The sequence below is a fragment of the Helianthus annuus genome, chromosome 14 (genome assembly GCF_002127325.2).
Source record: "Helianthus annuus cultivar XRQ/B chromosome 14, HanXRQr2.0-SUNRISE, whole genome shotgun sequence".
NCBI classification, from domain to species: domain Eukaryota; kingdom Viridiplantae; phylum Streptophyta; class Magnoliopsida; order Asterales; family Asteraceae; genus Helianthus; species Helianthus annuus.
This window is the reverse complement of record NC_035446.2, coordinates 50,246,187-50,318,275: the sequence shown is the minus strand read 5'-3', so window position 1 is coordinate 50,318,275 and position 72,089 is coordinate 50,246,187. Positions and strand designations below refer to the sequence as shown.

The 72,089-nt window shown below is 42.4% G+C and overlaps 3 protein-coding genes and 1 long non-coding RNA gene across 4 annotated transcripts; 2 read left to right on the top strand and 2 right to left on the bottom strand.

Moving 5' to 3' along the window:
* Positions 1 to 23,729: 23,729 nt before the first annotated feature.
* On the bottom strand, positions 23,730 to 24,256 carry LOC110917502. The gene is made up of 3 exons (XR_002580606.2): positions 24,133 to 24,256; positions 23,815 to 24,059; positions 23,730 to 23,744 (listed from the first exon to the last, which is right to left on the bottom strand). It is a non-coding gene; the product is annotated as an uncharacterized LOC110917502 (long non-coding RNA).
* Positions 24,257 to 29,666: 5,410 nt separating this feature from the next.
* On the bottom strand, positions 29,667 to 30,564 carry LOC110918851. The gene is made up of 4 exons (XM_022163132.2): positions 30,505 to 30,564; positions 30,323 to 30,415; positions 30,095 to 30,217; positions 29,667 to 30,018 (listed from the first exon to the last, which is right to left on the bottom strand). Exons 1-4 carry the CDS (start codon positions 30,562 to 30,564, stop codon positions 29,692 to 29,694), a joined length of 603 nt encoding a protein of 200 aa, XP_022018824.1. The 3' UTR covers positions 29,667 to 29,691.
* An 8,942-nt stretch (positions 30,565 to 39,506) lies between these two features.
* LOC110918850 lies at positions 39,507 to 44,796 on the top strand. Its single transcript, XM_022163131.1, has 3 exons — positions 39,507 to 41,127; positions 41,462 to 41,886; positions 41,971 to 44,796. Exons 1-3 carry the CDS (start codon positions 39,507 to 39,509, stop codon positions 44,794 to 44,796), a joined length of 4,872 nt encoding a protein of 1,623 aa, XP_022018823.1.
* Positions 44,797 to 66,199: 21,403 nt separating this feature from the next.
* LOC110918849 lies at positions 66,200 to 67,201 on the top strand. Its single transcript, XM_022163130.1, has one exon. It carries the CDS (start codon positions 66,200 to 66,202, stop codon positions 67,199 to 67,201), a length of 1,002 nt encoding a protein of 333 aa, XP_022018822.1.
* The last annotated feature ends 4,888 nt before the right edge of the window (positions 67,202 to 72,089 follow it).

Below are 72,089 nucleotides of genomic sequence, written 5' to 3'. Positions count from 1 at the left end.
ATGTTGAAAAGTCTGAAAAATTTTGGGAGTACCCTAGCAAGTTTTCGCCAAATTCAGGATTTTTTGGTGCAGCTTTGTCGGCTGATAACAGGGCTGCTCATGGTGAAGATCGTTCTTCGGGGAATGCAAGCCCTGCTTCCTTCGCTCACATTGTAAAGAATGCTAAAGAAAAGGTTAGAGTGAATTTCCGGGCGATGGAATCTGCCGAGAAAGTGGATGGGGCTGATGTTGTTATTCCTTTGTCTTCGGTTCAACAAGTTACTGATAGGTATGCTAACACCTTATTTGGATATTTTCTGGGTAAACGCTTGGCATTTCCTGTGGTCGATTACTTTGCAAAAAACAATTGGGCGAAATATGGTCTTTCCCGTCTCATGATGAATGCAAACGGGTTCTTTTTCTTTAAGTTTACCTCTAAGGAAGGGATGAATCAAATGCTAGAGGATGGGCCTTGGTTAATCAGGAGTGTTCCCATAATTTTGAAGGAGTGGTCGCCCTCTATCAAAATGGAAAAAGAGGATATCAATGTGGTTCCAGTTTGGGTGAAGATGCATGATGTGCCGTTAGCGGCATTTACTGAGGATGGGCTTAGCCTGGTTGCTTCTATGATTGGGACACCTAAGATGTTGGATACGTATACTGCCTCGATGTGTGCTGAATCTTGGGGAAGGAGTAGCTATGCTAGAGCGCTTATTGAAGTGCAAGCGGGGGCTGATTTAAAAAAGAGTGTTACGGTTGCTATCCCATCTATGGATGGTAGTGGGTATTCTAAGGTGGAGATCAGGATTGAATATGATTGGGAGCCTCTTAGGTGCTCTTTGTGACACTCGGGGTTTTTCCGAACGAACACCTTGTAATATTTTGTGTATATAAATATTATTAAATGAAAACGTGACCTTTGTGCATGATAGGTGATGAATGTATGTATTATATATATATATGAACGAGAGCCGAAACCACGACCCGAGACCATGACTCGCAACCGGGCGGTTGCGAGTGGGCCACTCGGTCTCGAGTGGGCCGTTGAGCCGAAACCGGCTTGGGCCGAAACCCCAAGCCCAACCCGAAACATCCCCTTGTATATATCCCACCTTTCCCCACTTCTTCCATTTTTACACACACAAACACTCCTCAAACTCTCTCAACTAGAAACCCTCAACAACACACCCCAATCTCTTCCTATTTTCGGTTCAAGCAAAGATCCCGGACAAGAAACTCGGTCAAGACTATCACTCGGACATTCCATCTTCTCGGTTCTCTTTTCTTTGTTTTCGGCCCCTCCTTTCATAACCGGTTAGTGCTATCTTTTGTGTTATCTTTTGTGTATAAGATTTATGTGGGTTAAATGAACTAGAAATGTTTGGTTAGTAGTTTTTGGTATGACTTTTAGGTTGATTTGTAAAAGTTTGACACTATGTGGTTACATGTTTAGAAATGGTAGTGTAGGAATGTTCATGCCAACCAAAACTATGTTCAAGATTATAAAGTGAATGCTTCATTGTTCTTGCAAAAATGATGTTGTTAAATATGAGATTTCGGATATATAATGCATGATTTCTTATTTTGCATCATGATCTTGTTGTAAATATGTAAATTTTGGTTCATAAATGTGTGATTTGTTATGGTGAAAACCCTAGAAAAATATGAAGATAGGATGAACTTGTTTGAATATGACTTGAAGATGTAAAAATGGCAAAGTTTGATCTATCTTTACTAGTATTCAGCTTTGGCAAAGTGTTAGTGAAACCTTATTGGTAGTTTCCTAAAGTGGGCCTGAATTCTTGGTACTATTTGGACTGTCATACCTGCATCATCACGTATATATGAAAGTGACAGATTACGACTCGCAACGACAGCCTTCCGACTCGAAACCGCACCGTTGCGACTCGCAACCAAAGCATGACAAGTCGAAACCACGTGATTGCGACTCGAGACCACGCCGATTGCGACTCGCAACCAAAACGTGATGACTCGAGACCACGGTTACGACTCGCAACCAAAGCATGGCAAGCCGAAACCACCTGGTTGCGACTCGAGACCAGCTGGTTGCGAGTGGGCTGTCCATTTTGGTTATTGGGCCATTCTGTGTTTAACTTGGGCTACTGTTGACTGGATTATGTGTTGCTGTTGACTGTTTAATTACTTAGGCCGGCCCAGTAACCCACTGTTTACTTATATGCTTGATACGTGTTAGTTACGTGCCTATATGTGTTTTACGTGAATGCTTGTACACCGAACCTGACCTATACCGGTAACCATGTTAGGACGTGGTGACCAACGTGATTGACAAGTAACCTAAACCTACCGAGCAACCCAAGGTGAGTTCACAACTTAAAAGCATGCGTCCCGGTGGTTTGGGACACGAGACTAACAACCCTATCCCCTGGTAAAAGGGGATACCATTTACATACCTTCCCTAGTTATTGGGAACAAAACTTACTTTTCCTTCCCGGGTATTGGGAAACCTTTTGGTTAATTACTGTTTATACGGATTGCAACTAACAGCACTAAACGAAACTCTATCACTCAAGTCCCTACTACAAATACCGATTAGTCGCCGGGTTAGGCGAACGGGTTATTAGTTGATAGCGCTATTTAGGTGTTTACCAGCCTCACACCGTGCCCTGGTTTGGGACGGGCGTGAACTAATGTACTCAGAAATTCGTCAATGATGATAGAACATTGACATCGGGGCATCCTGCGGATACGCAACGGTTACCTAGTGTTCGGTATTGGAAAATCAGTTTAGTCGCTAACTTTTGGGGTAGCTCCCCAGGGCATGTATAAACGGATAAATTAACCGGTGAAACAAGTTTTTGGAAATTAAAACTGGACAACTAGTGAACTCACTCAGCATTATTGTTGACCCCTTACTGCATGCTTTGCAGGTAACCAGTGACGAAGGAGCTTGCAGCTTGGGAACGTGTAGTGTCTAATCACCCTGGTGTTGGGTGTTACCTTATTTTGAATCATGAACTTTGTTTTAAACTACTTTACCTATGCTTCCGCTACTTATTACTGTTTTGGAACTTAAAACTTAAAACTCTGAACTTAATATTTGCTAAGCTTATGAATAGTAAGTATTACTTTTGTTATCAACTTAAGTATTCGGTATAATTGGTGGCTGGATCCTGGTCGGTCACGCCCTCGAAGCGGGTGTTATCCGCAGGTAGATTTTGGGGGTGTGACAGATTGGTATCAGAGCCATTGGTTATAGTGAACTTGGTTTTAAAAAGGGGAAAATCTTTTTGGAGAAAACCAGACTATAACCCGTGACTCGTAACGACACTACACTCCAAGTGCAAGGCTCGACACATTTGACCTCATAGCTCGGACCAGTGTTTACTTGTTTGCTTTATGTTTCCTGTTATGCTATACGTACTAGTGTGCCTAAACTAGATAGATACACCTCTCCCTTCTATCTCATTCTCGCTACACTACGACATCACACTCATACTGTGTTTTCTGGTTATGAAGACAATGAGTGGACGCGGAAGAGGAAACATTAACATGACGCAGGCTCAGTTCACTAACCTGCTCAACACAGTGGCTGCGGCTTTTGCAGCTCACCCTTTAGGTAAGCTCGTTGTTTTAGGATGTTTAGGTCCTACCGCCACATCGACTTTTCGCCTCTAAACCTATACGCTTCGCTTCTCACGAACAGGTCAGCATGCACCTGCGCAACCACCAGTGTGTACTTTCAAAACTTTCATGGATTGCAAGCCTCTCCCTTTCAACGGCACTGAGGGTGCCATAGGTCTTCTACATTGGATTGAGAAAATTGAAGCTGTTTTTGCTGTTTGCGAGTGTCCCCCTGCGAACTGGGTGAAGTTTGCTACTGCTACGCTTGAAGGAAGCGCGCTTTCTTGGTGGAAGGCGCAGATTCAGATATTTGGGTTGGAAACTGCAAATGCTACTGCGTGGGAGGATTTCAAGGATATGATTAAGGATGAATACTGTCACCGGGATGACATTCACAAGCTTGAGAACGAGTACTATGAGCTCAAGATGGTTGGGTCAGAGATTGAAACCTACACCAAGTTGTCCAATGACTATGCTGCTCTCTGCCCGAACATGTCACGACCAATGTACCGAAGGATCGAACTGTACATCAAGGGTTTGGCTCCTGAAATTCGAAGCCATGTCACTTCAGCCAACCACACTACCATTCAGCCGATTGTTCGACTTGCTCACAAACTTACTGATCAGGCTGTAGAAGAGGGCAGGTTGCCCAAAAGGATCAGTGCTACTGTCGGAACTTCTAGTGACAGCAAGCGTAAGTGGGAAGGAAGTCAAAGCAAGGATGCTAACCCCACTCAGGCCCCAGCACAGCAAAGGAAAACCGAAAACAACAAGGGCGCTCAACAACAGGGTGGCTATCGTGGAAACCACCCCAAGTGCAACAAGTGCAATCGACATCACAGCGGGCAGTGTGTGAAGGGCCAGTGTCAGCGATGTAACAAAATGGGGCATGAGGCCAAGGATTGTAGAAGTCAGTTCCCAGCCAGACAGAATCAGCAACAACCCCAACAGCAACAGCAGCAGGGAAACAACCGGGCATGTTTTAAGTGTGGAGCTGAGGGACACTTTAAGAAGGATTGCCCTGAACTGAATCAGAACCGCAACAATAATCAGGGAGCTGGGAACAACAATCAGAACAACAATGCTGGGAATGGTGCTAGAGGAAGGGCATTCGTGATTGGAGCTGGTGAAGCAAGGAATGACCCCAATGTCGTGACGGGTAAGTTCCTACTCAATGATCGTTACGTTTCTGTGTTATTTGATTCCGGTGCCGATGCTAGTTATGTATCCCTACGTATTAGTAAGAAGCTTAAGCGTCCGCTTTCATTACTAAGTTCTCCTCATATCGTCGAGTTAGCTAATGGTAGAAACATCGAGGCCTCACACGTTGTCAAGGGCTGCAAACTAGAGTTGTCTGGTCAGACATTTAGTATCGACCTTTTCCCTGTTACTCTCGGAAGCTTCGACGTCGTTATTGGTATGGATTGGTTATCCAAGCATCGTGCTGAGATCCTCTGTCAAGAGAAAGCAGTTCGTATTCCTCGCCGTTCTGACAAACCCCTCATTGTACAAGGTGGCAAAAGCGGAGAAGTCTCCGGCGTTATCTCGTTCATGAAAGCCCAGAAGTGCTTACGAAAAGGGCACACCGCTATCTTAGCACTTGTTACCAGCACGCAGGAAAAGGAAAAGAGGATTGAAGATTTTCCAGTAGTGCGTGACTACCCCGAGGTATTTCCTGAGGAACTACCTGGACTCCCTCCCCATCGTCAGGTCGAATTCCAGATCGAGCTAGCTCCCGGAGCAGCGCCTATAGCTCGTGCACCTTATCGACTAGCCCCCGCAGAATTGAAGGAACTCTCAACGCAACTACAAGAACTTTTGGATAAAGGGTTTATTCGCCCTAGTTCGTCACCCTGGGGAGCACCGGTACTCTTTGTTAAGAAGAAGGATGGCACGTTCCGAATGTGCATTGATTATCGTGAACTGAACAAGGTTACCATCAAGAATCGTTACCCTCTCCCGCGAATCGACGATTTGTTTGATCAGTTGCAAGGATCGAGCTACTATTCCAAGATTGACCTGCGATCCGGCTACCATCAGTTAAGGGTCCGTGATGAAGATATTTCCAAGACTGCATTCAGAACTCGTTATGGTCATTATGAATTTCTCGTCATGCCTTTTGGAATGACCAACGCACCTGCAGTGTTCATGGATCTCATGAACCGGGTATGCAAACCCTACCTCGACAAATTTGTGATCGTGTTTATTGACGACATCTTGATCTACTCGAAAAGTCAGGAAGAGCATGAACAGCATCTACGCCTTATCCTCGAACTCCTCCGCAATGAGCAACTGTATGCCAAGTTCTCGAAATGCGACTTCTGGCTTCGAGAAGTCCATTTCCTTGGGCACGTGGTTAACAAGGATGGAATCCACGTCGACCCAGCTAAGATCGACTCTATAAAGAATTGGCCTACCCCTAAGACTCCCACTGAAGTTCGCCAATTCTTGGGATTGGCAGGTTACTACCGCAGATTCATTCAAGGATTCTCAAAGATTGCACAACCCCTCACTACACTCACTCAGAAAGGCGTCACCTACAAGTGGAATGAAGCACAGGAATCTGCTTTTCAGAGGCTTAAGGATAACCTCTGCAGTGCTCCTATTCTCTCGTTACCTGAAGGCACTGACGACTTTGTGGTCTACTGCGATGCGTCTATTCATGGACTCGGTTGTGTGTTGATGCAACGCGAGAAAGTTATTGCCTATGCATCCCGACAACTCAAGACACACGAAAGGAACTACACAACACACGACTTGGAACTGGGAGCAGTGATATTTGCGCTTAAGATATGGAGACATTACCTGTACGGTACCAAGTGCACCATTTACACCGATCACAGGAGTCTCGAGCATATCTTTAAGCAGAAGGAATTAAACATGCGTCAACGCCGATGGGTCGAACTTCTGAATGATTATGAATGCGCCATCAAGTACCATCCGGGCAAGGCCAATGTTGTGGCAGACGCCCTCAGCCGAAAAGACACTGTACCAAAGCGCGTGCGAGCGTTACAACTTACCATCCAGTCTAGTCTCCCTACCCAGATCCGAAATGCTCAGGTTGAAGCTCTGAAACCGGAAAATATCAGGGCTGAGTCCCTGCGAGGATCGAGGCAGCAACTAGAACAGAAAGAAGACGGCGCCTATTATGTGGCAGGGCGCATTTGGGTCCCACTTTACGGAGATCTACGAGAGCTTGTGATGGACGAAGCCCATAAGTCCCGTTATTCAGTACATCCTGGTGCAGATAAGATGTACCACGACTTGAAAACCACTTACTGGTGGCCTGGCATGAAAGCCCACATAGCAGCTTACGTTGGCAAATGTTTGACCTGCGCAAGAGTCAAGATCGAGTATCAGAAACCAGCAGGCCTACTACAGCAACCCGAAATCCCGAAATGGAAATGGGAACAGATTTCCATGGATTTTGTTACAGGGCTACCTAGATCTCAACGCGGGAATGATACTATTTGGGTGATAGTAGATCGATTGACTAAGTCTGCACACTTTTTGGCCATTAAGGAAACAGACAAGTTTTCTACCTTAGCAGAAATCTACTTAAAGGAAGTAGTCTCCAGGCACGGAGTGCCAACTTCTATTATTTCTGATCGAGACGCTCGTTTTACTTCCGAGTTGTGGCAAGCTATGCACAAATGCTTTGGCTCACGTTTGGACATGAGCACCGCTTATCACCCGCAAACGGATGGGCAGTCTGAACGCACCATCCAAACCCTGGAAGACATGCTTAGAGCATGTGTGATCGACTTTGGCAAAAACTGGGAGAAGCATCTACCGCTGGTGGAATTCTCCTACAACAACAGCTATCACACTAGTATTCAGGCGGCACCTTTTGAGGCATTGTACGGTCGTAAATGCCGATCACCTCTCTGCTGGGCGGAAATAGGTGATAGTCAACTTACAGGCCCAGAACTGGTAGTAGATACAACGGAAAAGATTTCCCAGATCAGGCAACGCATGGCGGCAGCTCGTGACCGTCAGAAAAGCTACGCAGACAAGCGTAAGAGACCATTAGAATTCCAGGTCGGGGACCGGGTTCTACTTAAAGTCTCACCCTGGAAGGGTGTGGTTCGTTTTGGTAAACGAGGCAAGCTGAATCCACGGTATGTTGGACCGTTCGAAATTACCGAGAAAATCGGTAAGGTTGCTTATAGATTAAACCTGCCTGCAGAGCTGAGTGCAGTGCACAACGTTTTTCACGTATCTAACCTGAAGAAGTGTTTGTCGGATGAAACACTTGTGATTCCTTTTAAGGAACTGACGATTGATGAACAGCTACACTTTACTGAGGAACCGATTGAGATCACGGATCGAGAGATCAAAACCCTCAAACGTAGCCAGATACCCCTTGTGCGAGTTCGTTGGAACTCACGGCGCGGCCCAGAGTTTACCTGGGAGCGGGAGGACCAGATGAAGTCCAAGTATCCCCAGTTATTCCCAAACGAAAACCCCAGCACTGAAGCTACAACCGAATTTCGGGACGAAATTCCAAACTAACGGGGGGATGATGTGACACCCCGTTAAAACACACTAGCTTGGCAGTGGCTGCTTCAACTTTCGGGACGAAAGTTCTTAAAACTTGGGGATAATGTGACACTCGGGGTTTTTCCGAACGAACACCTTGTAATATTTTGTGTATATAAATATTATTAAATGAAAACGTGACCTTTGTGCATGATAGGTGATGAATGTATGTATTATATATATATATGAACGAGAGCCGAAACCACGACCCGAGACCATGACTCGCAACCGGGCGGTTGCGAGTGGGCCACTCGGTCTCGAGTGGGCCGTTGAGCCGAAACCGGCTTGGGCCGAAACCCCAAGCCCAACCCGAAACATCCCCTTGTATATATCCCACCTTTCCCCACTTCTTCCATTTTTACACACACAAACACTCCTCAAACTCTCTCAACTAGAAACCCTCAACAACACACCCCAATCTCTTCCTATTTTCGGTTCAAGCAAAGATCCCGGACAAGAAACTCGGTCAAGACTATCACTCGGACATTCCATCTTCTCGGTTCTCTTTTCTTTGTTTTCGGCCCCTCCTTTCATAACCGGTTAGTGCTATCTTTTGTGTTATCTTTTGTGTATAAGATTTATGTGGGTTAAATGAACTAGAAATGTTTGGTTAGTAGTTTTTGGTATGACTTTTAGGTTGATTTGTAAAAGTTTGACACTATGTGGTTACATGTTTAGAAATGGTAGTGTAGGAATGTTCATGCCAACCAAAACTATGTTCAAGATTATAAAGTGAATGCTTCATTGTTCTTGCAAAAATGATGTTGTTAAATATGAGATTTCGGATATATAATGCATGATTTCTTATTTTGCATCATGATCTTGTTGTAAATATGTAAATTTTGGTTCATAAATGTGTGATTTGTTATGGTGAAAACCCTAGAAAAATATGAAGATAGGATGAACTTGTTTGAATATGACTTGAAGATGTAAAAATGGCAAAGTTTGATCTATCTTTACTAGTATTCAGCTTTGGCAAAGTGTTAGTGAAACCTTATTGGTAGTTTCCTAAAATGGGCCTGAATTCTTGGTACTATTTGGACTGTCATACCTGCATCATCACGTATATATGAAAGTGACAGATTACGACTCGCAACGACAGCCTTCCGACTCGAAACCGCACCGTTGCGACTCGCAACCAAAGCATGACAAGTCGAAACCACGTGATTGCGACTCGAGACCACGCCGATTGCGACTCGCAACCAAAACGTGATGACTCGAGACCACGGTTACGACTCGCAACCAAAGCATGGCAAGCCGAAACCACCTGGTTGCGACTCGAGACCAGCTGGTTGCGAGTGGGCTGTCCATTTTGGTTATTGGGCCATTCTGTGTTTAACTTGGGCTACTGTTGACTGGATTATGTGTTGCTGTTGACTGTTTAATTACTTAGGCCGGCCCAGTAACCCACTGTTTACTTATATGCTTGATACGTGTTAGTTACGTGCCTATATGTGTTTTACGTGAATGCTTGTACACCGAACCTGACCTATACCGGTAACCATGTTAGGACGTGGTGACCAACGTGATTGACAAGTAACCTAAACCTACCGAGCAACCCAAGGTGAGTTCACAACTTAAAAGCATGCGTCCCGGTGGTTTGGGACACGAGACTAACAACCCTATCCCCTGGTAAAAGGGGATACCATTTACATACCTTCCCTAGTTATTGGGAACAAAACTTACTTTTCCTTCCCGGGTATTGGGAAACCTTTTGGTTAATTACTGTTTATACGGATTGCAACTAACAGCACTAAACGAAACTCTATCACTCAAGTCCCTACTACAAATACCGATTAGTCGCCGGGTTAGGCGAACGGGTTATTAGTTGATAGCGCTATTTAGGTGTTTACCAGCCTCACACCGTGCCCTGGTTTGGGACGGGCGTGAACTAATGTACTCAGAAATTCGTCAATGATGATAGAACATTGACATCGGGGCATCCTGCGGATACGCAACGGTTACCTAGTGTTCGGTATTGGAAAATCAGTTTAGTCGCTAACTTTTGGGGTAGCTCCCCAGGGCATGTATAAACGGATAAATTAACCGGTGAAACAAGTTTTTGGAAATTAAAACTGGACAACTAGTGAACTCACTCAGCATTATTGTTGACCCCTTACTGCATGCTTTGCAGGTAACCAGTGACGAAGGAGCTTGCAGCTTGGGAACGTGTAGTGTCTAATCACCCTGGTGTTGGGTGTTACCTTATTTTGAATCATGAACTTTGTTTTAAACTACTTTACCTATGCTTCCGCTACTTATTACTGTTTTGGAACTTAAAACTTAAAACTCTGAACTTAATATTTGCTAAGCTTATGAATAGTAAGTATTACTTTTGTTATCAACTTAAGTATTCGGTATAATTGGTGGCTGGATCCTGGTCGGTCACGCCCTCGAAGCGGGTGTTATCCGCAGGTAGATTTTGGGGGTGTGACACTCTTCTTGTTGTGTGTTTGGTCATGATGACAGCTCGTGCCCGAAGAACCCTCAGGTATCCCTAGGTAACCCTCAGGAAACCCCAAGTGGGGATTCTGGAAGAAATAATAATGAATTTCAGGTTGTTGAGGGCAAGAAGAAGAAAATGAACAACCAGGGCATCCATATGAAAAATCAAAAGCCTAAGTTAGTGTACAGGCCAGTTGTCAACCCTAAGCCAAAATCGTCCTCAAAGAGTCCGTTGCAGAACAAGGTATCAACGTCTAACTCGTTTGACATTCTAAAGGACGATGCTGGTGATCAGGGAGGTATCACGGTGGGTCGAGTTGAGAAGAAACCGTCAAATGACAGGCAGGAATCGGATGAGGAAGTGGTTGAAGAAGTCTACAATGAAACTAGTGCGTTTATGACATCGGGTATTCATCCTTTTACTTCGAAAGCAGGGGCAAGCACCTCTTCTACCAAGTTTTCTAATGGATAGGTTGTCTGCATTTCGTCTGAAGGGGCTGCTGTTCTGTGGCCATTTTATTTTTGACGATGGTGGTTGAGGCTTTGTTTTGTTTTTGTTGCATTGTTTGTCTTCTAGATGTCGTGAGTTGATGTTTAGTAGACTAGGTTTTGGGGTTTTTTAGGTTGTTGGTTTTTGTTTTGTTTTACATATATGGGGCATGTCCTGTATATGAACTAGTGTGGAACACATCCTCACTACTTGTACTTAATTGCGGTTGCATTTTAATAGATTCACCGGGGTAACCCTTTACCCAAAAAAAAAAATTTATGAAAATAGAAAGTATTTGAATCACTAGCACAGGGCCACTCTACTTTGGATTTTTTCTTTAAAAAGCACTCTTCGTCATACGCTGCCACCTGAAAATCACGAAGACATTTTGCAGCCGTGTCACGGATGTCCACATCAAACGGATCAGCGTCCACAAGTTTCTGGATATCATCTAGCTCCCTACGCAGCCTGTAACACCCCCAAAATACCACCTGCGGAAACCCCCGCGAGGCGTATTACACATCAGAGTCTGAGCCACCAATCACATTGAACCAATAGAAAATACTTAATAAAACATGTTATCAAACCAATAATGTCGAGTAGCGGAAGCATATAATAAATTGTTTTGTAATCGTTTCATAATAATTCAAAACCAAAGTGTCAATACTAGCAATCTCATAGCTTCGATCCATGACAACTCCAGCACTCCCAGATAGCAAGTCCACGCTCCACAGTTAACGACCTACAAGCATGCAACAAGTGTGTCAGACTACGCTGGTGAGTTCAAGGTATTGCGTACGTGTGAAGTTACCGGGTATTAGTTAAGTCAACTCGTTGTATGTTTCTGATATCGTTGTTAATTCGTTTGTTGTACCGTATGCAGCGTCAATGATGGGAATGCCTAACTCCAATGCCCCACAGGCATTGGTAAAGTCAAGGTATCAAACAACCTTGACCAACTGTAGGAGGTCTTATATCCGCGTTACAAGTTGTCCCAGTAATTAGTTCACGCCCGTCCTTACGGCCCGGTGTGAGGGTGCCAAACCTAATAGCGCTATCAACTAATTACCCCATTGCCTTACAGGCAATCCGGTAAATGATTGTTTCTATGTTTCAGTTGTTTACCCCAAGTTTTCCTTCCAAATGTTTATCAGATGTCCCAAACCACCGGGACGCATGCTTGAGAAAATGCAATGAACTCACCTGGGGTTGCTCGGTATGATTCACACAGTTCAATTAAGTTAATAAGCAATCAACCACGTCCTACCAAAGTTATCATACCAATCAGATTCGCATTCAAGTATTGCACGTAAGTTCCACACGTATAATAACAGGCTGTGCAAGTATTCAACATGGTATTCCACGTAACCAATCACGTAAACAAGCATCACGTAAACAGACAGTGTCCAAGTGTTCAGCCCAATCTGTTGGGCTCGTATTTGTGCAGGCCCAACAACAGCATGTACGATTACATGGTCTCGAGTCGCAACAAGGAAAGGTCCCGAGTCGCAACCAGCGATCTCGAGTCGCAACCAAAGGCGGTTACGAGTCGCAACGGGACTCGCAACTGGGGTCTCGGCTTGTCATGGTCCGGTTACGAGTCGCAACAGGACTCGCAACCGTGGTTTCGGTTCATGCTGTTCGTGTCGGTGTGTGTGTTGGTTTCGACTCGCAACCGTGTGTGGTTTCGAGTCGCAATGGGAGATCCCGACTCGCAACCTCCTGTCGTAACCGGATGTGTAACTGATTTCCTGATTTACAGCTCATAATTTCCGTAACTGATTATGCACAAATTTGGAAATTCAATCATGATCAATTAACAGTTTTGTTTATCATCAAAACGGATCAAACAGCAGTTTCTAAACAGAATCATGTATGTTCATATTATCATCATCAAGAACAGTGGATCGGATCATGTGACAATCGATTTCATAAACTATCAAGCAACCTAAATCATGTTCCCAAATCATAACATCACAACCGGTTAACAAACATCATATCCGATTAGATACAAACATGGCCGATTCATGAACATTAACAGTTAACATCATAATCAAACATATTATCATGCAACAATACTCACAAGAACTTTCATATAACAACCAATTCCTCAACAATATTCAAACCATCAATAAACATAACAATCACTAACCGAATTAAAGAAGAGACAAGAATGATCCTCGGTTGTAGGGTGTGGGTGTGTCGCCGGGTTCCAAGTAGCCGAGAGGGAGAGAGAGTTCTTTAGGGTTTGTGTGTGTTTGTGAGATAATTGTAACAAATGAGAGAACTTCCTCCACTAGTGAGTGTTTACACGGTTTAAGAGAGTGGGCCGTCCCCTCATCGGGCCGCCCTAACGGTCTCGAGTCCATCAATCATGGACCGAATGAGTTGTGTAGGCAAATGGGTCGTGTATTCGGGTTATGTAACATATAACATATATCACGATTTCACATAAAACACATATATCATGTTATTCACTAATGTTCACACAATCACGTAATGTTACACAAAACAGGTTCGAAATACGAGTTGTCACAGTATCCCCAACTAAAAGGAAATTTCGTCCCGAAATTTGGTACGCACTCACTAACGTAAGCTATACAGGTTAAAGCTAGGTAGGTTACATCGTTTGCTGGTTTTCCTGGGGTGTCACATCCTCCCCAACTTGAATGGGAATTTCGTCCCGAAATTCGCTAGTTGCCTCAACTCTAGGTTCACTAGGTTCTGCCTGATCTGTGGGAAACAAATGTGGATACTTAAGTTTCATCTGGTCCTCGCGTTCCCACGTGAACTCTGGACCCCGTCTCGAGTTCCAACGAACTCTGACAATCGGTATGCGGCTGTGCTTACGAACTTTGACTTCCCGATCCATGATTTCAATTGGTTCTTCGACAAACTGCAATTTGTCGTCTATCTTTAGTTCTTGGAATGGTACTACTAGTGTTTCGTCAACCAAACACTTCTTTAGCTGTGATACATGAAATACATCATGGACATTACCCAACTCAGCAGGTAATTCCAACCTGTAGGCCACCTTTCCAATCCGTTCTAAAATTTTGAAGGGTCCTACATAACGAGGGTTTAGTTTGCCGCGTTTCCCAAAACGCACCACACCCTTCCAGGGTGAGACCTTTAGCATAACTCGGTCATTAACTTCGAATTCCAACGGCTTACTACGCTTGTCAGCGTAACTTTTCTGACGATCGCGAGCTGCGGCCATACGGTTTCTGATCTGCACGATGCTTTCTGATGCTTCAAGGACAAACTCAGGTCCTGTGATCTGACTATCTCCCACCTCATGCCAACAGAGAGGTGAACGACATTTCCGTCCGTACAGTGCTTCGAACGGAGCTGCCTTAATACTTGAATGGTAGCTGTTGTTGTAGGAGAATTCTATCAACGGTAGGTGTTTCTCCCATCCTTTTCCAAAGTCGAGTACGCATGCTCGAAGCATGTCTTCAAGTGTTTGGATGGTGCGCTCGCTTTGACCATCCGTCTGCGGGTGATAAGCGGTACTCATGTCGAGTTGGGAACCAAACGATTTATGCATAGACTGCCATAACTCTGAAGTGAAACGCGGATCACGGTCTGAAATGATAGAAGTTGGCACTCCATGCCTAGCAACCACTTCCTTGAGATACACTGCTGCCAGCTGAGAAAACTTGTCCGTTTCCTTGATTGCTAGGAAGTGTGCTGATTTCGTGAGGCGATCAACAATCACCCAAATAGTGTCATTCCCAGCCTGAGTTCTTGGTAGTCCTGTCACGAAATCCATAGCGATCTGTTCCCACTTCCATGTGGGTATCTCTGGTTGCTGCAGTAGACCTGAGGGCTTTTGATGTTCTGCTTTGACTTTAGCACAAGTCAAACATTTGCTGACGTAGGTTGCTATATGAGCCTTCATGCTGGGCCACCAGTAAGTAGTTTTCAGGTCGTGGTACATCTTATCTGATCCAGGATGTACGGAGTAACGTGACTTATGTGCCTCTTCCATTACAAGTTCCCGTAAGTTGCCAAAGAGCGGGACCCAAATGCGTCCAGTTACGTAGTAAGCGCCGTCTCCCTTTTGTTCTAGTCGTTGTCTCGAGCCACGTAAAGCTTCAGCTCGAACATTCTCTGGTTTCAACGCTTCTAACTGAGCGTCTCGTATCTGGGAAGGGAGATTGGACTGAATCGTGAGTTGCAATGCTCGCACACGCCTAGGTGCGTTATCCTTCCTGCTGAGGGCGTCGGCTACAACGTTCGCCTTGCCCGGGTGATACTTGATGGCACATTCATAATCGTTCAATAACTCCACCCATCGTCGTTGTCGCATATTCAACTCTTTCTGGTCGAAGATGTGCTGGAGACTCCTATGGTCGGTGTAGATGGTGCATTTGGTACCGTACAGATAGTGTCTCCAAATCTTCAACGCAAACACCACCGCTCCTAGCTCCAAGTCGTGTGTCGTGTAGTTCTTCTCGTGCACCTTCAGTTGTCGAGAAGCATAAGCGATCACCTTCTCGCGTTGCATCAACACGCAACCGAGACCCTGAATTGACGCGTCACAATAAACCACAAAATCTTCGGTGCCCTCTGGCAAAGACAAGATCGGTGCACTGCAAAGTTTCTGTTTTAACATCTGGAAGGCCTCTTCCTGCTTCGTTCCCCACGAGTACGCCGTGTGCTTCTGTGTCAGTGAGGTGAGAGGTTGCGCGATTTTCGAGAAGTCTTTAATAAACCTTCGATAGTATCCGGCGAGACCAAGAAATTGACGTACCTCAGACGGAGTCTTTGGTGCCGCCCAATTCTTAACTGCATCCACCTTCGCAGGGTCCACATGTATCCCTTTCTCGTTAACAACGTGCCCAAGGAAATGCACTTCCCGAATCCAAAAGTCGCACTTAGAAAACTTTGCATACAGTTGTTCCCTCCTCAAGAGTTCCAAGATGAGACGTAGGTGACGCTCGTGATCTTCCTTGTTCTTGGAGTAGACCAAGATGTCGTCGATAAACACTATAACAAACTCGTCGAGATATGGCTTGCACACGCGGTTCATAAGATCCATGAAAACTGCTGGTGCATTGGTCAATCCAAACGGCATGACCAAAAACTCATAGTGCCCGTAGCGCGTTCGAAAGGCTGTCTTGGGAACATCCTCTTCCCTAACCCTTACCTGGTGATAACCCGACCTTAAGTCGATCTTTGAATAGAAACTCGACCCTTGCAACTGGTCAAACAAGTCGTCGATACGTGGTAACGGATAGCGGTTCTTAATGGTCACCTTGTTGAGCTCTCGATAGTCGATACACATACGGAATGACCCGTCTTTCTTCTTTACGAACAAAACTGGGGCTCCCCAAGGCGAAGAACTGGGTCGAATAAAGCCCCTGTCCAACAACTCCTGCAGTTGATTAGACAGTTCCTGTAACTCTCCTGGTGCTAACCGGTAAGGAGCTCGAGCAATTGGAGCTGCTCCCGGTGCAAGGTCAATTTGAAATTCTACTTGACGGTGAGGAGGTAACCCTGGTAGCTCCTCTGGAAATACATCAGCGAATTCTCGCACTACTGGGAGATCCTCAATCTTACTCTCTTCAGACTGAGCGTTGGTAACTAGCGCTAACAGTGCAGGATACCCCTTTTGTAGATACTGTTGTGCACGCATGGCCGTGATAATCCCAACCATCGTCCCACTACGATGTCCTTGAACTAACAGTGACTCTCCATCAGGGAGAGGAATACGCAAAATCTTCTCCTTACATAGAATTTCTGCCTGGTGCTTAGACAACCAATCCATGCCTACCACTATGTCAAAACTACCGAGCGTAACGGGAAGGAGGTCAATATCAAACACCTGACCCACGAGATCTAGTTTGCACCCAAAAAGGACGTTCGAGGCTTCTATCGTCTTACCATCTGCTAGTTCTACTACTTGTTTAACCTCTAAGGGTGTTGGGGTTATCCCTAATCGTTGACTAAACTCTAGGGACACGTAACTCCAATCGGCACCCGAATCAAATAATACAGAAGCAATACGATCGTTAACAGGAAACGTACCAGTTACAACGTTGCCGTCATTCCTGGCATCCCCTGCTCCAAGCTGAAACACTCTGCCCCGAGCACCATTACCCCCGTTGTTGCCGTTATTGTTGTTGTTTCCAGCATTGTTGTTATTCGGGCGGTTGTTGTTGTCGTTGGCGTTCTGGTTTAACTGAGGACAATCCCGTTTAAAGTGGCCCTCATCCCCGCATTGAAAGCACCCCTTCCTGAAACCCTGGTTCTGCTGGGGTGGTTGTCCCTGTTGTCTCTGATTCTGCTGGTTCTGTTGCTGCTGGTGCCTGGGCTGTGAAGCCCTGCAATCCTTGGCCTCATGGCCCACTTTACCACACCTGCGACACGTGCGACTACATGGCCCGAAATGATGGTAGCCACACTTATTACACTGTGGTTTCTTTCCTGCATACGAGCCCTGACTTTGACCACTTCCCTGGCCTTGATTGACAGACGACGACTGGCTGATGTTGCGGTTGCTGTTGTCTGGCCTTTTCTGATTTTGGCCAGCACTGGATGCCTTGTCATAATCACTCCACTTCCGCTTGTTATCATTAGCAGACGCAGTGGCAGTGGGTGTAGCAGCAGCAGTGGCTGAAATGCGCGGAGGTAACGATCCGCTCTCCACCTCTTGATCCACAATCTTGTGAGTCAGACGAACGATCTGTGTCAAATCATTGAGATGGGCTGCAGTGACCAAGCTCTTCACACGCGGAGGTAACCCTCTAATGAATAACTCAATTCTCCTAGGCATAGGCCGGGACAAGTTTGGGCACATGTCGGCCAGTTCGTATTGTCGCTTCACATACGCTTCAACTTCCGACCCAACCATCTTCAAGTTGTAATACTCGTTTTCCAGTTTCTCGATTTCATCCCGAGGACAGTACTCCTCCCTGATCAGTTCTTTAAAATCTTCCCAAGTTGTGGCATTCGCTGCCTCAATGCCCAACAACTGCACTTGGGCGTTCCACCATGTTAGGGCACCATCAGCCAAGGTACCCGCAGCATATTTCACCCTGTCCCCGGCGGGACAGTTACAGATAGCAAACACGGATTCTGCTTTTTCGAACCATCTTAGGAGTCCCACAGCCCCTTCAGTCCCGGTGAAGGTCTGTGGCTTGCAGTCCATAAACATTTTGAAGGTACACACAGGCTGGTTAGGTTGGGGTTGCGCTTGTTGACCTAAATAACGGGAGGAAACACATTATAGGAATGAAAAGACGTGTATGTGGTATAAGAATAAGGAGTACTTGGTACATTCCGTACCAGCTTGATAGGCTGCTAGAGCCTCAGCCACGCGGGTATTGATTAGGTCAGTCAACTCAGCCTGAGTCATGTTGATGTTGCCACGTCCGTGTCCTCGTCCACTCATGTTTCTATAGTTGGGAATAAACCGGTTTAGAAATCGAAACGAGATGGAAGTCAGGTGTCATACAGATATCTATATACTACCAAGTTTGCACATAGTAAGGCAGAACCCTTCTCACGCTCGATAAGCCTCACTGGGACTTGCATGCACCTCGCGTTATTATTAAGTGTGCACCCATAATAATAAGGCGATTTGCATGTTCATCTCAGAGCCTCTTAGCTTGCGCTCGAAGTTTCCCCCGTTCAAATAACACAACAGCTGATATCATAGTTCTATGGTTCACATGAGTCGAAGAGTAGTGTCACACTATCAAGTCACTATGGTGTTTAATGTATCAGTTCATATACGTTGTGGGTGTGTGACTGCTAAGCAAGTAATGTATAAAGTGAGAGAGAAGCGAACCTTGCAATCTGGTGCTGAGTGTCATGATCGATTGTCGAAGTTGTTCGGTTATAGTCTGGTTTTACAAAACGTTTTAAAACCTAGTTCACTATAACCAGTGGCTCTGATACCAAACTGTAACACCCCCAAAATACCACCTGCGGAAACCCCCGCGAGGCGTATTACACATCAGAGTCTGAGCCACCAATCACATTGAACCAATAGAAAATACTTAATAAAACATGTTATCAAACCAATAATGTCGAGTAGCGGAAGCATATAATAAATTGTTTTGTAATCGTTTCATAATAATTCAAAACCAAAGTGTCAATACTAGCAATCTCATAGCTTCGATCCATGACAACTCCAGCACTCCCAGATAGCAAGTCCACGCTCCACAGTTAACGACCTACAAGCATGCAACAAGTGTGTCAGACTACGCTGGTGAGTTCAAGGTATTGCGTACGTGTGAAGTTACCGGGTATTAGTTAAGTCAACTCGTTGTATGTTTCTGATATCGTTGTTAATTCGTTTGTTGTACCGTATGCAGCGTCAATGATGGGAATGCCTAACTCCAATGCCCCACAGGCATTGGTAAAGTCAAGGTATCAAACAACCTTGACCAACTGTAGGAGGTCTTATATCCGCGTTACAAGTTGTCCCAGTAATTAGTTCACGCCCGTCCTTACGGCCCGGTGTGAGGGTGCCAAACCTAATAGCGCTATCAACTAATTACCCCATTGCCTTACAGGCAATCCGGTAAATGATTGTTTCTATGTTTCAGTTGTTTACCCCAAGTTTTCCTTCCAAATGTTTATCAGATGTCCCAAACCACCGGGACGCATGCTTGAGAAAATGCAATGAACTCACCTGGGGTTGCTCGGTATGATTCACACAGTTCAATTAAGTTAATAAGCAATCAACCACGTCCTACCAAAGTTATCATACCAATCAGATTCGCATTCAAGTATTGCACGTAAGTTCCACACGTATAATAACAGGCTGTGCAAGTATTCAACATGGTATTCCACGTAACCAATCACGTAAACAAGCATCACGTAAACAGACAGTGTCCAAGTGTTCAGCCCAATCTGTTGGGCTCGTATTTGTGCAGGCCCAACAACAGCATGTACGATTACATGGTCTCGAGTCGCAACAAGGAAAGGTCCCGAGTCGCAACCAGCGATCTCGAGTCGCAACCAAAGGCGGTTACGAGTCGCAACGGGACTCGCAACTGGGGTCTCGGCTTGTCATGGTCCGGTTACGAGTCGCAACAGGACTCGCAACCGTGGTTTCGGTTCATGCTGTTCGTGTCGGTGTGTGTGTTGGTTTCGACTCGCAACCGTGTGTGGTTTCGAGTCGCAATGGGAGATCCCGACTCGCAACCTCCTGTCGTAACCGGATGTGTAACTGATTTCCTGATTTACAGCTCATAATTTCCGTAACTGATTATGCACAAATTTGGAAATTCAATCATGATCAATTAACAGTTTTGTTTATCATCAAAACGGATCAAACAGCAGTTTCTAAACAGAATCATGTATGTTCATATTATCATCATCAAGAACAGTGGATCGGATCATGTGACAATCGATTTCATAAACTATCAAGCAACCTAAATCATGTTCCCAAATCATAACATCACAACCGGTTAACAAACATCATATCCGATTAGATACAAACATGGCCGATTCATGAACATTAACAGTTAACATCATAATCAAACATATTATCATGCAACAATACTCACAAGAACTTTCATATAACAACCAATTCCTCAACAATATTCAAACCATCAATAAACATAACAATCACTAACCGAATTAAAGAAGAGACAAGAATGATCCTCGGTTGTAGGGTGTGGGTGTGTCGCCGGGTTCCAAGTAGCCGAGAGGGAGAGAGAGTTCTTTAGGGTTTGTGTGTGTTTGTGAGATAATTGTAACAAATGAGAGAACTTCCTCCACTAGTGAGTGTTTACACGGTTTAAGAGAGTGGGCCGTCCCCTCATCGGGCCGCCCTAACGGTCTCGAGTCCATCAATCATGGACCGAATGAGTTGTGTAGGCAAATGGGTCGTGTATTCGGGTTATGTAACATATAACATATATCACGATTTCACATAAAACACATATATCATGTTATTCACTAATGTTCACACAATCACGTAATGTTACACAAAACAGGTTCGAAATACGAGTTGTCACAGTATCCCCAACTAAAAGGAAATTTCGTCCCGAAATTTGGTACGCACTCACTAACGTAAGCTATACAGGTTAAAGCTAGGTAGGTTACATCGTTTGCTGGTTTTCCTGGGGTGTCACACAGCCGACAGACCTTATCATGAAGGTTCCCTTGCTGATGCAGGAGTTTACGAAGACATGATTTCAGGTTTCTCATCTTCTTAACAACAGAAAACATGGCAAATCCTTGAATTCCTTTGGCCCATTCAGTAGCGACATACTGCCTAAACTCCGCTTTTGTGGTCAGAAAATTCGAAAACTTAAACGGCTTCTGCTTAGAACGAGTAATAGAAGATAATTTCATAACACAAGGAGTGTGATCAGATACGCGAGCTGGCTGAAACAACGCATATGCATCCGGAAACAAATCCATAAACATAACATTACCCAACACTACCCAAGGTTTATCATGAGCTAAGCTTTTATGTTTGCATAGATCCTCCCATAAACTTCTTCGATCTTGATATTTATTCTCAACATAGACAAAAGAACAAAGAAATACGTTAGAATCAGCTTTTAATTGAATCTGCGTGTGTATCACCCGATCCGATTGGGATAACACCATAAGTTGCACCTCATCCGCATCCCACCCCAAGATGATTCTGGTTCCTCGCTGACATAAACTCCCATTCGACGTCCAACTCCAACTCCGGAAGACACCCTTACACACTTTGACTAAATTGCTTACATTCACATGCGTCTCTAAAATGGCACAAACCTTCAACTGATTCTCAACAATAAGAACCTGGACCTCGTTTTGTTTCAGGGGACTATTCAAACCCCAAACGTTCCATGACGCCACACTACCCATTTAAACCCCTAGAACCAGGAGTGCTTGCCCCCTCAGGACGACTATCAGTCAAGTTGTTACCCATGAATTGCGACATCTCTGTTAGGTTAGACTCTAGAACCTCATCAATATGAATGTTGATCTTCTCAGGAACATCGTCATCCGTAGCTAATGCCTGGAACGAGTTTGCCAATTTCACCATATGAGGCTCATTAAGATCATCCTTCTTCGTTCCAGAAGTACTAGCTCCAGTTTTATTCATCTTTGGTTTATACATAAACCTAGGCTTTTGCTTCTTTTGAGTAAACGATTGCTTTGCCACTCTCCTCCTATCCGTTATAAATCCTTCCTCATCAACAATCACCTGTTTTGACTTACCCTTATCCACCTTACTACACGTAGCATCTTCATGTCCAAACAGACAACATGTTGCACAACGTAATGGCTTCCATTCATATTAAACCTTTACACGTTCAGTAATGTATCCCTCCTCATCCATCTTTGGTATAGCAAGAACGACATGGTCTTTAAGCTCATTCTCAGCATTTACCTCGATCATAGCTCGAGCATAACTACTTCTACCCCAATTCTCAGCGCACATATCAGCCGTGTAAGAATCCAGTCTTTTCGGAACCCCTATCTTGGATGCCAACAGACTCAAACCATCATCCGTGTAGACTGCAATCGGAACATTGTGCAATTTTACCCAAACTGGAACTGTTTTGATACCATCTTTTTTTAGACTAACCTTCGGCGACCACACATTTAAAAATAACAGGACTTTTCTTATCAACCATGGCCCCCCTTCCAAAATTTCATCATGCCATCTTTCGAATCAAACTTGAAGAAAAAGAATCCACTGGAGTTCATCATGAGCCTAGCGAATCCATACTTTGCCCAGACATTTTTTTGCATAGTATTCAACTACTGGGAACGGTAATCTATTTCCAAGAAAGTAACCATACAACACATTTTCGAACTTATCTTGAACCTGTTGAACGACTTTTTTGGTATAACTACATCCGCACCCTCCCTTGTCTCAAATGGTTCCATAAGTCTGAAATTCACCTCCCTTTTATTACGAGCCCTGGGTTGAAGTGTATCAGCATACGAAACCGGGCCATCCTTCTTACTAGCATCCCAAAAACCCTTATCCTCAACAGTACTTTGCTGAACCACATCAGGATCACCATTGGCCGTATCAACTGGTATAGTGATCTTTGTTAACTCATCAATAATATTAACAACATTCGTCCCCTGCTGCTGACTTGATAAAACTCCATGTCGAGGGCAAAACGTTTTGCCGTCAATATTTATTAACCTACTACCAAAACCCTTACTAGGGTTTTGTGATTTCCCCAAGTTATCAGGCACTTTGAACAGATTAGGATCCATACCACAAGCGTAAAAGAACCATGCAACGTAATCAACTCAAATAGAAAAAAAAACAAACCACGACAAAGAGAAACAAGAAACCCTAAAGAACAAGAAACGAAAAATCCTAAACCAGACTTCAAAAGATTAGAAACCAGGGTATAGTCTAGAAAACCTTCCTCAGAAGGAATCGACAAACCCCAATACCTAACCCAAATCGATCAAGAAGAGGATTGGAAATCAAAACTAGGGTTTCTTAGATTATCTCCAAAATCGCCCAGAGAGCCAGAGAGAAGCCATTATAAAGTTTAATTCATTACTATCTACAAATGTTGCAAAAGGAAATGATTGTAAACATAAAATAAGTACTAGTTTAAAGTGTTTTTCTTGTTCTTCTTGCTCCCTGTTTTTTGGTGCCATCTAGCGTTGTAAAACATACCTTTTGCTTTTTAGCAACTTGAGTTGTAGTGTTTTGTGTTTGAATGCTTGATAGATTTGGTATCTGAAGCAAAAAACATGAAAACAAATATCAATAGCTAGAGTAATTAATCATATATTAATAAAGAACAAACCTTTTGGCTAGTTTTGACAAGGTATTTTGGCCAAGCAACAAAAGTATTTTGTGCATCCACAACTGTTTTGACCTCACATGATTCTACCGGTAAAAATGCTGCTTCTTTTACAACTTTATCAATAGAAATCTATAGCAATTATCTTGTAGTGGAACTCCATGAATGCTTTGTTTTCCCGTTGACAAATGAATTGTACCATAAGCCACACAGTTGTTCATATTTATAGTATATAGAGTACACTTGATCTACAAAAAAAAATATTTTATATTAACATCTTAAGGTTAAAATCAATATAAATATGTATTTCGTAACACATACCTCTAGGACATTTGTTGAATGTGTATTATGTATATTTTCTTGTGATTCCAACTGCGATGATGTCCCAAGAAGTGAAGTCTCATGCGTAGACAAAACATCTTTTTTTCTAGTTTTCACATTTTCCTAAAAACATTGAATTAATTAAGTTATAGAAAATCAACAATCACACATAAAAACTATAAAAATTATGAAATTGTCAAACACTTACCGTTATCATTTCTTTTTGCATCATTTTAGAAGTGTTAGCATGAGAAGTGACTTCTGTTTGCACTACTTTACTTTTTTTTTTTTGGTAAGGGTTACCCCGGTGATTTTATATATCAACAAACCAAAAAATACAAGTAGCATGGAGAAACCCACACTAGTTCAAACATGGGACATCCCCCATGAGAGTACGCCAAAAAACCAAAACAAACAGCCAAGAACCACAAAAACAAACAACTAGACTATAATCTAGAAATAACAAACACAAAGAGATCACCCTCCGTCATCATCCAACTTGTTGCTACAGATCTCCCAAGCTTCCAGCAGTCTCCGCACCCTGTTACACTCCTTGAACTTTACTCCCATTAGCTTATATCGAACAGTTTGCAAAATTAAATTGCTCAGAACAGTCTAGCATTTCGCTCCTGCCACACAAAATAGATTGCTGCAGCAACTATAAGCCTGCTAATATAGTTAATCGCTGATTTAGAAGAAGCTCGAGTCCCCAACCAGTCAACTATAGCGTCCCATGCTGGACCAACCGAGCTCATCCCTCCTTTGTCACGAATCTTGATCCAAACTTGAGTAGAATAGTTACAATAAAAAAACAGATGGTTATGAGAATCAACATCCGCATAGCACAAAAACAACACATCATATTCATATTTTTCCTTCTCGAGAAATCCCATTGGGGAATCTTGTCTTGCGTCAAAAGCTTACGACGCATCACCAACCACATAAAGAAAGCATGCTTGGGAATACATTGTGGGAACCAAACAAATTTAACCCAATCCACCTCCTCTGCTCGACGTCTAAGTGAATGCCAAACCTGAGTCGATGAATGCTCAACTAAGTCATTACCATCCTTCCACATAAGCTGATCAGATGTGTTAGGCATCGTATGAAAATTATCTAGTTGTATTAAAACTGGAAACGTGTCCCTCCACGCCACTGGCCACCTCCAAATCCCATTAACATGAATCTCCTGAACTGTAGCGTTAAGAGAGAAACCTGCATTTGAGATAGTTCTAGGAGTCAGATAATTACCCAGCGGACCCAGATGACTCCACAAATCATACCAAGCTGACGTGTTACTACCATCACCCAATTTAGACCAAATTAACTCTCGAATAGAAGGTCTTAGCTGTAACATTTTCCGCCAACTCCAACAACTATTCGCCACCGACTTACAAATCCAGAAGCTATTTCCTTTGAGACGGTATGAATGAATCCATGCCACCCAGAGAGAATCACGCTTAACCAGAATACTCCAGATATGGGAAGTCATGAGAGCTTTATTGACATCCCCAATCCTACGAATACCTAACCCCCCTTCATACTTAGGAACACAAATAGAATTCCAAGACGCTTTAGCCTTTCCCTTATGGAACGATCCATCCGACGACCAAAGAAAGTTTCGCATTTTAGTTTCTAGCTCAAGAGTGATACGAGTAGGAAGGATAAACACAGAAGACCAGTAAATATGCATAGAAGAAAGAACAGAACTAATAAGCTGTAACCTGCCCGCAAAAGAAAGAAGCTTATTTTTCCAGTTAGAGATCCGCTGGTCTAGTCTTTCAACAAGAACACTGCAGTCTTTGTGTACAAGCCCAGAAGATATGAGGGGGACCCCCAAATACTTCACCTGTAAAGACCCTTCAACAAACGGCATGATGCTCAAAATATGTTGTTTAACATGATATGGCACATTACAAAAAACCCCCGTGCTCTTTTGGATACTAGGCACTAAACTAGACATATTCGTAAAATTTGAAAGAGAGTTCATGATACATTGTACCGAGTTATGTCCCCTCTGGCAAATAAGAATAAATCATCCGCGAAGCACAAATTGATGATACGTTGTTTCTCACATTTATTATGGAACTTGAAAGACTTATCAATTCTAGCAGCCCGTTGTAAAATACACGTCAAAATCTCCATAACAAGCGTGAAAAGATAAGGAGAAAGGGGATCACCCTGACGAAGACCACGCTTACCCTTAAAATAGCCATGAACATTTCGATTAACACACAACGAGTATGATGTTGTCAAAAGACACATCATGATCCACTCCACCATCTTTATATTGAAGCCAAACCCAATCAACACATTTTTCAGGAAGCACCAATCAACCGTATCATAGGCTTTCTGAATGTCCACCTTAAAAACACAACGAGGGGGATCTGTATTTCGATGGTAATTGTGCATTAATTCTTGAGTAAGAAGAATGTTGTCTGAAATTTTCCTACCAGGAACAAAGGCAGACTGATTTATACTAACTACTTGTTGAAGCACATTCTTTATACGATCCACAATAATCTTACTCACACATTTGAACAAAATATTGCAACAGGCTATAGGCCGATAATCTAAAACTGTAACCGGAGAGGATTTCTTTGGCACAAGGGCAATAAGGGTATGATTAAGTTGGCCAAGCAATCTACCTGTGTTAAAGAAATCAATAACTGTCAAAGACACATCATTTCCTACAATCGGCCAGGCACATTTAAAAAACGCAGCAGTGAAGCAATCCGGGCCTGGAGCCTTATCATTACCAATGGAAAACATAGCTTTCTTTACATCTTCTACCGTAACCGGACGAATCATGTGATCAGCATCAATCGGATTCACAAACTTAGTAAAAAGATCAGGAGTAGGATACATAGAGAGATCATCTTGGCAACCCAAAAAGACCTCATAATGTTTAACAAACGCATCCTGAACCGACTCACCTTCATACTCCACTCCATTTGTGTCCACCACAACTTGAATCCGACTTCGATGGTTCCTGTTCTTCACTGCTGCATGAAAGAAAGCAGTGTTTGCATCACCAGCTCTTAACCAGTCCATCTTAGATTTTTGCTTCAAAAATCTTTCCTCATCAAGAGAAGCAACCTGAAACTCAGAATTTAGTTTCGTCTCTAAAGTTCGAAGATCCGCATTCATCGGCTCCTTATCAATTTTTGTCTGAATATCATCTAGTTTAATACGAAGATCAGCCACCTTTTTGTGAAGATTACCCTGAGAAAAAAGTAAAGCGCGCAATGGACTCTTTAACAGCCTAAGCTTTTTCACAACCCGGAACTGATGAACCCCATTAACATTCATCTCCCAAACATCCTTCACAATTTTTAGGAATTCAGGTTTGTGGACCAAAAAATTTGCAAATTTAAAAGGCTGGCGCTTGCTAGGAGTAGATCTATTGATTGTTATGACACATGGAGAGTGATCCGATAACCTATACGGATGAAACACAGCCATAGCATTAGGGAAATCTGTTATAAATGAAGTGTTACCCATGATACGATCAATTTTCTTGAGAAGACCCACACCCTTTTTTGGATTTTGGTTCCACGTAAAATGGAAACCCGACTGATTTATATCCATAACTTCAATCTCCGACACACAAGCTTGAAAATCACGCATACCCATTGAAATAGAGGAAGCACCCATAGATTTATCCTCTAGATATAGCGCAGAGTTGAAATCGCCCATAATGAGCCAAGGCTTATCACGAACCATCTGCTTATGCATAGACAAATGGGACCACAATTCACGTCGAGTTATGTAATAGTTAGCCGCATACACAACCGAGCAAAAAAGCCACTTCTTTTCCTCTTTGACGAATAACTGAAGATGCATCACTTGAGAAGTTTGAGACAGTACCATCATGTCAAATATCTCCGAGTTCCAACCTATAATGATACGAGTACCTTTATCACACATACCTCCATTCGAAGTCCACTCCCAACGACTAAAAACTGATTTACAAACTTTACTTAGGTTATCAACATCAACATGGGACTCAAGGATTGCACAAAGGCTTAACTTGCTATCTTTAACTACCTTTCGAACCTCTTTCTGTTTTAAAGGGCGGTTCAACCCCCTAATATTCCATAAAGCTAGACTAACCATTGGAAACCCCTTGAGAAGGAGTGCTTGCCCCTTTTTTTCATGTGGATTACGAGTACCTTCCATAATAAATTCATCCGTTTCATTATATACTTCCACGACCTCTTCATCATCCGAATCTTGCTGACCACCTCCTCCACCTTTACTACTCTCCCCTGAGTCCAGATTATCAGCAATATTCAGAGCAGCAAACGGGTTCGGAGAAACAACCGAGTTAGACGGATCCGATTATTCAAAGATTCCTTCTGTTTAGGACCCACCGGCCTATATTCAAATTTCGGTTTCTGCTTATTAACTGGAAAGCCGGCTTCCGAGCCACTTTCTTGGCTTGAACATCCATGTACCCTTCATCATCTACAACAGGTTTCTTGTCATGTCTTCTTTCATGATCAACCGACTTATTAGACTTATCACCATTGTATTGTTTTACCAGCTTCCTTGGTTGCTTAGGACAATGATCATCCGCATGGCCAAACACACAACACAGGGAGCACCTATGAGGGTTCCATTCATATTCTACAAACATAGTCTCCTTAACATATCCATCGCCCTGAAGATCCGCAACAGCCATAGTTATCTCCTCTTTCAGATTCTTATCAGCCGACACTTCAATCAAAGCCCTAACCTAGCTACTCCGTCCGCAAGAATCCAAGCACATCGAGGTGGTATAAGAATCAAGCAACTTAGGCTCACCAATCAATGTCGCAATCAAACTAAGACCATCCTCTGTATAAGCAGCTAGAGGAACATCATGAATTTTGACCCATAATTGTACTTTCTTCACCTCCGTTTTAACTAGCTTGGTACTCGGAGTCCACTCACATAAAAACATAGGTTGAGATCAAATAATCCATGGGCCCTCATTGAGAACAGCAATCATACCCGAACGATCAGCAAACTTGAAAAAGAAAAATCCATTCGCGTTCATCAAAGACTTTTGGAGCCCATACTTTTTCCAGTTATTTTTCACAAAGTAATCGACAACCGGGTAAGCGATCCGATCTCCCAAGAAATATTCATACAACGTGTTTGCTAGTTTGTCAATTACCACCCGAATAGAATCCTTCGGCAAAACCACATCACAATCATCACGACGATCAGAACTAGCAAGGGATCTAAAATTGAATTTCCTAATATTAGCATTAATCACCGATTCAGCATATGATATAGGCTTAACCCCCTTGTCCCTCTCATGCTGAAACATACTGGTATCCAAAGAATTTACCTACAAAATGTAACAAGGAAGCAATACAGATAATACGATTCGATAAAACAGGGAAAATTTCTGAAATTGTAATGTACATGGTAAATTTATATAAATAGGTTGCTATTTATGGTAGCTAACAATGGTTAACATTTGAAAACTATTAAGGTATTAATTTGGTAATAAAGTAAGTCACTTACTAGTGTTTGTGACATTTTGTCTGCAGATAATGAACATATTTATAATGTTTGTCCTTGTGCAGCCAGATGAGCTAAAACTTGATTAAGTGTGTTATTTGTTTCTGCCATCTGCATCGAAAGGGTCTTAATTTGTTCATCTTTTTTCCCACGCTCAAGTCTCTCGTTATGTAGTTGAAACTCCAGTTGTGCAATTCGTTCTTTTGATGATCCTTTTGTTCGAGGACTCTGCCAATATCTATTAGAAGTCACTCCATAACCAACACCTTTTAAATACCCACCTTTTTCTTTGCCAAATACTAATGTGAGTGCATCTGTGCCCGGATCAAGGTTCACGGATCCATCTTTAATTTGCGTTTCAGTGTCAATCTGTAGAAATTGTTAACAAATAAACATGTATTATAGTAATTAAAAATAAACCAAAAAAGTTTAAAGTTGAAGTTACTATTTTATTAGCTATGTCTTTTACATCAACATTCTTGTATTCTCCGTTTTTGTTTTCCCTTGCTTTCCTCCATATTAAAGCACGAGAGGGGATCTCATCAACTGAAAGTTTGTTATTTTGTACCTTGTAATATATACAACAAAAATAACGAACACACACATCAAACATACAAACAAAAAATCATTATAAGCACAAAAAAACATACTTTAATTGAAGAAAGGAAGTTACCAATTTGTCTCTTAGATAAGCATATCCTCCTCGTCCCAAGTGATGATCATAAACGTATTTTGATCTTGCTCTTTTTGTCTTATTTGACACATCCTTACAACAAAATTTGTAATTATTTCATTAGAGTTTAAAATTATACTTAAATTAAAATAATGATGAACATTAGAATAAAAGATTAAAACCTTAAACTTGTCTGATTGTGTATATGTTACAAACTTGTCCCAGTCTGTTTGCTCCACCATTGAACGATACCTCTTAGGAATCCGTGCAAGTTTCTTTGGTTTACCTAAGTTAGGTACTATGTATCCCGCATACACTTTCTTCTAAAATTTCGAAGCAGGTCACCAAGCCGAGTCATTACAAAACGCCTGCGACATGCATCAATGTCATAAAAACGCTGCAATATATAATACAAGTTGTATGTTAGTCACATGAAAATGTAAAAATACATTTATAATTAAGAGAAAAGAATTAACCGTTGTTTCCTCCCACAATTTATCCTTTACTTCTGTTGGCACTGTTTTCCATGCTAAAAACCTAAATCCGACATATTCTCTTACTAGGTCTCCCAAAAAACTTGAAAGTTCTCATCTATATTCCCCAGAAAACTTCTCCAATTCATCAAATGTAACTTTGTGTTTTTTTTCCACCCGAGTTTGTAAATGTTGTTCACATGTTTGGTAACCTGGTCAACCCCCTCTTTGGTGTTTTTGTTTTGTGTGCTGTCAAATCCATATCCGAGAAATCTCTTTCAGATTCACCTGTCAAATCCCTATCCGAGTAATCGCTTTCTTCTTCAACTTCCATGATGCTAGAAATGAGTTTGACAAAAGTTGTTATTATATACAATAAAGAGAATGAATAAATTTTCCAGAAATGAGAACTGGAACCGGACCGTTTAAAACTGATTTGGAACCGGGTTAAACGGTTCTTGTAAAACGGGTTGTCAGCTAAATCTCAAATTAACTAATTTACACCCCTTTTCACTTCAACATTTTTAGAACAGCCTAGTGCTATTAGGTGGGCTGGTTTTTGCTTTTGAACATATTAAAATAAGTATGCGAACTTATAAAACATAACAATATCAAAAAGCGAAGTTCCTTTAATTATAATTATCAAACAACGAACTTGTTTTACATATTAAAACCAAACAGCGAAGATCATATACTTTTAAAAATCAAACAGCGTACTTCAGTTACTTTTCAGCATCAAACAGCGAAGTTCAGTTGCTTTTCAATAGGAAACAGCGAAGTCGGAAGTTCATTCAATTTTTAATACAAAACAGCGAACTTCTATTAGTTTTTAACATGAAATAGGAACTTGTTAACTTATTTGTATGAAACTCGCCCACATCGTGTCATCTTTTTGTTTCATAAACAAAACCAATGCTCCCCACGATTGTCAAGAAATCTTGAAGTTACGTAATTATCTTGTGTAGGTGTGAATCTAGTGCATGCACACTCGATGTCACTCTAGAAACAAGTATTGTAACCTGAATAGCATCTCAGACTACTAGCACAATTGATCATGATTAAAGATTAAAGAGCAGATTGTACAATGCATATACAGATGATCACTACGGGTGGTTCTGAAACTTGCTGGTAACTGTAAGTTAATACCAGAATATGAAAATTGCTAAACAGCGTTTGTTATCCCGCCGCAACCCGTGGGCTGAAAACCCCTAGCTTTTACTTATTCTTATCCAGCTAACACTAAAGCCTTATCGAGTACTCTTCATCATATCTATAATCTAAAATTAAAGAATTGAATTATGTGTACCGTTTAACAGATTACTGTCCACAAATCATTGAAAATTTCAAATTCAAAATCTATACAAATGGTACATATATAAGAAAATGTCATAATTGATACCTACATAAGTATCTATTGCTCTTCATCACGTTCTGATATCCTGCATTTAATAATCGTGTCAAAATCAAATGAGTAGCCTTTTATCATTTCTGAGCAGAGAAACACTAACCTGGTTCCCGGTTCGATTTGACGTGGTAGTATTCGATGGTCTGATAGCCTGCGATGGTAGGTTTCTATCTTCTATGCGATGAAGAGATGGAGAAGTAAGATGTAGATGAAAATAGAGTCGATGGATTGGATGTGATGCGGCTGAAGAAAAAAACCAGGGTTTTGTTAATTTGAGGGAGGGAAAGCGGAATTGGGGGCGGGAACAAAGAGCGAGGTAGTATGTTAAAAAAACAAAACTATATAGGTAAAGCCAAATTTCAAATTTGACGGAGTTTTAATTATCCAATTGACTTTCAATATTATACTTACAACATTGAGGGAGTTTTAATAATCCAATTGTTATACTTACAACATGATTAATTCACGTTTTTGTCTCATAAAAATTTATTAGTTAACAATTATAATAATCATGTAATCAGTGGGTGGGATAGGTCCATTCACATCATCTTCAACATTATAACAAAACTTATATTACACTTGAGTGTGTTCTAAATTGGTCCAAGTCTTAAACGGATCGTGTTCACATGTTGGCTAGTTCAACCTATCCTGAACCCGAAAAATTAAGAAGAACCCGAGTAGGACTTGAACCCGAAAATCATGTCATAAATATGAACCCGAACACGACCCGACCGAATTTAAGTTATACAATCTTATGTTAATTTCCCTTTTAAGTTATAGTTATAGCATAAAATACACACCCAATTTATTTTATAACATAAAACATATTGTAAAAATATATAATATAATATAAATGGGTTAAACGAGTCAACCCGATAACCCGGCTAGTTTGACCTGAACCTGACCTGTTGAGTTGAATGGATCCACGGGTTCAACCTGATTCACCTTCATTGGCCCTGATTAATCGTCATTTAGGTCAACAACCCTATTTGACCTTCATTGGGCCTAATTGGCCATCATTGAGCTTAACAACCCTAACTTGCCTTCATTAGGCCTAATTGACCATTATTAAGCCCAACTAACTACCATTGAAGCTAGCTGATAATCATTAGACCTAGTTGACTTTCATTGGGCCTAATGAGCCATCATTGAGCTCAAAAACTGTACTTAACCATCATTTGGCCTAAATGAGCATCATTGGGTATATTTGATCACCACTGGGCTTAATTGGCCATCACTGAGCCTCAACAACTCTAATTGACCTTCATTGAAACTAGTTTACTATCGTTGGGTCTAATTGACCATCATTGAGCTTAACAACCCTAACTGGCCTTCATTAGGTCTAATTGACCTTTATTATGCCCAACTAACTATCATTGAAGCTAGCTGACAATCATTAGACCTAGTTGACTTTCATTGGGCCTAATGGGCCATCATTGAGCTCAAAAACCGTAATTAACCATCATTTGGCCTAAATGAGCATCATTTGGTCTATTTGATCATCACTAGGCTTAATTGGCCATCACTGAGCCTCAACAACTCTAATTGATCTTCATTGAACCTAGTTTATTATCGTTGGGTCTAATTGACCATCATTGGGCCTAATTGACCATCATTGAGCTTAACAACCCTAACTGGCCTTCATTAGGCCTAATTTGTGACACCCCAGAAAACCAGTAAACTACTCAACACAACTAGCTTCCTCAGTAACCGCATGCTAAATTTCGGGACGAAATTTCTTTCAAGTTGGGGATAATGTGACAACTCGTAATTCAGAACCTATCTTTGTGCTTAGTGTAACGTGTCAAACATTACGTGACTATGTGAACGTTGGTGATTAATGAATGTTATGTTTGTTATGTTATATGATTATGTGTATAATGTACGTATATGTTGTAACCGCACTACAACTCGTTCTTTATCTTTCACATCCTCTCGGCCCAACCCTGCACCCCCCTTATACTCGAAACACATGGGCAGCCCATGATGGGTTCGGCCCACCTCTCATACGCATAACCTCATGAGGAGGTTAACACTTCTCAAGGGTTGCAAAAACAAGAAAACACACAAAACCCTAATACCTCTCCTTCTCTCCCTCTCAAACTCGACGGCAACACCTTCATCTCTCTCTAAGCTTTCTATCCGGATCAATCCTTGGCCTTTCTCCAACCGGTTAGTGTTTCATCTATTGCTTTCATGATTGTATGATGTTGTACTCTACATGCTCTACATGATGAGGTAGGAATGATATAGGATTGATGATGTAAACGATTAATATTGATATTCACATAATCGGCTCACATGTACGGTATGTACGGATCATATAGGGTTGTTAATCCTTTGATGTTGTTAATGATTGCATGATTAATCGGCTGTAGACTAATATATGTGGATGAATTGTTGGTTTATTACATTGTTAAGCATGCTAGTGATTTAAGTTGTGAGCCATGATTTAGAACCGAACATGTGTCAATCGGGTGTGATGTGCCTATGTTCGAATGATTGTTGTGTTGATAGGATGCATGCTAGTAATCAAGTTCATGAGCCGTGTTGATAATTATGATCGATGTTTATGTTTAGAATATGATTAGGGTTCATATGAATTAATGAAGATTTGCTTGGTTTGATCGAGATTATGCATGATTGAAACTGTTAGCATTGATTGATTGAATGGAAGTTTGGAAACTTTTGAATGATTGTAACCGAATAGCATAATATTCGGATAAGTAAAACGAATCGCACAAGCTCTTTCTCGATCGCACAAGATCAGATCATACAAGATCTGATCGCACAAGTTCAGTCGCACAAGACTAATACAACTGATTAAACACAGCGTACAACACAGCTTTTGCATGATAGCACAAGACCTTGTGGATCGCACAAGGCTTGGGCCATACACACACTATTATACGGTTGGGCCTCAAAGCCCAAAAATCACAATCGCACAAGTTATCCGGATCGCACAAGTCCGTTCGGACCGCACAAGACTCCTGTTCGTTATTTGGCTGTATACTTGTGGGACTGTTTATGATTTTGGGCCGGGTATCTTGGGCTTCAATGGGTGACTCGCACAAGGCTGTTAGATTTGTGCGAGCCCAATCTTCTGATCACACAAGTTGGGTACGTTAGGACTGTTAATATGATCCATGTGTTTGCCATGCTCGCTATGTGATGTGACTTGATTAGCTTATGTGTAAACTTGCGTGCTTTACTTGAAACCAAAACCTGACTTGTATGGTAACCATGTTAGGACGTGGTTGACCACTTATAGCTCAAGTGACCATTTTGTTTATCTGCCGAGCAAACCAAGGTGAGTTCACACTCTTACCAAGGCATGGGATTCCTGGGGTAGAGAATGGGATTGAATGATTATCTGTACTTACGTTTGTTATTGTGAATTGTGAACTACTGACCTCGTAGGGAAAGGTCACCTATAGATACTGCCAGACTAGTGATACATGGGGAAGCCCTCACTACTCTTCGCACACATGCCTGGAATGGCCGCGATACTGATACTAAACTTCGCACACATGCCTAGAATGGCCGCGATACTGATACTAATCTTCGCAAACATGCCTGGAGGGCCGCGATACAAATATAACTAGTCTACAATACATGGGAAACCCCCACTAATCTTCGCAAACATGCCTGGAGGGCCGCGATACAAATAAATGATACATGACATACTAAACACACAAACGGTTTACAAAATGAACACTAACTAAACAACCAACTGTGAACTCGCTCAACTAGTTGTTGACTCTCTGTTACATGCCTTGCAGGTCGTTAGGTATACATGGAGCTTGCACAGGGAGGCGCGGTCGTTGTCGACAAGGATCGAGAATGTTTTGTTAAACATTATGATATTTCATACTTATACTTATGTTGGGTTTACTTTTATGCTTCCGCTAAACATTGAACTTGTACTTAAGTTTTAAACACCTCTCATATTGGTTTGGTTGAATTACATTTACTTTATATATTGTTCAATATGATTGGTGGCTTGATCCTGGTCAGTCACGCCTCCAAGCGGTGACACTCCGCGGGTGGATTTTGGGGATGTGACAGATTGGTATCAAAGCCATTGGTTATAGAGAACTTGGTTTTAATAAGGGGAAAATGTTTTTTATTAAAACCAGACTATAACCTGTACAGTGCTCAACGATCCACAACGACGCTTCGCTCCACGTGCAAGAATCAACATACTAGGTACTACTATTCATGTTTACATTGTCTACTTGCTAGATTACATAGAACTTTGCTCATGGTATGCTTAGATACACATAACCATTATTACTTGAAAACACTTGTGTGCTTTCTCTCTTCTGTCATCGCACTTTTCGTGAACCCCTCTCACTTATGTCCCCTTTGATATGAAGATCATGAGTGGACGTGTTAACATGACTCAAGCCCAGTTGACTGCTCTGATTAACGAACAAGTTGCTGCGGCACTTGCAGCCGCACAAGCAGGAGGTCAACACGCTCAGCCACCTGTTTGCACTTTCAAGAATTTCATGGACTGTCGTCCTAGCACATTCAGTGGCACGGAGGGGGCAGTGGGACTCCTCCATTGGTTTGAAAAGCTCGAGTCTGTGTTTGAGATGTGTGAATGCCCTGAGGCTCGCAGGGTGAAGTACGCCACTGGCACACTGGAAGGAATCGCGCTGACTTGGTGGAATGCGCAAGTTCAACTTTTAGGGTTGGCAGCTGCTAACGCCACCCCTTGGAATGATTTCAAAGAGCTGATTAAACGGGAATACTGCACACGTGACGACATCCACAAGTTAGAGGTGGAGTCCTTTCATTTGAAGATGGCTGGGTCGGAAATTGAGGCATATACTAAAAGGTCAAACGAGCTGGTCGTCCTGTGTCCAGCCATGGTGGACCCTCCTATCAGACGTATTGAGTTGTATCTCAAAGGGCTGGCACCAGAAATTCAAAGCCACGTGACATCGGCCAACCATAATAATATCCAGGATGTTCAACGTCTTGCTCATCGCCTCACAGATCAGGCAGTGGAACAGAACAGGCTGCCTAAATGTATCAGTGCTACCGATGCTACTACTTCCGCTACTCCCAGTGATAACAAGCGGAAATGGGATGGGGATTCCAGCAAAGGTTCAGCTACAGCTCAGTCTCAGGTTCAGCAGCGAAAGACTGATAATTACCAAAGCCCTGGTCAGCAATCTTCGGGTAATCAAAGACTGGCTGGATATCGAGGAAACCTCCCAAGGTGCAATTCTTGCAACAAGCACCACAACGGCCAGTGCAACAAGGGTCGTTGTCAGCGGTGCCTCAAGATGGGTCATGAAGCTAAAGATTGCAGGAGCTCACGACCTGCCAATCAGAATCAACAACAACAACCACCTGCTCAACGAAACCAGCAACAGCAACAGCAGCGAGGCAACAGGGGATGCTATCAATGTGGTGTTGAAGGCCACTTCAAGCGAGACTGCCCCCAGTTAAACCAGAACAACAACAACAATAATCAGGGCAATGGGAACAACAACGGGGGTAACAATAATGGCAACGATGCTAGGGGTCGTGTGTTCGTGCTGGGGCAGGGTGATGCAAGGAATGATCCTAACATGGTTATGGGTAAGTTTCTTCTCGACAACTTCTATGTTACTGTTTTGTTTGATTCGGGTGCGGATACCAGTTATGTGTCTCTAAAAGTTAGTCAAATGTTAAAACGTACACCAACGCCCTTAAACACCAAACATGTCGTAGAGTTAGCCAATGGTAAAAGTTTAGAGGCCACACACGTAGTCAGGGGTTGTAACATCGTCTTAGCTGGTCAGACTTTCTCCATCGATCTCATTCCTATAGTTCTGGGTAGTTTCGACATCGTTATTGGGATGGATTGGTTATCCCAACAGCAAGCAGAGATCTTATGTAAGGAGAAGATTGTTCGTATTCCCCGTCCTGGTAAAGAATCTCTCGAATTTCAAGGTGACAAGAGTGGTGCCGTGGTTGGCATCATCCCCTTTTTGAAGGCTCAGAAATGTTTGCGAAAGGGTCACACTGCCATTTTGGCACTTGTTACAGACGCATCGACGAAAGAAAAGAGACTAGAGGATATACCAGTTGTACGCGATTTTCCTCAAGTGTTTCCTGAAGATTTACCTGGGCTACCGCCTCATCGCCAGGTCGAATTCCAGATAGAACTAGCTCCTGGAGCAGCACCCATAGCTCGCGCACCGTATCGCTTAGCTCCATCGGAACTTGAAGAATTGTCTAAGCAATTACAAGAGCTCTTGGATAAGGATTTTATTCGTCCTAGCTCTTCGCCTTGGGGAGCTCCAGTACTATTTGTAAAGAAGAAAGACGGTACCTTCAGGATGTGCATAGATTACCGTGAACTCAACAAGGTGATTGTGAAGAATCGTTATACTTCCACGTATTGATGACTTGTTCGACCAGCTACAAGCGTCGAGCTACTACTCCAAGATTGACCTAAGTTCAGGCTACCATCAACTGAGAGTCCGGGATGAGGACGTCTCCAAAACAGCATTCAGAACTCGCTACGGCCATTACGAGTTCCTTGTCATGCCATTCGGGTTAACAAACGCACCGGCAGTCTTCATGGATCTTAGGAACCGGGTGTGCAAGCCTTACCTAGACAAGTTTGTGATTGTTTTCATCTACGACATTCTGATCTACTCCAAGAGTCATGAGGAACACGAGCAGCACTTACAACTTATTTTGAAGCTCCTTCGAACAGAACAGTTATATGCCAAGTTTTCGAAATGCGACTTCTAGCTTCGTGAAGTCCACTTTCTAGGCCACGTGGTAAACAAGGATGGGATTCATGTTGATCCATCCAAGGTAGACTCGATTAGGAACTGGCCTAGTTACGACGTACACAAACCCTATGCTCTCTCTCCTGGGCGATTTCCCTTGTTCATTATGAAACCCTTCAATTTCTTTGAGATCGTTTGTATAACAGTCTGTGATTAGGGTTTTGATCTTCAAGACTCTATAACGAACTCGTTAGCAATAGTTTTCAATCTGAAATTAGGGTTTTTTCTTTTCTTTTTTCAAATCGCCGCCATAGTTGCTGTCTAGATATCCTGTTTAATTAATCCGGTTGTTATTGGTCGCGATTTACTGAGTTAAATTTAGCTAGATTGATACTCTGGATTAATCAAGTTAGGATTGATATTCGGCGCTAGGGTAAAGGATTAGGGTTTTGTCTTCTGTGTGTCTGGTGCATTCTTTTTTCGGATTCTTGGTATTGTGGTTGCTGTTTTGGGTGCATGGTATTTTCTGTTACGTCGATTAAGGGAGAGTTGTCTTTTTACTAATGAATGATCGTGATTATCCAGGGAGAAATATCCCTGAAAAGCTGGTGAGCAAAGGATTGTTTGATCAGAATGGAGTCCCGTTATCTCCATTTGCTGCTGATGTTCTGAAGGATTCTGAAAATCGCGAGACAGGTTCTACTCCGGATACTATTCCTGTTCGTGGTATTGGCCTACGGGTGACTAATATTGAAGGTAAATCTACGTTACCAAGGAGAGGTATGTTTTACTCAGACAATGTCTCGGTTATAGATGGACTCGCTGCTATTTCTAAACCTGTTGCTATGGATAATGTTGTGAAAGCCAGTTCGGGTAGCATGGGGGTAGAGGAACGTCAAGTTCAGGAGAGTTGTAGTCAACAGGATCATGTTACTGGTGTAAAACCTTTGTCATATGCTCAATCTGTTAGGGGAACTAGTGAAAGGAAGGTGAATTTTCGATCGTTGGAAGCTGAAGAGAAGCAGGATGGGTGTGATGTTGTTCTATCTAGGGATTCAGTCAGAGTGGTGCAAGATAAGTTAGCAAATACTTTGTATGGATACTTTTTGGGGGATCGTGTCGCGTTTCCGGTTGTGGACTACTTTGTTAAGAATAATTGGAAGCGTTTTGGTTTACAGAAATCTATGATGAACGCCAATGGTTACTTCTTTTTCAAATTTGCGGATCATGCAGGTATGATGAATGCTCTGAATGAGGGACCATGGATTATTCGATCACAGCCGTTGTTTTTGGAACTTTGGTCACCGTCTGTTAAACTGGAGAAGAAAGAGGTGAAGAAGGTTCAGGTTTGGGTTAAGTTCCATGAAGTACCTATAGCGGCATACACTGAGGATGGTTTAAGTTTAATTGCTACAACTATCGGGGAGCCGAAAGCCTTGGACTCTTTCACTACATCAATGTGTGTAGATATGTGGGGTAGAAGCAGTTTTGCTCGTGCTTTGGTTGAGATTTCAGCCGACTCTGAATTCAAGGAGGAATTAACCATTGCTGTCCCTCGGCTTGATGGAGATGGTTTTATCAAGGAGAAAGTTTATGTCGAGTACGAATGGTGTCCTCTTAGATGTGGGCGATGCAGTGTTTTTGGTCATACTGATGATTGTTGCCCTAAGCAGGCTTCGAAAGGCTCTAATGGAAATACTCAACATGGAAAGTTCCCTGGTAATGATAAGAAGTATAAGCAACCAATTCAGGAAAGGGGTATTCCAAAGAGGCAGCCCATTGTGGATGATGATGGTTATACCACGGTTCAAGGTAAGAAGGCAGCTAGGAAGGTTGGATTCAATGTCAATAAACCGAAGCAAAAATTCGAATATAGGCCTGTGGCGTCTAAGGGTAAGGATGGGGGCCCGAATTCTAATACAGGTGGTTCAATGAAAAGAGATGAGCCGGCTGTTGCGTCGGTTCAGGTTTCGAACTCGTTTGATGCTCTTAATGATCCAGATGTTAATTTGGATGAGAATGGGGATACATCAGGGGCGGCCCATCAAGAGGTGGAGGATGAAGAGGTTGTTGAGGTGCTTAATGATTTATATGGAGATGAGATGGACGATTTTTTGAGGAAGGGAACGGTTAAGTCGGGTGGAACAAAAGGGGCAAGCACTCCTTCTTCATCGGTTAACCATGGTTAGCATTGCTTCGTGGAATATTAGGGGTTTGAACCGCCCCATTAAACAGACTGAGGTTCGACAGGCGGTAAAGGATTTTAATTTAAGTCTATGTGCAATCCTGGAGTCACACGTTTAGGTGAGCAACCTTTCTAAAATTTGCAAGACTATTTTTCGTTCGTGGCACTGGACGTCTAATGGGGCTCAATGCAATAAGGGTACGAGAATTATTGTTGGATGGAATCCTAGTATTTTGGATGTTATGGTGCTCTCAGAATCTGATCAAGTTATGCACCTGCAACTGTTTTTTAAACAGGTGAAGAAAATGGTTTTTTGTTCTATAATTTATGCAGCGAATTATTATGTCACTCGTCGGGATCTTTGGAATAACCTCTTAATGCACAAACAATTCGTCCGTAATGAACCTTGGGTGATTCTAGGTGATTTTAATTCGGCTCTAAACCTTGAAGACAAATCTATGGGTTGCTCGTCGGTTTCTACTAGCATGAAAGAGTTTCAAGCTTGCGTTGATGACATTGAAATGGTTGACTTAAATCGAACTGGTATCCACTTTACGTGGAATCAGAAGCCAAAGAAGGGGATTGGGTTAATGAAAAAGATTGATAGAGTTATGGGGAATACCCAATTCATTGCCACTTTTCCTAGTGCTGTGGCGATGTTCTACCCGTCCAGGTTATCGGATCACTGTCCGTGTGTCCTCAAGGTTCCGGAAGTTAATAAACCTAAACATCGGTCTTTCAAATTTGCGAATTTCCTGGTTCATAAACCTGAATTCATGGGGATTGTCAAGCAGGCGTGAGATAAGAGTGTTAGTGGTGTGCATCAGTTTTCTGTGGTTAAGAAACTTCGGCTGCTTAAGCCTCCTTTACGCGGTTTACTGTTTCAGCAAGGTAATTTGCACAAGAAGGTGCAACTTTTACGTGATAGGCTTGATGGTATCCAGCGGGATCTTGATAAGGATTTGAATAGCGTGAGTCTTCGGGTTGAGGAATCTAATATTCGGCGTGCTTATCAAGAGGCTTTGCTAGATGAAGAGAGATTTTTGAAGCAAAAGTCCAAGGTGGACTGGCTTTCGGCTGGTGACATGAACTCGGCCTTCTTTCATTCAGCGCTAAAGAATAAAATTCACTACAGTCGGATCGATGTTATTCGGGATGCTAGTGGAAATGTGTTTGAGGATGAATTGGTGCAAAAAGTGTTTGTTGAGCATTATGAAAAATTCTTGGGATGCAAAGGGGTCACGTCGCTCACTCCATCTCCTGAATTATTTTCAAAAACGCTGGACATGGATGTTGCCACTCATATGGTTAGACCGGTCACACCCGATGAGGTTAGACAGGCTATCTTTTCGATTGGCTCGGATAAGGCTCCAGGGCCTGATGGCTTTACTGCTGGATTCTTTAAAAGTGCTTGGCCTATCGTTGGTAATGAGGTCTCGAATGCCGTGATTGATTTTTTTGTTACAGGGAGGCTCCTTAGAGAATTAAACCATACGCTCATTGTTCTGATCCCTAAAATTACGTCCCCATCTGTAGTCACGGATTACCGCCCGATTGCTTGTTGCAATGTCCTGTACAAATGTATTAGTAAAATTATTTCCGAGAGAATTAAAGTGGCGTTGAATGATATTGTCAGTATCAACCAATCAGCTTTTGTGCCGGGTAGAAAAATCTCTGATAATATTTTGTTAACGCAAGAGCTGATGCACAATTATCACCGGAATATCGGCCCGCCTAAGTGTTCTTTCAAAGTTGACATTCAGAAGGCGTATGATACTGTGGATTGGGATTTTCTCAAGAATATATTGATTGGTTTCGGGTTTCATGCTGATATGGTTCACTGGATTATGGTATGTGTATCTACTACCACTTTTTTTGTGTGTATTAATGGTGAGGTTCATGGTTTTTTCAAGGGTAACCGGGGGCTAAGACAGGGTGATCCGATTTCTCCATACTTGTTCACACTTGTCATGGAGATTCTTACGGCTATCTTACACCATGCGGTCAGGATTGACTCTTCATTTAAATTTCATAACAAATGTGAACGCCAACAGATTATCAACCTCTGTTTTGCGGACGACTTGTTTATATTTTCAAGAGGGGAGATTGCGTCGGCCAGGTGTATCATGAAGTCCCTTGATTCGTTTATGAAAATGTCGGGATTATTACCTAATATTCAGAAAAGTACAGTTTTTTTCTCTAATGTCCCGTCTTATATTAAAACTGCGATTTTGAATATTATGCCGTTCAGGGAGGGTATTTTGCCAGTGAGATATTTGGGGGTGCCTCTTATATCTTCTCGTTTGCTGTATAAAGATTGTCAAGTTATGGTGGAGAAGCTAGAAAAACGTATCATGCATTGGAGGAATAAGCTTCTTTCTTTTGCGGGCAGGGTTCAGCTCATTGTCTCGGTCTTGTCCTCGATGCATATATTCTGGTCGTCAGTGTTTATTTTGCCTAATCGGGTGATTCTTGAGTTGGAGGCGTTGATGCGGAATTTTCTATGGTCTCAGGATAGTGCGTTTCAAAAAGGTCGAGCCAAGGTGTCTTGGAAAGCTATCTGTGTGCCTAAATTTGAGGGTGGGTTAGGCATCCGTCGAATCAGAGATGTTAATAAAGCGCTTATGACAGCACATATTTGGAGTATTATTTCGAGACGGGACTCCTTGTGGGTTCAGTGGGTTCACTCTTACAGGTTGAAAGGTAAAAGTTTCTGGGCTTGTAGAGTTCCTGCTAGTTGTTGCTGGTCTTGGAGGAAGCTTCTTCAGATTCGTCCAACTATGAGAAGGTTCATTTGGTCCGATGTGGGTAATGGTTTATGTACGTCAGCTTGGTTCGATAACTGGAGTCTATTGGGTCCGCTCGAGCAGTTTATTTCGCCTAGATCTATTGCTAATGCGGGGTTCAATATGGAGTCTAAAGTCTCGGATGTGGTTTCTAATAACTCGTGGAGATGGCCAGCCGCTTGGAGGGATTTATATCCGGTTCTGATACAGCTGGATCATATGTCCTTTGATACGCACAAACCTGATAAACTCGTATGGCGTCAAGGAGATCAGATTCATGATTTTTCTACATCTCGTGCTTGGGATTCAATTAGGCACCGAGAATTGGAGGTTGGGTGGAGTCGCATTGTTTGGTTCGGCCAATGCATTCCGCGTCATGCGTTTTTAATGTGGCTGATCATGAGAAGAAAATTACTCACTCAGGATAAAATATTGTCTTGGGATTTCTCGCGTAGGAAGAATATGGATATGATGTGTTGTTTACTCTGTTATGCTAACCATGATTCTCACAGTCATCTGTTCTTCGAGTGTAAGTATTCTGCTCAAGTGTGGCATATGGTTAGGTGCAAAGTGGGTATGCTTTCGGTTCAGCCCAAATGGGATGATATTGTTAATTGGCTTCTGTTGCGGTCCAGTTCGAAATCAGCGGCTGACTATATTACGAGATTGGGGGTGGCGGCTAGTGCTTATTTTATTTGGCAGGAGCGAAATGCTAGACTATTCAAGAACCAGTTGAGACCTCCGGAAATGCTAAGTGAACTTATTATTCAACAGGTGCGGTATAAATTGATGGGAGCGAGGTTGAAGAATTGTGATAACGTGCGACGACTTCTAAGGGAGTGGGAGATTGACGGAACTGAACTCCATGATGATGGCGGCTGATATAGTTTACTTTGTTTGATTTTGTCTAGATAGTAGTCTAGTTGATTGTTCCTTTTTGGTGGTTTTGTCTGTTTTTCTTTGTTTCACAATCATGGGGCATGTCCCGTGTTTGAACTAGTGTAGACTCTCTACACTACTTGTGCGTTTTTGGTTGTGAATATATAGAATCACCGGGGTAAAACCCTTTACCCAAAAAAGATTAGGAACTGGCCTGCACCGCGTACACCAACGGAAATACGCCAATTCTTGGGTTTGGCGGGTTATTACAGACGGTTTATCAAGGATTTCTCAAAGATTGCGCAGCCGCTTACACTACTGACACAGAAAGGTGTTACTTATCGTTGGGGTAGTACACAGGAAACAACTTTCCAACACTTAAAGGATAGATTGTGCAGCGCACCTATTCTTTCATTGCCAGAGGGCACAGACGATTTTGTGGTTTACTGCGACGCGTCGATTCAGGGTCTTGGTTGTGTATTGATGCAAAGGGATAAAGTCATTGCTTACGCCTCGCGCCAACTTAAAGTTTACGAGCGGAACTACACTACACATGATTTAGAGCTGGGAGCGGTTGTTTTCGCGCTCAAGATATGGCGACACTACCTGTACGGTACCAAGTGCACTATCTACACCGATCACAGGAGTCTTGAGCATATCTTCAAGCAGAAGGAATTGAACATGCGACAACGTCGATGGGTCGAGCTACTTAACGATTACGAATGCGCCATCAAGTACCATCCAGGCAAAGCTAATGTTGTGGCTGACGCCCTCAGTCGGAAAGACACTACGCCTAGACGCGTGCGAGCATTGCAACTTACTATTCAATCTAATCTTCCTAGACAAATACGAGATGCTCAGGTAGAAGCATTGAAACAAGAAAACGTCAGGGCTGAAGCCCTACGCGGCTCAAGGCAACGACTAGAACAAAAGGAAGACGACGCCTATTACGTAACAGGACGCATTTGGGTCCCACTATATGGCGGTTTACGAGAACTTGTGATGGATGAAGCACACAAGTCTCGCTACTCGGTACATCCAGGTTCGGATAAAATGTACCACGATCTCAGAACTACGTATTGGTGGCCTAGCATGAAGGCCCACATTGCAACCTACGTCGGCAAATGTTTGACTTGTGCGAGGGTCAAGACGGAATACCAAAAACCATCAGGCCTACTTCAGCAACCAAGGATACCACAATGGAAATGGGAGGAAATTTCCATGGATTTTTTTACTGGCCTACCTAGATCCCAGCGTGGGAATGATACTATTTGGGTGATCGTGGATCGACTCACAAAGTCTGCACACTTCTTGGCTATCAAAGAAACAGACAAGTTATCTACTTTAGCAGACATTTACTTGAAGGAAGTGGTTTCGAGGCACGGAGTGCCAACCTCCATTATTTCCGATCGTGATGCACGATTCACTTCAGAACTGTGGCAAGCAATGCACAAATCTTTTGGCTCACGATTAGACATGAGCACAGCTTATCACCCTCAGACGGATGGGCAGTCTGAGCGCACTATTCAAACTTTAGAAGACATGCTTCGGGCATGTGTCGTCGATTTCGGCAACAGCTGGGAAAAACATCTCCCTTTGGTGGAGTTTTCGTATAACAACAGTTACCATACCAGCATTCAAGCCGCTCCATTCGAGGCATTGTACAGGCGTAAATGCCGATCACCTCTTTGTTGGGCAGAGGTGGGTGATAGTCAGATCATGGGTCCAGAAATGGTGGTAGACGCAACGGAAAGAATTGCTCAGATACGGCAACGCATGGCGGCAGCTCGTGACCGTCAGAAAAGCTACGCTGATAAGCGCAGGAAACCACTCGAGTTCCAGGTTGGGGATCGAGTGCTACTCAAAGTCTCACCTTGGAAAGGTGTAGTTCGTTTTGGCAAACGAGGCAAGCTCAATCCGCGGTATGTTGGACCGTTCGAAATCATAGAAAGAATAGGCAAAGTGGCCTACAAACTGAACCTACCAGCAGAACTCGGTGGAGTTCATAACGTCTTTCACGTGTCGAATCTGAAGAAGTGTCTGTCAGATGAGACCCTCATAGTTCCTTTGAAGGAGCTCACTATCGACGAACAGTTGCGATTCGTCGAGGAACCAGTTGAAATCACGGACCATGACGTTAAGGTCCTCAAGCACACTAGAATACCTCTTGTACGAGTTCGTTGGAACTCTCGTCGTGGCCCAGAGTTCACCGGGGAACGAGAAGATCAAATGAAACTCAAGTATCCCCACTTATTCGGAAACAATGCAACTACTACTGAGGCTGAAGCTACTACGGAATTTCGGGACGAAATTCCAAATCAACGGGGGGATGATGTGACACCCCAGGAAAACCAGTAAACTACTCAACACAACTAGCTTCCTCATTAACCGCATGCTAAATTTCGGGACAAAATTTCTTTCAAGTTGGGGATAATGTGACAACTCGTAATTCAGAACCTATCTTTGTGCTTAGTGTAACGTGTTCAAACATTACGTGACTATGTGAACGTCGGTGATTAATGAGTGTTATGTTTGTTATGTTATATGATTATGTGTATAATGTATGTATATGTTGTAACCGCACTACAACACGTTCTTTATCTTTCACATCCTCTCAGCCCAACCCTGCACCCCCATATACTCGAAACACAAGGGCAGCCCATGATGGGTTCGGCCCACCTCTCATACGCATAACTTCATGAGGAGGTTAACACTTCTCAAGGGTTGCAAAAACAAGAAAACACACAAAACCCTAATACCTCTCCTTCTCTCCCTCTCAAACTCGACGACAACACCTTCATCTCTCTCTAAGCTTTCTATCCGGATCAATCCTTGGCCTTTCTCTAACCGGTTAGTGTTTCATCTATTGCTTTCATGATTGTATGATGTTGTACTCTACATGCTCTACATGATGAGGTAGGAATGATATAGGATTGATGATGTAAACGGTTAATATTGATATTCACATAATCGGCTCACATGTACGGTATGTTCGGATCATATAGGGTTGTTAATCCTTTGATGTTGTTAATGATTGCATGATTACTCGGCTGTAGACTAATATATGTGGATGAATTGTTGGTTTATTGCATTGTTAAGCATGCTAGTGATTTAAGTTATGAGCCATGATTTAGAACCGAACATGTGTCAATCGGGTGTGATGTGCCTATGTTCGAATGATTGTTGTGTTGATAGGATGCATGCTAGTAATCAAGTTCATGAGCCGTGTTGATAATTATGATCAATGTTTATGTTTAGAATATGATTAGGGTTCATATGAATTAATGAAGATTTGCATGATTTGATCGAGATTATGCATGATTGAAACTGTTAGCATTGATTGATTGAATGGAAGTTTGGAAACTTTTGAATGATTGTAACCGAATAGCATAATATTCGGATAAGTAAAACGAATCGCACAAGCTCTTTCTCGATCGCACATGTTTCTGATCGCACAAGATCAGATCATACAAGATCTGATCGCACACGTTCAGTCGCACAAGACTAATACAACTGATTAAACACAGCGTACAACACAGCTTTTGCATGATCGCACAAGACCTTGTGGATCGCACAACTGATCGCACAAGGCTTGGGCCATACACACACTATTATACGGTTGGGCCTCAAAGCCCAAAAATCACAATCGCACAAGTTATCCGGACCGCACAAGACTCTTGTTCGTTATTGGGTTGTATACTTGTGGGACTGTTTATGATTTTGGGCCGGGTATCTTGGGCTTCAATGGGTGACTCGCACAAGGCTGTTAGACTTGTGCGAGCCCAATCTTCTGATCACACAAGTTGGGTACGTTAGGACTGTTAATATGATCCATGTGTTTGCCATGCTCGCTATGTGATATGACTTGATTAGCTTATGTGTAAACTTGCGTGCTTTACTTGAAACCAAAACCTGACTTGTATGGTAACCATGTTAGGACGTGGTTGACCACTTATAGCTCAAGTGACCATTTTGTTTATCTACCGAGCAAACCAAGGTGAGTTCACACTCTTACCAAGGCATGGGATTCCCGGGGTAGGGAATGGGATTGAATGATTATCTATACTTGCGTTTGTTATTGGGAATTGTGAACTACTGACCTCGTAGGGAAAGGTCACCTATAGATACTGCTAGACTAGTGATACATGGGGAAGCCCCCACTACTCTTCGCACATATGCCTGGAATGGCCGCGATACTGATACTAAACTTCGCACACATGCCTAGAATGGCCGCGATACTGATACTAATCTTCGCAAACATGCCTGGAGGGCCGCGATACAAATATAACTAGTCTACAATACATGGGAAACCCCCACTAATCTTCGCAAACATGCTTGGAGGGCCGCGATACAAATAAATGATACATGACATACTAAACACACAAACGGTTTACAAAATGAACACTAACTAAACAACCAACTGTGAACTCACTCAACTAGTTGTTGACTCTCTGTTACATGCCTTGCAGGTCGTTAGGTATACATGGAGCTTGCACTGGGAGGCGCGGTCGTTGTGGACAAGGATCGAGAATGTTTTGTTAAACATTATGATATTTCATACTTATACTTATGTTGGGTTTTACTTTTATGCTTCCGCTAAACATTGAACTTGTACTTAAGTTTTAAACACCTCTCATATTGGTTTGGTTGAATTACATTTACTTTATATATTGTTCAATATGATTGGTGGCTTGATCCTGGTCAGTCACGCCTCCAAGCGGTGACACTCCGCGGGTGGATTTTGGGGGTGTGACATAATTGACCTTTATTAAGCCCAACTAACTATCATTGAAGCTAGCTGACAGTCATTAGACCTAGTTGACTTTCATTGGGCCTAATGGGCCATCATTGAGCTCAACAACTGTAATTAACCATCATTTGGCCTAAATGAGCATCATTGGGTCTATTTGATCACCACTGGACTTAATTGGCCATCACTGAGCCTCAACAACTCTAATTGACCTTCATTGAACCTAGTTTACTATCGTTGGGTCTAATTGACCATCATTAGGCCTAATTGACCATCATTGAGCTTAACAACCCTAACTGGCCTTCATTAGGCTTAATTGACCTTTATTAAGCCCAACTAACTATCATTGAAGCTAGCTGACCATCATTAGACCTAGTTGACTTTCATTGGGCCTAATGGGCCGTCATTGAGCTCAAAAACCGTAATTAACCATCATTTTACCCTCTAATATCGGTACCGTACCGATACCTACTTTTGAGGATATCTACCATATAACCATCCTTTCTCACTGCTATAGACTTCCTTTCTCAGCCAAGCAGTGTTTCGCTGGTCACAGAAGATATCTACCATATAACCATCCTTTCAGAAAGTAAACGAAGGCGTTCAATGGAAAAGAAGAGTGGGGAACTACTGCAAATCCTATGACCGGGGAAGAAATATTCAACGAAGTTAAATACGTTAAGAATAAATGGGGGAAAGGATTTAAGGATAAAGAATCAGGAATCCTAGAAACTTCGACTGGAAGAGGGGGGAAGACAGTTAAAAGAAAAAGAAAAACATCAAAAGAGGGTGATAGTTCAAATTCTAGACACAAAGAACCGACCTATTGGAAGAAATTCAACATATGGTATCGACGACTTAGGTATTGGCGGTATAATTGTGTCCAACATTGTATTGATTTCATGCATATTGAAAAGAATATGGCTGAGAGTATTGTCAGAACATTTCTAAACGTTCCAGGAAAGACAAAAGATGGATTGAATGCTCTATTGGATCTGGCGCATTTTGGGTTAAAATAAGAGTTGCAGGCTAAAACGCATGGCAACAAAACAATACTTCCTGCAGCATGTTACACATTAACGAAAGATGAAAAAGACAAGTTTTGTGAAACATTATACAACTTAAGGGTTCCACAAGGTTACTGTTCTAACTTTTCTAGTTTGGTGAATCGAAAGGATAGGAAACTTGTGGGACTTAAATCACATGATTATCATATGCTTATGAAACAGTTTTTGCCCATTGCAATACGGTCTATCATGCCGGAACCCACAAGATATGCTATTATCAGGTTTTTGCTTTTTTTTCAAATCAATATGTAGCAAAGAAATCAAGGTAGAAGAACTGGATAAGTTGCAGGAAGAGCTTTGTGTGACACTATGTCTGCTCGAGAAATAGTTTCCCCCATCCTTTTTCGATATTATGATTCATTTAACTGTGCACCTTACTAGGGAGGTAAAATTATGTGGGCCAATATGCTTTCGGTGGATGTATCCCTTTGAAAGGTGCATGAAGGTTATTAAAGGGCATGTGCGAAACAAAACTTATCCAGAAGGATGCATTGCTGAGGAGAATACTGCCGAAAAAACAATTGAGTTTTTCAGCAAATACCAAAAAAGCATCAAGACAACCCTTTACCCAAAAAAAAAGCATCAAGACAATTGGCATTCCACCAGATAAGCATAAGACATCTGAAAATTATAATGGGGAAGGAAATCCTGTGTCAGCCGGTAAACCAATTCAGGTTTCTTCGGAACTCGCCTTGAAGGCACATTTCTATGTATTGCAGAATACACCTGAAATTGTGCCTTATATCGAGTAAGTATAGCTAACATGTTTGTTTTTTTTTAATTTTACAGTAGGATCTATCAAATATGATACTCATTTATGTACTTGCAGACAACACATGACCTTTTTGAAAAAACCAACATGGTGGTAAACGACAAGCATGGCTGGAGAAAGAGCATAGCACAACATTTGGTCACTGGTTACGCAACAAGGTAAATTAATTTTTTGCATAATCTTAGTTTCTTCTTTATTGTAGTTTGTGCAAGGTGTATCTCATCCGTGTAATGATATTTAGGTTGAAAAAGAGTTAGCGGTTTCCAAAGAAAGTATATCAGAAACCGTAAAGTGGATTTCACATGATGAGATACGATGTATATGAAATCAACGGCTATAAATTTCGTACAAAATCTCGTGACAGTACTGTTTACCAAAACAGTGGGGTTGGTGTTGAGGCAACGGACATGCACATTTCTAAAGAAGTAGTAACCTATGGACAAAACTTTTATTATGGGGTTTTACGAGAGATATGAGTACTAGATTATCATATTAAAAGAATTCCTCTTTTCTTGTGCGACTGGGTTGAAAATAGAAATGGGGTCAAACAAGACAGTCTTGGTTACACGTTGGTCGAACTTAACAGATTAGGCCACAAGGACGATCCGTTCATATTGGCCTCACAAGCATGATAGGTCTTTTATGTTAAAGACCAGCTGGATAAAAAAATGTTTATTGTCTTTATGACACCTCCCAAAAACTACAGAGATTCGTATGATGACGTTGATGAGGAATTTAGTACTGTAATTTTTCCTCACAATGATAATATATTGCCACGTGTAGATCCACTTGACATGGGTAATGAATCCCGCGATGATTATTATAGAACCGACTGTAAGGGCATAGTTTTACGTAATGCAGATTGAACCATGTCATAGTTATCATTACGTTGGTAATTTTCTTTGTTTGTTTTTATGTAGTGAACAATATGTAATGCTGAATTGTGATGTTGGTTGAATGATAATATTAGAACCTTTGACTAAATTTGTCTGAATGGTTGGATTGTAATGTTGGTTGAATATCTTTGACTGAATGGTTTCACTTAATTTCTATATAGGGGTGTTTATGGTTCAGTTTTAATGGTTTTGGGGTAAAACCATGAACCAAACCATTAGTAACATTTTTTATTACTAAAAACCGAAACTGAACCGTAGGATGGGTATGGGTGGGTTGGGTAGGTTTGGGTAATGGGTTAGGATGGGTATGGGTTAGGATGAGTTTATTAAGAAATGGGTTAGTATGGGTTTTTGTCTAGATGGATTTGGGCATGATAGGCTAAAAATATAAATAAATAAAAAAATTAAATTAAATTAAAAAAATAAAAAAAAATCAAAAAAAAAATCAAAAAATTTTAAAAAAATTTAAAAAGGAAGGTTCAGTGCTTTTTTGAGGATTGTACGTCACGATGAACTTCACTGCAGAATTGTTATCAGATCTGTTATCAGCCGCACAGAAGCCGCGCAGAACTGTTATCACTGCAGAATTGTTATCAGATCTGTTATTAGCCGCACAGAAGCTGCGCAAAACTGTTATCAGATCTGTTATCACTGCAGGATTGTTATTTATCCGCAGAATCGAGATTCATGCACAAATTTTAAGTTGCGCAGAATTAAAAAGTTGGTTCGCTGCAGTTCGTTGTAAGTTATTTCATTCGTTTGCGCAGATTACAGATCATGTTCATTCAGAAAAGATATGCAGATTTCGGTCCGCAAAATTATTACGGATCAGAACAGTGGCGGATCCAGGATTTTTTTTCCTATGGGTTCACTTTTTTCGATAATCAAAACTTTCACAACCAATCGTTAAAATTTTCGGGTCGGTCGGGTTAAATTTCTAACAATCAAATTGATGCAAGAAAGAACTAGCAATCAAAGACTAAAAATGAACCAATTGGCTCAAGAACAGTTTGCATCTTTTAAATTCAACAAAAACTACTTTATTTATAACCCAGAGTCCCAGACAATACTTATAGGACTAATTTAAAAAAAAGGATAAAAACCAAACAAAGAGATAAATACTAAAACTTTGAAATTCATACTTATAGATAATCCTTGAATACTTGATTCATCTCCAACGGGTTGTCTACAGGTTGCGATTAAAACTTTCCAAGCAATATTAACTTGCAATGTGTCGATTCTAGTTTGATGTTCCTGCATCACAAATGTTATCTCAAATCTGAGTGATGTCGGATACTCAGGTCTCGCAAAGGGGGATGAACTAAACAATGAAGCTTAAAAAAATCAATAACCTATTAATGAAGGGATTGAACTAAACAAAGGGAAACTCAACCAATTAGAGGTGAATTATAAAAAAATGACCAAAACAAACAAACATATTAGAGATAGAAGAATTCTAAAACCCACACAGAGAATTAAGTTGCAACTATTCCAACTATTAAACTCTAAGCAAAACAAAACAGAATACACAATTTTTTTTCAATTACTAGATACCTGAAACAATGGAGTCTGAAAAATCAATAAGTTCTTGCCGAAGTCTGAGTTCGGAAGGATGTTCGAACTGTAAATTCAACGAGTGTGCGAGATTCGTAAATGTATAAATGTGTGGTGCGGTTTTGGTAAGTGGGTTCTTTTGAGTTTTGACTATGAAAACCTAAGGGCAGTTTGGTAATTTAGGTTTAACATTTAAAAAAGTTACGTGAAAACCGTTACGGACAAGAATCGAGCTGAAGACCTTATGTTTAGCAAGAAAGCGCGAAACCAGCGGACTGATTGAGATTCATTGTTATGGGTTCACCTTAAAATTTATTTATGGGTTCACTTTATATTATATTATAGATTTTCCACTAATTATTCGAAACCGAATGGGTTCCTGCGAACCCGTATTATTCAACGTAGGTCCGCCCCTGGATCGGGTACCGGTACCGAATGCGCAGAATCCGGAAGCGGTGAGATACTTAACAAACCAAATGCCTCAAGTAAACTAAACTACTTCTAACAACAAAAACCTCACCGTTGCCTCTGATCATTAGTCGACTGTCGAAACTCAATATCGCGTTGTCTAGGCGGTGCAAACGCGTGAGCTAACGTCCCCAACACACCGTCAACCTCCTCACCATCGTCGTGTTCTCCGGCTTAGAATCCGATTTTCATATCAGTGGTGAAGTAGTTAACGCTTTCGGTAAATGTTATCGGCGTCCATTCGGACCACCGCGTAAACGCGTTAGCGAAAACGCGCCATAGCTGGACTGTGTTGGTTACATATCGAGCAAACAAATTCACAAAAAACAGGTAAAATTCATGAGAAATTAAAAAAAATCAAAAAAACCAAAAAAATTAAAAAAAATCAAAACATTAAAAAAAAACTAAATAAAGGTTTAGTGCTTTCTGAGGATTGTACGTCACGATGAACTTCATTTGGTACCGGGTACCGGTATCGAATGCGCAAAAGCGGTGAGATACTTAACTAACCAAATGCCTCAAGTAAACAAAACTACTTCTAACAACAAAAACCTCACCATTGCCTCTTATCATTAGTCGACTCTCGAAACTCAATATCATGTTGTCTAGGCGGTGCAAACGCGTGAGCTAACGTCCCCAACACACCATCAAACTCCTCACCATCGCCGTGTTCTCTGGCGTAGAATGCGACTTTCATATCAGTGGTGAAGTAGTCAACGCTTTCGGTAAATGTTATCGGCGTCCATTCGGACCACCGCGTGAACGCGTTAGCGAAAACGCGCCATAGCTGGATTGTGTCGGTTACATATCGAGCAAACAAATTCACAAAAAACAGGTAAAATTCATGAGAAATTAGAAAAATTTAAAAAAATAAAAACAATCAAAAAATTTAAAAAAAAATCAAAATTTAAAAAAAAACTAAAAAAAGGTTTAGTGCTTTTTAAGGATTATACGTCACGATGAACTTCATTTGGTACCGGATACCGGTACCGAATGCGCAGAAGCGGTGAGATACTTAACTAACCAAATGCCTCAAGTAAACTAAACTACTTCTAACAACAAAAACCTCACCGTTGCCTCTTATCATTAGTCGACTCTCGAAACTCAATATCGCGTTGCCTCTGCTGCAACAACGAGTATATGAAATTGCAAGTTCGCGCAACCGAAACCTAAACATAACCCATAAACCAAAAATAAACACAAACTAAAACAACAAAATGTCAAAATCATAACACAAACTCAAAATTCTCAAACCGGATTAGTTGCAAACAAATCCAGAGAAGCCAGAAATCCAAATGTGACTAGCATCTAGTTCAAATACTTCGTACAATGGTCCAGATTATCTACGGCAGCAAATGTATACTCACTGCACAACCGTACAGAACAAATCTTACAAAATTCGAATAAATTTGATACCCCAACTCGTAGCGAAAAAGTGAAAAAACGATTAAATTGTACCTCGCGCCATAGCTGGACCGTGTCGATTACAGATCGAGCAAACAAATTCACGAAAAACAGGTAAAATTCATGAGAAATTAGAAACAATTGAAGATGAAATTGAATTTAAGAGATGAGATAGTGTACCCTGAGATCGAAATTTGCAATGTCGGTTGATGTCATTGTTGAGATGTGAGAAGGATCAGTGTCGCCGGAGTGTAGAGAGAGTGTGTGACGGCGGCGACGCGACGGCGACAGGTGGTGATAGAAATTAAAACACGGTTTTGGAGTTTGAGAATTGAATTTGCACGAAGAGACCGTTGACTGGAGCAGCAGCGGTGGAATGGGGTAAGTTTACCCGGAAAACCATCACCGTTATTCCACCTAGACACAGATCGACCTCCACTATCTGAGAGCACAAATTCAAACTCATCACCACCATAAGAAACATCAACAGCCGTATTACCACCATTCCGGCACCTCGAAATGACCTCCAACAGATGGGAATTTTGGGTGAAAATGGTAATTGGGGATTATGGTTTTTGCTTGGTGGGGATGAAGAAATGTGTGACAACTCGAGTTTCCAAGATTCCAATTCCGCATTTATTGCACGTTCATTGTTTGTTAGTTTTTTATTTGCAGAATTGGTTGCTATGAAACTGTATACGTTTTAATACAATAAAGTGTATTGTGTGATTGTGCATGGTTATGTGTTAATTGTGAAAGATTTGTCAAATGTGTGAACTTGGTGGTGAAACTGTGAACTATTTTGAGATGGTGTACTTATGTAAAAGTTAATACTTGAGGATGTAGAGAGTAATTAGTGAAATCCTAGTGATACTTAACCCTAATCCCTTTTCACTAATTATTACACAAAACAAAGCACGTACTTTCATTCTCTGATTCCCTGGCAATCATCATCATCTTCATCCTAGGCACAAGCTATTCATCACTCTTGATTTCCATACTCTAACTAGAATCAATTCAAGGTAATCGTTTATTGATTGTTTGATTGTATCAATTCTTGATTGTGTGATTCTTGTAAACCCTAGTTCTTCACATGTTGGTTCTGTAATTGTTGATTTGATTCTGATTATTGAGAAAGGAATAGGGTTGTTGTATAACTATTTTCTTGATGATTAAGTTGCATGATGTTAGACTATTCTCTCATAATCACAAGTCGGCTGAAGTGGTGACAGAATTAGTCAAGCACACAGTCCGGTTAAAGCTTATGGGATTCAAGTTCCGTGGTAGCGCAGATCGGAATAAAGTGCTAAAGGCTTGGAAGATTTATTCAAATGAAGAGGAATTAGATCCGGGTTAGAAGCTGAAGTTGATAGTTGCTAGTGTGATTCGCGTGCTTCGTTTGGCTGTTTTTTTTTTTTTTGTTGGTGGCTGTTTTGTTTAGTATGCTTGGCTGTTTTCTTTGTGTTTTGTTTCCTAGTCTTGGTATGCCAAGTCTAGTAGGTGTGTTCGCTTTGACACACCCTTGTACTTATTGTCGTTGATTTATAAAATTTACCGGGGTACCCCTTTACCCAAAAAAAAGTTGCATGATGTTAGAACTGTTGATGATTTAGTCGATTACTGCACTATGAATACATGAATTAGGGTTTTCTGGTCGTACAAACGAAAGAAAACGTAACTGTTCCAATGATTTGCATGATTAACTTTTGGTTGATTAAGAGTCCGACCTTTTGAATATATGGCACTAGTCCGACCTTGTTTGATGATATTATATCCGAGGTTTTATGTGGTGTTGATGTCCGAAGTATGTGAATACATCAAAAGGTCAGATTTTTATTGTCACACCCCCAAAATCCACCCGCGGAATACCACCGCTTGGGAGCGTGACTGACCAGGATCACGCCATCAATCATATCAAACATAGCATTTAATAATAAAAGTAATTAATGTAAATCATCATGACATGATTGATGTTTCAAAACCAAACATTGTTTAAGTAGCGGAAGCATAGTATGTAATCTCAAATAATTATAAGTTCGAATAACGTTCATGATCCAGATCCCACAACAACCTGCTCCTCCCTGTGCAAGCTCCATAATGTACCTAAGGTCCTGCAAGGCATGCAGCAAATAATCAACAAACTAGTTGAGCGAGTTCACAGAAAGTAAGTTCATAACGTAGTGTATAAGCATAGCTAGTGGGGGCTTCCCATACTAGTGTGTCATAAAGGTGGGGGCTTCCCATGTTTATCCTGGCTAATGAGGGCTTCTCATTAACGGTACTTACTAGACTAGCTTCCGACCATGTGTTCTTCTTTACCGAGAACAGGAATACGTACAGGGTCACGTAGGCTTTACGTGACGTGCCCTTCCCCGAGGACAGTGGTACGCGTGGGGGCTACGTAGGCTTTACGCAGCGTGGCCTTCCGACCTGGAAGCCAGTGGATGGTATTGGGTTACGTAGGCTTTACGTAACGTGTCCTCCCGACCCGGGAGACATATGGCAACTATACTGGGTTACGTAGGCTTTACGTAACGTGTCCTGACTAACCTGAGGACGATGGTCTATAGTCTGGTATATGCGTAAGTACGAGTATTCATTCTATATCCAACATATCCAACCCAATTCCCAACCCGGGAATCCCATGCCTTGGCTGTGTGAACTCACCTTGGTTTGCTCGGCAGATACACAGAAAGTACAAGTAGCAAGTAAATGGTCACTCACGTCCTATCATGGTTATTACGCAGGTCAGGTTTGTATAAAACACGTAAGTTACTAACACGTATTGATCATGGCAATGAACACGTATCCCAATAGCAGCCCAAAGCAAAACAGTTAAACAAATAGCCAAGTGTCCGGCCCAATCAGTTGGGCCTGTAATAGTAAAAATCCAATAGCAAACAGTCCACAAATTCAATCGTTGGGCTCAATAGATTGGGCCCGTAACAGTGAAGGCCCAACAGTGTGCGTGTAAATGGTGGTCTCGAGTCGCAACCGGCGATCTCGAGTCGCAACCGGAGATTACGAGTCGCAACAGCTGGTTACGAGTCGCAATGGTGGTCTCGGTTCATCATGGTCTGGTTACGAGTCGCAACGGGACTCGCAACCATGGTCTCGACTTGTGCTGGCTTGGTTACGAGTCGCAACCTGACTCGCAACTATGGTCCCGACTCGCAACCATGTGTCGTAACCGAGTATGTAACTGATTTCCATAATTCCTGCATTGACCTATCCGTGATTCTAGCAAACATCTAAGGCAGTTTCGAAATCAGATCAATCACGGAAATTTATCAACAGTTAATTCAGATTTCATGCATATTCATAACAATTCAAGAACATCAAATCAACGTGAACAGCATTCATATGAACAATAATCTATTTATATGAACATGTAACCGTGACTAATTACCTAGCCCAATGCTTAGCATATCCACAAGTTACCATCCGAATCATATAGCATAACAACAGATTACATCGAGTTTCATCCGATCCGTATGAACATGTTAACAATCCGAACCACATATTAACATTTGATTTATAACAAAGCACACATGTAAACCGGTTCTATCACATTCAACCATACTATCATCATCCGAATTACATCATGTAATGCTCAAGAATCATATATAATCGTCATGTAAACGCATAGATCATAACATCATCATATACAATCAAATAACAATGTACACTAACCGGTTGAAATCAAAGAGAGGGTGAGTCGAGAAGTGTTGTTCGCCGTCGGGGATCCAAGCAGCCGAGAGAGAGAAAGAGTCTAGGGTTGTTGTGTGTGTTTGTGATTTTGCAAAAACAAGGAAACGAAACCCCTAATTCCGATTTTGTGTTGCGAGTGGGGGAGTGGGCCAAGCCCACTCGGCTGCCTAATGAACCCGTGAACAAGGAGTGGCCCAAAGGGGCTTGTGCACTCGTATGAAGTGTTGTGCGGCTCGGGTTTGGCTCGATAAAGATAAACATAACACACACACATAAAAGCGCATAATATCATAACATTCATTAGTTCGAAATGTCACATAAGCACGTAACGTTACATCAAAGCAAGTCTAAAGTTCGAGTTGTCACATTTATAACATAAAGTGTCCGATTTTTACATATGATTATGAAAGAGGTCCGAACATTGTGATTCTATATGGTCCGACCTTTAACAAGAGATGTGGTCCGAGTTTTGGGCTTGAAGCCCTAGTCCGACTTTTGGCTTAAACACAAGTGTTGTCCGAGTTTTAACCCCCACACCCTTGTCCGACCTTTAAACACATGAAGGGGTCCGAGTTTTGTGAGCCCACCCCCATGTCCGACTTTGTGGCTTGTTCCCTTTGTCCGACTTTTTGAACATGGAAACCCCCCCCCCCTTTTGTCCGAGTTTTAGAAGGGCAAGGCCCTGTCCGACGTTGTGTGATGTTTACTTTGAAACAATGAATTGTATGTCAAATAGTGTTGAGTCTGTTTTGATGTGTGTGACAACAGTAACATTGTTTAGTTCATTAACTGAGTAAGTTTGTAACTCTGTTAACTTACTAACTGTTAACCTTACTAACTGTGTTAAATTGGTGTAACTCCGTTAAACATGAAACTCTAATGGGTTGTGAACGTTGTTAACTTACTAACTCTGTTAGTTTATCATTTCCGTTACGTATGTTAACCCTGCCAAGTATGTTATGAATAACCATGATAGTGCAAACTGTAAATGACACTTACATGAAACATGAATTGCACGACTTTGTTTATCTGCTTACGTGATACGTGATAATTGCTTAAGTGCATGTTATGACATAGATTGCATGCGTATCATTACGAACATGAACTGATTTATTACACGTGCATGCAATAGGACTTGACTGATTACTTGTGAACACATAACATAGCATACCGAGCAAACCAAGGTGAGTTCACACAGCCAAGGCATGGGATTCCCGGGTTGGGAATTGGGTTGGAAAGATTTGATTTGGATAATTACTCGTACTTACACTATTGCTAGACTATATACCATCGTCCTCAAGTTAGTCAGGACACTTACGAAAAACCTACGTAAATTAGAATCTACCACTGTCTCCCGGGTCGGGAGGACACTTACGTAAAACCTACGTAAACTCATACCTACTACTGTCTTCCGGGTCGGAAGGACACTTACGTAAAACCTACGTAAACCCCACGCGTACCACTGTCCTCGGGGAAGGGCACTCACGTAAAACCTACGTGACCTTGTACGTATTTCTGTTCTCGGATTAAGAAGAACACATGGTTACAATAGTCTAGTAAGGAATAACATGGGAAGCCCCCATTAGTAATAAATATAATCATGGGAAACCCCCACTTTTAGTACATACATACGTGGGAAGCCCCTACTAAATGAACATACGAATTACTGCTACGAACTTACTTTCTGTGAACTCGCTCAACTAGTTGTTGACTCTCTGTTGCATGCCTTGCAGGACCTTAGGTACATATGGAGCTTGCACAGGGAGGAGCAAGTCGTTGTGAACAAGGATCGTGAATGCTATGTTTGAACGTTATGACATTACATACTTATTTATGATTGGGCTTTTACTTAATTGCTTCTGCTAAACGTTGAACTATTACTTATGTTTTGAACACCTTTCATATGGATGGGTTTGGTTTAATGACATTTACTTTTACTATATACATTGTTTTTTTGGGTAAAGGGTTACCCCAGGTGAATTTTATAAATCAACCAAATAAGTACAAGGGTATGTCAGAGTGAGCATACCAACTAGGCTTGATATACCAAAACCTAGGAAACAAATCAAACAACGACCACAAACAAAACCAAACAAAAAGCAACCAGACGGCACAGCCTTAACACATCAAAAAACTATAAAAACCGAGCCCTATATCTAGCCTGGGTCGACCTCGGCTTCACTAGGAACAATGTTCCACTTCTTCAGCAATCTCTGATTACCCGCACCACTTTTGAACCTGAACCCCATCAGCCGTAGCCTAACAGTCCCTATGATCTTCTCCGAAATGACCTCCACATTTGCCTTCGTGTTGGAGAACAACCGATTGTTCCGCTCTTGCCATACAAAATAAGCAGAAGCCGCAATGACTAGCTTCCCTACAATATATTCCGTCTTTTTCGAACTCGCATTCTGATCCAACCAACCCATGATAGAGTGCCACGAACCATCAATGTCTTCCATGTTCACCATAGTCCTGACCGTAGACCATACTTGCTGGGCAAAGGAGCACTGAAAAAACAGATGGTCTCTGGAATCCCTGTCTCTCATGCACAGCGGACAACACATTAGCCTCAAATTTGTTTCACTTCCCGCCTCCCAAACTGCTAACCTATCCTGAGTCTTGAGTTTATTCTTGATCACCAACCATAGGTGAAACGAATGCCTTGGAATACATTGGCTAAACCAAACCCCGTTAACCCACGTAACCGGTTGTTTTCGAGTTCGAATGTTATGCCACACCTCTAGAGATCTAAACGGCCTGTTGTTACCATCCAAATCTTTCCAAGTTGTGCTATCCTCTAGGTCCTGAATCAATTGAGGAACTGTTAACCCAATTAATACCGGATAAATATCGTACCAAGCACTCGGCCACTTCCAATGGCCATTTTCATCTATAATATCCGCAATAGAGGAGTTAAGCTAAAATCCCGCATTTGCTATATTACGAGGGGAAACAAACGAATTCAGCGGACAAATCTGGTTCCACTTATCGCTCCAAGCATTGGTCTGAGCACCACTTCGAATAATTTTCCAAATAAAAGGCCGAATAGTAGCTCGAATCGCCAAAATTTTCCTCCAACCCCAACTGATACTACCCCGCGGTTGGACCTCCCACAAACTTTTGCCATTTAACTTATGAGCATATATCCATTGGACCCAGAGAGACTTCCGTTTAGTGAGAATATTCCAGACATGGTTAGCCATTAGAGCTTTGTTAACATCAGAAATGCTGCGAATACCCAAACCGCCCTCATCCTTAGGTAAACATACCTCGGCCCAGGCAACTTTAGCTTTGGCCCTCCCTTGATTAGTAGCATTCCACAAGAACCGACGCATTAACTTTTCCAACTCATTTGTAACTCTAGATGGAATAATGAATACCGAGGCCCAGTAAATATGCATCGAAGACAGAACTGAAGTAATAAGTTGAAGCCTCCCCGCAAAAGACAGCGATTTGTTCACCCAACTACCTATCTTTTTCTCCACCCGATCAACTAACGGCTTACAATCCTTATACATCAGTTTAGTGGATATTAGTGGCACCCCTAAATACCGAACGGGCAACGTCCCTTGGTTAAACGGCATAATCTGAAGAATTTCCTGCTTGACATGTTGCGGAACGTTGCAAAAATAAACCGTGCTCTTAGCTGGACTCGGCTTAAGCCCCGAGGCATTAGTGAAAATCTCAAGAGCATCCTTAACCCTCTTGACCGAAATGGCATCCCCATGCACAAAAATGAACAGGTCATCCGCAAAAGCCACATTAATAATCTTCTGTTTCACACACTGAGCATGAAACTTGAAACCTGTCCCCGTGCATGCCCCACGCTGAAGGAGCAAAGATAGAATTTCCATAACCATCGTGAAAAGATAAGGAGACATCGGGTCTCCCTGTCTTAGCCCCCTTTTACCACTAAAGTACCCATGAAGATTACCTTGGAGACTTACAGAATATGTAACTGAAGTAACACAAGCCATAATCCACCCAACCATTTTAGTATGAAGCCCAAAACCATGCAGAACACTCTCCAAAAACGCCCAATTGACTGTGTCGTAGGCCTTTTGAATATCAATCTTGAATGCACATCTAGCTGGCCCCCGGTTCAGATGATAATTATGCATTAATTCCTGAGTCAATAAGATGTTATCTGATATTTTCCTTCCCGGAACGAACGCCGATTGATTTATGCTAACCAGCTTATCCAAACTACCTTTAAGTCTATCCGTGATGATCTTGCTAATACACTTATACAAGACATTGCAACACGAAATAGGTCGATAATCTAGCACCGTATCCGGGGTTTCAACTTTAGGGACAAGAGCCAGAATTGTATGGTTAAGCTGTTTGAGAAGCTTACCATTGCCGAAAAAGTCTAAAACCGCATCCGTAACTTCACTGCCCACAATATCCCAAGCACTTTTAAAGAACGCCGACGTATACCCATCAGGCCCCGGGGCTTTATTCTCCGCAATACTAAACATTGCACTTTTCACTTCTTCCCGAGAAACATGACGGACCATAGCACTCGCCTCATTGGTATTCAGCACATTAATTCCCAGCTCCTCCATATTAATAATCGAAACATGGTCCTCTCGGCCCAAAAACCTTTCATAATGCTGGACAAGGGCTACCGGCACACTATCTCCATCAAACCGATTGCCTTCTACATCTCGTATAGACTGAATTGAGCTACGAGCATTCCTGCATTTAAGCATGTTGTGAAAAAACGCCGTGTTCGAATCACCAGCACACAACCACTCAACCTTAGACTTTTGTTTTAAAAAACATTCTTCATCATAAGAAGCCGTATTGAACTGTGCAAGACAATCTGCTTCCTTCTCTCTCAAACGAACATCCAACGGGCTCTCGTCGATTTGTTTCTGAACAACATCAAGCTGTTTCCTAAGCTCCAAAACTTTATCATGCAAATTACCTTGATTGAATAACAATTTACGCATAAGCGGTTTCAGATTACGGAGCTTCTTCGTTACCGAAAACATTGTAAAGCCCTCTACCCGTTGTGACCATACCTTCTCGACAAACTCCCTAAAATCCGGTTTTGACGTAAGAAAATTTGCAAACTTGAAGGGTTTCTGTCGCTTCGAGACCGAGTTGGACATATTAAGAATGCATGGAGTATGATCCGATATCCTAAACGGATGATACCGGACAAAAGCTTCCGGGAACAACTCAACGAACTTCAAATTACCCATAACCCTATCAAGCTTCTTTAGCAAGCCAATACCCTTCTTTGGTTTCTGGTTCCACGTAAAGTGCAACCCATGACCCACAATATCAATAAGCTCTGTATGCTGAACACAATCATGAAACTCTCTCATACCAATAGAACTCGTTGAAGGCCCATTCAAAGAATCATCCACATGAAGGGCCGAATTAAAATCCCCCATGACCACCCACGGCTTATCATGACAAAAACTGCTATGCATACATAGAGTATCCCATAAGCATCGTCTTTCCTGATACGTATTCTTAGCATACACAAAAGAGGTGAAGAAAGATGCACTACCATTTTTCGGACATAATTGAGTATGAATAACTTGCTCCTCTCGAGACAAGACCATAAGATCCACAACCTCCATGTTCCACCCTATGATGATTCGAGTACCACGATCACACACATCACCATTCGAAGTCCAAGCCCAATTCCGAAAAACAGCTTTACATACCTTAGATAAATTTGTAACATCCACATGAGATTCCAGAATAGCACAAACAGCCACCCGATTTTCAGACAATAGCATACGAACCTCTTTTTGTTTCAGGGGATGGTTCAATCCCCTTATATTCCATGAAACCAAACTATCCATTTAAACCGACAACACCGGGAGTGCTTGCCCCCTCAGAAATTGGACGTTTTTCATGCCTCATGAACTCCGAAGATTCTGTTGGAATCGTTTCCACAACCTCGTCATCTGACAACACATGATTAGCACTATCGTTTTCCATGTTAGACCTCTTCTCATACACCGACCCATTACCACTCTCAGGCTCCCCCGGGTTATCAGAAAGCACTTCAAACGGATTTCTATTAGCTACACTAGCTCCCGCCTTAGCTGCCGTGTTAGGTTTCTCACTAGAGTCCAACTTACCATCTTTCGTGCCCGACGAGCTCGCACCCAAATTCCCTACTTTCGGCCTATACACAAACCTGGCCTTCTGCTTCTTTGGCATAGCCCCAATTCTAGCCGTTTTCCTCTTATCCGTTATGAATCCCTCATCATCTACAACCACTTGCTTGGCTTTAGTTACTATACTCTTAGGGCATGTCTGGTCATTATGTCCAAAAACACAGCACACCGAACAACGCTGAGGCTTCCATTCATACTCAATCTTCACCTTTTCGGTTATATAGCCCTCATCATCAAGCTTCGGAATGGCCACCGTAATAAATTCCTTTAACTCATTATCCGCATTAACCTCAATCAGGGCCCGGGCAAAACTACTCCTCCCCCAGTTATCCACACACATATCCGCCGTATATCCATCTAACCTTTTTGGCGTCCCCAACTTAGAAGCTAACAAACTATATACATTGTTCTATATGATTGGTGGCTTGATCCTGGTCAGTCACGCTCCCAAGCGGTAGTACTCCGCGTGTGGATTTTGGGGGTGTGACAGATTGGTATCAGAGCCATTGGTTATAGAGAACTTGGTTTTAATAAGGGGAAAACGTTTTTATTAAAACCAGACTACAACCAGAACAGTGCTCTCAATGATCCACAACGACGCTTCGCTCCACGTGCAAGACTCAACATCCTAAATGAACATACGAATTACTCACAAATTGAAGGGTAGGAGTTTTTGGGATATTAATAGCAAAGGTAACATGAGCTGGGGATGGAGGAAAATCTTGTCTCTTCGTAGTGTTGTCAGACCGTTTATATGGAAGGTGGTTAGAAGTGGGGCTCAAACTAATATATGGTGGGACAATTGGTGTCATATTAGTCCGCTAAGCGCTTTCATATCGCCCCGGAGAATAACTATTGCGGGCTTCAACATCTCCTCTTCTGTTTTAGAGTTAGTGGATGAAAACGGAAATTGGAGCTGGCCGCAAGCCTGGTATGACATATACCCGGTTTTAATTGGGTTGAATGCTCCTCAACTGATGCAAGGTATGGTGGACCGTACGGTTTGGAAAGACTTGGATGGGAACATGTGTTCGTTTTCCTCATCTGAAGTGTGGCATGCTGTTCGGAGTAGACACGATCAGGTATTATGGGTTGATGGGATATGGTTTTCTCAGTGTATTCCTCGTCACTCCTTTCACTTATGGTTAGTCGTAAAGAATAAACTTAAAACCCAAGACAGGCTTGCTGTATGGGAGGCGGGAAGTGCAACAAATCTAAACCTCATGTGTTGCCCGTTATGTAGAACTAATCGGGACTCTAGAGATCATTTGTTCTTCCAGTGCTCGTTTGCCTCTAAGGTGTGGAATGAAGTTAAAACTATGGTTCAAATGGGTAATGTTGATAGCTCTTGGCAATCCATTATGACGTGGATGGAATGTAATGCGAGGTCAAAGAGGACGGATCATATTATATGTAAGCTGGTTATTGCGGCCTCGACATACTTCGTCTGGCAAGAGAGAAACAACTGCTTGTTTTCTAATGCTTTTGCTGATCAGAAGGTGGTGATTCAGAAGATTAAGGAAACTGTGCGTTTACGGCTAATGGGGTTCAAGTTCCGAAGACAGCCGAGTATTGAGAGCATCCTTCGGACATGGAAGATTGGATCAAACGATGAGACAAATGATCCGGGCTAGCTGATTTTTGTTTAGTTGTGTTATTTGTGTTGTGTTGGCCGTTTATTGTGGTCTGGTTGTTTGTTTTCTTGGTCGTTTGGTTGTGTTTCTTGGTTGTTTCTAGTCTTGGTTTGTCTTGACTAGTAGTGTGTGTCAATTTCATGGCACACCCTGTTTTATTTGGTTTGGTGATTTATAAAATTTACCGGGGTAACCCTTTACCCAAAAAAAGACTCAACATCCTAGGTAATAAGGTTTATGTTTATTGCCTACATGCTAGAATTACATAGAACTTTGCTCGTGGTATGCTTAGATTACATTGTTCACTACTTGTTATTGCTTGAGAACACCTATGTGCTTACACTCTTCTGTCATCGCACTACTCGCGAACCATTCTCACTTATTCTACTTTTACTATGAAGATCATGTCTGGACGTGTGAACATGACTCAAGCCCAGTTGACGGCTCTTATCAATGAACAAGTAGCTGCAGCACTTGCAGCTGCATAAGCAGGTAGTATACCCTGCGGATGTGATTCACACTAGGATCTCTAGATCCTACATTAACTCTTGTGTTTAACTTTGTCCTATTTGTACACAATAGGTCAACACGCTCAACAACCTGTCTGCACATTCAAGAACTTCATGGACTGTCGTCCAAGCACATTCAGTGGCACAGAGGGAGCAGTGGGACTACTCCATTGGTTCGAAAAGCTCGAGTCGGTATTTGAAATGTGTGAATGCCCTGAGGATCGCAGGGTGAAGTACGCCACTGGCATGATGGAAGAAATTGCGCTAACTTGGTGGAACGCGCAAGTTCAGATTTTAGGGTTGGCAGCTGCTAACGCCACCCCTTGGAACGATTTCAAGGAACTTATCAAGAGGGAATACTGCACACGGGATGACATCCACAAGTTGGAAGATGAGTTTTACCATCTGAAAATGATAAGGTCGGAAATCGAAGCTTACACGAAACGGTCGAACGAACTGGCCATCTTGTGTCCAACCATGGTGGACCCTCCGATCAAGCGCATTGAGTTGTACCTCAAGGGTCTAGCATCAGAAATTCAGAGCCATGTGACATCGGCTAATCTCGACAATATCCAAGACATTCAGCGTCTTGCTCGTCGCCTCACAGATCAGGCGGTGGAACAGAACAAGTTGCCCAAACGTATCAGCGCTACTACTGCTACCACATCAGCCGCTACTCCCACTACCCCCAGTGACAACAAAAGAAAGTGGGAGGGGGATTCTACTAAGGGTTCAGCAACAGTTCAGTCTCAGGCTCAACAGCAGAAGACTGATCACTACCAGAGTCCTAGTCAGCAATCTTCTGGTGGTCACAGGCAGAAAAGGTATCAAGGATCTCACCCCAAGTGTCACAACTGTAACAGGCATCACAGCGGCCAGTGCAACAATGGTCGTTGCCAAAGGTGTCTCAAGATGGGTCACGAGGCCAAAGACTGTAGGAGTCCACGGCCTGCGAATCAGAACCAGCAACTGCAATTACTAGCTCCACAAAACCCGCAGCAGCAGCAACAGCGTGGCAACAGGGGATGTTTTCAGTGTGGGGCTGAAGGTCGTTTCAAGCGTGATTGCCCCCAGTTAAACCAGAACCAGAATCGCAACAACAACAACAACCAAGGCAATGGTAACAACAACGGTGGGAACAATAACGGCAATGAAGCTAGGGGTCGTGCTTTTGTGCTGGGTCGAGGTGACGCAAGGAACGATCCTAACGTGGTCATGGGTAAGTTTCTTCTCGACGACATTTACGTTACTGTTTTGTTTGATTCGGGTGCGGATACAAGTTATGTATCTTTGAAAGTTAGCCAAATGTTAAAACGTGCACCAACTCCCCTAAATACCAAACATGTCGTAGAGTTAGCTAATGGTAAAAGCCTAGAGGCCACACACATAGTTCAGGGTTGTAATCTTATCCTCGCTGGTCAGACTTTCTTCATCGACCTCATTCCTATAGTTCTGGGTAGTTTCGACGTCGTCGTTGGTATGGATTGGTTATCCAAGCAGCAAGCAGAGATCCTATGTAAAGAAAAGATCATTCGTATTCCCCGTTCTGGTCAAGAACCTCTCGAAGTTCAAGGTGACAAGAGTGGTGCCGTGGTTGGCATCATCTCCTTCCTGAAGGCCCAGAAGTGTTTACGAAAGGGGCACACTGCCATTCTGGCACTAGTTACTGATGCATCAACGAAAGAGAAAAGAATAGAGGATATTCCTGTGGTACGCGAATTTCCTCAAGTGTTTCCTGAAGATTTACCTGGACTACCGCCTCATCGCCAGGTCGAGTTTCAAGTCGAGCTAGCTCCAGGAGCAGCACCCATAGCTCGTGCACCGTATCGTTTAGCTCCAACTGAACTGGAAGAACTGTCTAAGCAACTACAAGAGCTCTTGGATAAGGGCTTCATTCATCCAAGCTCTTCGCCATGGGGAGCTCCAGTACTATTCGTGAAAAAGAAGGATGGCACTTTCAGAATGTGCATAGACTATCGCGAACTGAACAAGGTCACAGTGAAGAACCGCTATCCTCTTCCTCGCATCGACGACTTATTCGACCAGTTGCAAGGGTCGAGTTACTACTCCAAGATTGATCTAAGGTCAGGTTACCATCAGCTGAGAGTCCGGGACGAGGACGTCTCTAAGACAGCATTTAGAACTCGCTACGGTCACTACGAGTTTCTAGTCATGCCATTTGGGCTTACGAACGCGCCTGCAGTTTTCATGGATCTTATGAACAGGGTGTGCAAACCCTATCTAGACAAGTTCGTCATAGTATTCATCGACGACATTCTGATCTACTCCAAGAGTCAGGAGGAACACGGTTAGCACTTACGTCTTATCTTGGAACTACTTCGAAAAGAACAACCGTATGCCAAATTTTCAAAATGCGACTTCTGGCTTCGTGAAGTCCACTTCTTAGGCCATGTGGTGAACAGGGATGGGATTCATGTCGATCCATCCAAGGTAGATTCGATCAGGAACTGGCCTGCACCGCGTACACCAACGGAAATACGCCAATTCTTGGGTTTGGTGGGGTACTACAGACGGTTCATTAAAGACTTTTCCAAGATCGCACAGCCGCTTACAATGTTGACACAGAAAGGTGTTACCTACCGTTGGGGTAATACACAAGAGACGGCTTTTCAGTATCTGAAGGATAGACTATGCAGCGCACCTATTCTTTCATTGCCAGAGGGCACGGATGATTTTGTGGTCTATTGTGATGCATCGTTACAGGGGCTTGGTTGTGTATTGATGCAGCGGGATAAAGTTATTGCCTACGCTTCACGGCAACTCAAAGTTCATGAACGGAACTACACGACGCACGATTTAGAGTTGGGAGCTGTTGTTTTCGCGCTTAAGATATGGCGACACTACCTGTACGGTACCAAGTGCACTATTTACACCGATCACAGGAGTCTCGAGCATATCCTTAAGCAAAAGGATTTGAACATGCGTCAACGAAGATGGGTCGAACTTTTAAACGATTACGAATGCGCTATTAAGTACCATCCAGGCAAAGCCAATGTTGTGGCTGACGCTCTCAGTCGAAAAGACACTCTACCTAGGCGTGTACGAGCCTTACAGCTCACTATTCAGTCTGATCTTCCTGCACAAATACGAGATGCTCAGGTGGAAGCATTGAAACCAGAAAACGTCAAGGCTGAAGCCTTACGCGGATCAAGGCAACGATTAGAACAGAAGGAAGACGGCGCCTACTATGTAACAGGACGTATTTGGGTTCCCCTATATGGCGGTTTACGGGAACTTGTGATGGATGAAGCTCATAAGTCTCGCTACTCGGTACATCCAGGTTCGGATAAAATGTACCACGATCTTAAAACAACATATTGGTGGCCTAGCATGAAAGCCCACATCGCGACTTATGTCGGCAAGTGTTTGACATGTGCAAAAGTCAAAGTGGAGTATCAGAAACCAGCGGGTCTACTTCAGCAACCCAAGATACCGCAATGGAAATGGGAAGAAATTTCCATTGATTTTGTTACAGGCCTACCCAGATCCCAACGTGGGAATGATACTATATGGGTGATCGTGGATCGACTCAACAAGTCTGCTCATTTCTTGGCTATTAAGGAAATGGATAAGTTCTCCACTCTCGCAGACGTTTATCTTAAAGTAGTTGTTTCGAGGCACGGGGTGCCCACCTCCATCATTTCGGATCGGGATGCACGATTCACGTCAGAGCTATGGCAAGCGATGCACAAATCTTTTGGCTCACGGTTAGACATGAGCACAGCATATCATCCTCAGACGGATGGGCCGTCTGAGCGCACTATTCAAACTTTAGAAGACATGCTTCGGGCGTGTGTTATCGATTTCGGAAACGGCTGGGAAAAGCATCTTCCTTTGGTGGAGTTTCCGTATAATAACAGCTATCACACCAGCATTCAAGCCGCTCCATTTGAGGCATTGTACGGGCGTAAATGCCGGTCACCTCTCTGTTGGGCAGAGGTGGGGGATAGTCAGATCACGGGTCCAGATATTGTAGTGGACGCCACAGAAAAGATAGCACAGATACACGCATGGCGGCAGCTCGTGATCGCCAGAAAAGTTATGCTGATAAACGCAGAAAACCACTCGAGTTCCAAGTTGGGGATCGAGTGCTACTCAAAGTCTCACCCTGGAAGGGTGTGGTTCGATTTGGTAAACGGGGCAAGCTCAATCCACGGTACGTTCGACCGTTCGAAATCACTGAAAGAATAGGCAAAGTAGCCTACAGACTAAACCTACCAGCTGAACTCGGTGCAGTTCACAACGTATTCCACGTGTCGAATCTGAAGAAGTGTCTGTCAGATGAGACCCTCATAGTTCCTTTTAAGGAACTGACTATTGACGCACGGTTGCAGTTCGTCGAGGAAACAGTTGAAATC

What these genes read in the sequence shown, in the direction of transcription:
- LOC110918851 (XM_022163132.2), bottom strand. Translation starts at nt 30,564, where the DNA reads ATGGTGGAGCAAACAGACTGGGACAAGTTTGTAACATATACACAATCA. An exon ending in CTTATCTAAGAGACAAATTG is followed by an intron (nt 30,218 to 30,322) that starts GTAACTTCCTTT and finishes ATATATTACAAG; the next exon opens with GTACAAAATAACAAACTTTC. An exon ending in AAGACATAGCTAATAAAATA is followed by an intron (nt 30,019 to 30,094) that starts GTAACTTCAACT and finishes CAATTTCTACAG; the next exon opens with ATTGACACTGAAACGCAAAT.
- LOC110918850 (XM_022163131.1), top strand. Translation starts at nt 39,507, where the DNA reads ATGAATGATCGTGATTATCCAGGGAGAAATATCCCTGAAAAGCTGGTG. An exon ending in TTCTTCATCGGTTAACCATG is followed by an intron (nt 41,128 to 41,461) that starts GTTAGCATTGCT and finishes TAATTTATGCAG; the next exon opens with CGAATTATTATGTCACTCGT. An exon ending in TCAAATTTGCGAATTTCCTG is followed by an intron (nt 41,887 to 41,970) that starts GTTCATAAACCT and finishes TCTGTGGTTAAG; the next exon opens with AAACTTCGGCTGCTTAAGCC.
- LOC110918849 (XM_022163130.1), top strand. Translation starts at nt 66,200, where the DNA reads ATGAACATACGAATTACTCACAAATTGAAGGGTAGGAGTTTTTGGGAT.